Below are 72,089 nucleotides of genomic sequence, written 5' to 3' on the forward strand. Positions count from 1 at the left end.
AGATCTCAACCTCCTGAGTAATTAGGATTACAGGTATGAGCCACTGGTACCTGGCTATCATGCTGTCATTGTTTCTAAGGCTTATAGTATAATTTAAGGAGAGAACCATTTGTACAGCACTGGCTACAGCTTAATCCAAAGCACATAATAGGATTTTATGCAAATGTGGGGTCAAAGAGAATCAACCTTGGAACCAGTGGATTTGTGTACAAATATTAGTTTAGAAATTCACTACCAGAAAACTCATTGGCAATTTAGTTATCTTTAAGCCATAACATTTTAATCTAAAAATGAATGTAATAGGACTGATGTAAGATTGAAACAAATTGTGAGTGGAAACATTATGAATGAACATATAAGACATACAGAAGTCTTTGTTCAAAGCTGAGTACAGTGGCTCACTCCTGTAATCCTAGCTACTGGGAAGGTTGTGATTCAATGATTGTAGTTTGAAACCAAGGGTTCGCAAGACCCTTTCTCAACTAATAGCTGAGCACAATGGCATGCTAGCTGCATGGGAAGCTGCAATTTGGAAGATCACAGTTCTAGATTGTCCTTGGCAGAAAAGTCCACAAGATTGTATTTCTATAGAGAAAAATGCCCATGATGGCCCATACCTCTATCACAGTTATGGCAGGAAGCAAACTATAGGAGAATTACTGTACAGGCTGCAGGCACCTACTGAGCAGGAAGTGAAACCCTCTCTCAAAAGTAAGGAGTATAGATTCCCGTGCTCCCTCTGATAAAGAAGGTGCCAGTGTGCTCCATGAAGTAGTTGGGTGGGACTGGAAGAACTAATGCTCCAGACATTTCAGAGAAGCATCACACAAAGAAGTTCCTGAAACAGAGGTTTCCAGTGATTGGAAACACACTGCAGAGTGAACATTACTTTAAAACCCATTGTTGCAATAAAAGAATGACCTTTAGCTCTGAAATCTCTAGTTAAAGAAATGTATATCTTAAAGAAAGAATACCGTGAATATTTTTCTCGACTTAAAAGGGGCTTCTTTTGTACATTTTCAAAATTTTTTACATATATCAAAATTTTAAATCACTTAAATCACACATGGGTTCTTTTCTTTCTCTTTTCCCTTAAACTTCATAGTCTTTCTTTAACTTCTAAAAGAGGATTCAGTTTGTTTGCTATATTTATCACTTTTTACATTTTTATCTTTTAGAATATTGTGATTAAACAGTAAGTTTAGAGATGGTTAATTTTTTTCCATCACTATTATAGAAGGACATCAAAACATTAAAAAAATACAAAAAAAGCCAAGCATCAGTGGCTTGCACTTGCAATCCTAGCTTCTCAATAGGCTAAGATTTAAGGACCACAGTTCAAAGCCAGCCCACGTAGGAAATTCTGTGAGACTCTTATTTCCAATTAAGCACCAGAAAACTGAAAGTGGAGCCGTGGCTCAAAGTGGTAGAGCACTAGTCTTGAGCGGAAAAAGCTCAGGGACAGAACTCAGGCCCTGAGTTCAAGTCCCATAACCACAAAAAAAAAGTTTTTATAAAAAGACCTTGAGAGGTAGCTCAGTGGTACAACACTTGCTCACTTGTAGAGCATCTGCCTAGTAAGTAGGAGGCCCTGAGTTCAAACCCTAGAACTGGGGAAAAAAGTAATTATTACCTGGTGTGTGTTGTGGCATATGTCTGTAATCCCAGTACTCAGGGGGTAGGAGGGTCATAAGTTTGAGGCTAGCCTGGGCTGCCTATTTCAAAAAATATGAAGTATAATTATTTATGAGAAATGCTTATGGTATGAGAAAGGAAGCAGACTTAGTTTTGATAAAATGTACTATGTATAGTGACTTAAGTGAGCAAAAGGAGCTCAGAGCTTGTCACACAGTGGGCTCTCAGAAGGTATTTGAAGAATGAATTATTTCTGCTATCAAGACAGTTATTCCCAATCTTGTACTTGTACAATTGACATTAAAAATAAAACTAGAATTAAGACTAAACATTTATCTGTTCAAGTGACCTAAACTAGTTTTAGTATGATTTTTATTAGTGTGTACCAGTTGTATAAAATATTTCATTGTGCTATTTCCATACACATACATGATATGATTTAATGAAATTTATACCTTCTATTATACTTTCTTTTCCTCCTTCCCTTTCATCCTTCTTTTTTTTTAAAGTTTTTGATGAGCAATCTATTATACTGATATGTTTGACTTGGTGTTTCTCTCTTGTAGCTTCCATTATTCTTTCTTTGTTTTAAATATTTAATCTTTCAGCTGTATATATCTTTGAGTGGTTCTTTCCTGCTCTTTTCTGTTGGTTGTCCCAAATGTCATCTATCTGCCTGTCATCTTCTCAGGATCTGATTATTTTCCCCTGTTATTTCATTAAGTATGTTTTTTATTCCTTTCACTTGTACCTTCCCCTTCCATTCCCACAATTGCTAGGTTTGGTGCTTTAATAGTGTCCCAGAGGTCTTTTATGTTCCATTTGTAAATGTGTCTTTCTTTTTCTCTTTTTGACTGTTCATATACCTTTGTGTTGGCTTTGAGGCCCGACATTCTGTCTTCCATTTGAGTCCATTTACAGGAGAAGCTGTCAATTAGGTGTTTTATTGGACTTAACTGACCTTTTCATTTTCAGAATTTCAGCTTGATTTTTTTCAGGATTATTTAATATATATAATTATTCCTTTTTCATATACTGCATTCTTTATTATTTCAGTTGTTTATTTATATTCTCTTGGGATTTAGTCAAATGTTTATATATGGTCTCTTTAGTTCAGTGATCATTCTTATAATCATACTTTTGATCTCTCATCTGGCTTTGTTTTTCTTCTCTATCCTTGGTGTCTGTTACTGTAGGGTGTTCATTACTTTGGGGTGTCATATTGGCTTATTTTTCCATATTTCTTGTGTTCTGAGGCTAAGTCATTAGTTGCAAGTTTTAATTACCTGTAGTCTTGTGGTTGAAGCGTTTAAGTGAGACTGTGTAGTAGACTAACGAATATCCCTGGAGCCAGACTTTTGTGTGCATGCTTAAAGCACCAAGCTTATTCCTAGCAGCACCAAGATAGAGGAAAGCTAGATGGGATTGCTTGTACTTTCTTGCATATGGGTTGTTGTTATACATCGATTGAAGGCACTGCTGGGCAAAGGGCAGTTGTTTAGTTCTGTCTTGCTTTTACTTCAGAAGCTTCATTTTGTAGGGCCAGGCAGATTTCCACTTTCTGCAAGCCTCAAGTTGGCATGCCCAAGGGCAGTACATATACAGCCCTAGGGATGTCCCCCAAATATATTGAATACTGTGGGGGAGAAACAAATAGAGTACTGTGTTCTGTACTGGTGAAGGGCGGGATGTAGGTGCTCTGCCTGAAGATTTACTCGTTGAGACCTCACTCTATAGTTTATCACCCTGTGGTAAAAAGGAAGTTGAGGGATAGTGTGTGACCCTCAGATCCTGTGATCTTAGCCCTGCTTGGCACCAAGCACCTGCTGCCATCAGAGCTTCTTGATGCTGAGCACAGCCTGCCATGGGCTCATTGCTATTTTTTCTGTGATTCTCAGACAATTGGACTTTTTTTTCAAATAAGGAGACTGAGGCTACTGATCATTGCACCCTGGCTGCTCAAGCTCCGGCTGATTAAACTTTACGATAGGTCCACATTAGATCCCCTCTCTCTCTACAACTCCCTCTCATAGCTGCCTACAACCCCAACATTGTGGCAGAACATCCTAAATTTCCCAAGTTCTCAGAGCATCTCAGTCTCACAGCCTGCTTGGAAACAAATGCCTGCAGACAACAGGCAACTCTTGGAGCTGTTGTGATCCACCTGACGTGGGCTTAGTGATTTACTTCCATTTTGATCCTGAGGCAAGGAAGCCTGGGAGAGCAGGACCATCAGCCCCTATGTTCTTCACCGCCTCTCAATTGTTTAAACTTCTCTGCAGGTTCCTATGGGAACCTCTCTGTCTTTCCAACCACCTCTCATGGCCATCTCCCTTCCTGTACATTGTATCTAGATGTTCTAAAATTTCCTGAGCTGTGATTGTCCACTGTCCTGACTTTACCAGGCTTACTTATTCCATCCGCTTGCTGGAGGCAAAATATTTCCATCTTGCCCTTAGGTAGTTCTTGCCACAAATACACTAAGCAATGAATCTAGGAATGGATCATATAAAGTCCCACTGGACACTTGGCTGGATCTGCCCAAGCAAAATTTTCTGTTTCTTTTATAGACCTAAAGCTGGATATAAATTTTAAAACACGTTCATAGTCACTGGCTATCTATACCTTTACCAATGGCCTCCCTGGCTTACTAATTTGTTGGCCTTTTTTGGTAGCCATATACCAGAGGTTTTATTTCTGGTTTGTGAAAATGCAGAAATGTGATGGATGTCTGAAATCTGCTATCTTTTCCCAACATAATTGGTTTTAGCCATTATTCCAGGCTTTCAGAATATTTTTAGTTTTATTCTGTCATATATTAGCTACTGTATTCAACTTTGTGTCACCTAAAGGTTCAATGAATCATTCAATTTTTTGACAGATACCTTTACCAAGGTGATGCAAGAGAGAAATTTGTGGCAGCCTGCTAAACACACCCTTCTACGATACTCATTTGTACCTAAGATATCTGAGAATGCAAAAGCCTGTGAATGATGTCAGAAATCCTGTAAGAAACCCCAGACCAAAAAATTATATTAAGTGAAGTAAGCTAGGCACAAAGAAACATAGGTCCCATGGTTTATTTGCAATAACTAGTATATGGATGAGACAAGCTGAAAAGGTCAGATAGGTTTGATGTTAGGCAAAATGAACCCCAAGATAAGGACTCAAGTGGTTTTTATCTCTTGCTATTGTTTCTAACATATATATAAGGTGATTTTTTTTTGTTGCTTTGTATGTCCCTCCCCCACAGTATAACCCCTGTTTTCACTGTATTTGATGTTGGTATAATTTGGGGGAAAACCCAACTTTATAACTTTGGCCAGGGTGGGAGGGGGGAGTATAGTCATGGAGATGGAAAGGCAGGGATGGTAGGGAAAAAACAAAGGAGGAGGCAGCAATGCTTGATAAGAAATGTACTCATTACCTTGCTCATGTAATTGTAACCCCTCTGTACTGTATTTTCACAATAAAAAACACATTAATTAAAAAAAGAAACTCCAGACCAGCTAGGCAGCCATAACTTCTTTCAAGCAGTACAATAATCCAATCAGTATTCCAGTTAAACAATGGGTCAGAAAGATTGCATGTGACTTCAAGATTCATTGCTTCTCTCTCTCTCTCTCTCTCTCTCTCTCTCTCTCTCTCTCTTTCTCTCTCTCTCTCACTCACACACCTCTCTGTCTCTGTCTCTCTTTCTTCAGGTTGGAGTTTTAATTCAGAAGCTATACTTGTAAACAAATGTTTTACCATTTGAGTCATGCCCCCTAGCCCTGTTTTACTTTTGTTATTTTTCAGATATGGTCTTGTATTTGCTTTTTCCCAGGCTTTGGACCTCACTCCTCTTACCAATGCCTCCTAATATCTGGGATTTAAGCATAAACATAGCTAGCTTGTTTGTTGAGATGATGCCTCAATAAATTTTTGCTCAGGCTTATTGCAAGCCCAATGTCTACCTCCGGTGTACTGGGATTATAGGCATGAGTTACCATGCCTGGGCCTGTCTTTGTTTCTGATCTGCTTGTTACACTTCTCCCAACAAAACCCATAATTAAGATGACTATGTGACTCATACCCTTAAATCTCTTTTTTTGCTGGGCTGCCTGAAATATTTACTCCAAGCTCACTAATTTAATAAAAAGGTATTCCATGATTTAACATCTGCATATTTCTCTGCCTCATTGCCTATACTGGAAACTATTACTTCATCATATTTACTCTCATGGACCTCAATATCTAGCTGCCATACTTTTGACCAAATAGTTCCCTCTTCATTGGCTGCTTTCTTCTTCTTCCATGTTTTTAACCTAGTCTTTTCCACTGAATTTTCTAGATCAGCTTCATCTCTTTTGCCCACATCACATCAGATGTTGAGTTCAGTGGCTCTTTGGGCCATTGAACCTGTGCATATTCTTGTACTGATGAAGTAATGTATTGATGCTAGTCATCTGCCTTCTAAACTAAAGGCATCTTAAAGGAAAGACCAAGTTTCAGTGCTCTGAGAATTTCCAGCTACTGTCTTAATACTGGCACATAATAGTTGTATAATGACTGGTTGCTGAAATGTGTTTGAATGTCCACAGAGCATTCATACGAAGTTCTTATGATTTCCTAGAGAGTTAGGATATAGACTATTTGTGAGTGAAAATGGAGGTCTGGAGAGCTTGAGGAACTTGCCCAAGCACTTTCAGTTGGGGCAAGAGTCTAACTTTAACTCATATCCCATTATTTCCACCGTTAGGCAACACTACCTCCCATCAGCTGCTTCTTTAACATCCAGAGCTGAAGATATTTATAGACTGGGCTCTATGCTCAGGCACTATTTTGGAGAAAGGAGGTGAAATACACCAGGCTTCAAATGACAAGTTAGTGAGCCTATGTTCGACAAGGATAATGGAGACTATTTGGCTGCATGTTACCCATTGCAATGCATCTTTTCTAGTACGATATCAAAAATCCTAGCAGCTGGTATAAAGGATACTTCCAAGAAGAGGATGTTTTAATGACTGAAACTTCACAACATAGGCAATTGTCTTCTTTGGCTACCTGGAGGGAAGTCTAACCTAAGAGAAATTCACGATGTTCCGGAGGAACTAGCCACAGGCTATTTTGAGGCAGTGACAGAGTGGGGAATGGCAGGGTAAGTTGAGGCAGGGAGGGGAGAATTCTTCACTATGGCCTTGGAGAGTAGGTCTAAGGTTTATTCATGTCCTAACAGGTTTAGAGAGAAGGAGTTTAGACAAAATCTGACATCACGTTCATCTTAGGTGAATTGCAGGCCTTTTAGAGATTTTGAGCAAACTGCACAGATCGTCGATTCTAGAAGTCTCTCACAGACAGAATATTTACCAGGTGGCCTCTCAGGTCCTCAAGGATGACTTTAAGTTGGGGTTCTTTCCCATAGTAGAGCTTTTTATTACAGCCTGAGACTGTTTCTGGTTTTGTCCTCGGAGCAGTTTTAGTCCTGTTTGCCCATGACTCTGATGTTAACGAGGAACAGCAAACTCCCCTATGACAGTTGTCTATCACCTTCATGTCAGAAGCCAGAGTTCAGAGCTCATAGACCCCAGATGAAGAGTGCTCAAATGCTCATCCTTATTTTTAGGATACCAGGAAGAAAGAAAATTCTAAAGAGAGTAGGAGAAAGCACAGGATAGAGCCAGCATTGGTCATTCAGAACCAAGGGAATTTTATATGGGATACTGGCCATGTATCTGTGGGTTGGCAAAAGCACCTCAGGGACTCTACTCTAAGATGAAGACAGATTGCTTGAGAATTAGATTTCTTTTTTGTCTCCACCCCGCCCCCATGAACCTCAATGATTGCCCAGTTCCCTGATCTCCTGAGAGGTGAGTCACCTTCATGTCATAATTCAAGTGTTAATCTCTACATCATGCATGCTGGATTTCTCCCAGCAGGAGACATTTCTGGTGACTTATAAGTCATGCTGACAGTGCACACAGAGGCAGCTAGAAAGGGTGAGCTCATGAGTGCTCATTCTTCAGTTTGTTCCCCGACCTCTCTGCTGGCTGCCAGAGCCTATATCTTGCCCACGCTTGCTTCCCACCTATTCTAGTAAGACTCTAATCATGGCCTTATTTTTTTCATTCCTGTCTTCACCATTGCCCCTAAAAATCCAGAAATCACTGTGGCTTCATGATCCACACTCTGGAGAGCTCTGAGCCAGCCACTTCTGTGCTGTCATTCCTGCTCCGTGAAGGCTTTTCCCCTAGTCCTTCACTCCCAAATCCTGTCTCAGAAAGTAGTGCAATTTTGCAATTAAGGAAAGAATCTCCCATTTTGTTTGGAGGTTTTTATTTTATTCCCTGTCATCTGTGCTCTTCTCATCTTTGTTCTTTACTGTCTAATCTGCCTCCATTTCTGCAAGTGTGGCGACCAGTCTCCTACAGGCCTTGATTCTTCAGATAGCCAATTGGGTATGAAATGCATTCCTTATTGTTTTAGAAGTGGTGGAAAATGTAAAATGCAGAAGGCATATTAATGACTTGAGGTGAGAATTCTCCCCAGGAGTGGGCAAATGGGTGATGGACCTCATTTTTTTTTTTCAATTCTGGGACTAGGGCTTGGACTCTGTATCTGGGCATTGTCCCTGAGCTCTTTTGCTCATGGCTAACACTCTACTGATTGAACCACAACTCCACTTCTGGCTTATGGTTATGGTTAATTGGATTTTTCCTGCCCAGGCTGGCTTAAAAACATGATCCTCAGATCTCATCCCCCTGAGTAGCTAGAATTACAAATGTAAGTCACTGACATGCAGTGAACCCCAATTTTTTGTCGGTTGTGGGGCCTGAACTCTGCGCCTGAGTGCTGTCCCTCAGCTCTTCAGCTCACGGCTAGCTCTCTATCACTAGAGCCACAGTGCCACTTCTGGCTTTTCCTGTTTATGTGGTGCTGAGGAATCAAACCCAGGGCCTCATGCATGTGAGGCAAGCCCTCTACCATTGAGCCACCTTCCCAATCCCTGGACCTCAATCTTTTAAGAACTCCTCTTGTCTTACCTATGGATAGAAAGATTCACACAATCCAAATGCAAAGGCCATATCTTAAATTGGGAACATATGCATGGAGGTGGATTGCTGGTAAAGAAAAAGAACTATAATTGGGAGTGTGAAGAACTGGTGTTCAGAATCAGAGATGGTCAAGCTGAAAATGTTACAGATTCTACAAGGCTACAGAAGGATAGTAGGTACTGTGGGAAGGGAGTAGTGAAAATACTTAGTGGTCTTTGCCTAGTCCTTATTAACAGAGCATTTTGTGCATGTTCTTCACATGTTGTCTCCCTTCCCCATCACAAGGATGATCTGCAGCAGGAATCATTGCTCCCATTTGGTTAATAACTTAACAGGGACACTGAGAGGTAATGTTAAGATGCATCAGCCTACTAACAATAAGCCCTTCACTTTTGATTCCACTGCACTTTACAAAGCACCTTCATATCTTTTTTCCATATTCATGACAACCCTGTGAAACCTAATATGCAATCCCAGTTTACAGATTAAATTGCATGTTTTTTTATTGTGAAAATACTGTACACAGGGGTTACAATTACATGGGCAAGAGAGTGAGTACATTTCTTATCAAGCATTGTAGCCTGTCGAAAATGAACTTTACAACTTGGGGTGGGGGAGCATTGGGTGGAGGGAGAGGGAGGATGGGAAGGGATGGGAAGGGTAAACAAAGGAGGAGGCATGTTTCTTTTTTTATACGTTTTTTATTGTAAAAATACTGTACAGAGGGGTTACAGTTACATGAGCAAGGTAATGAGTACATTTCCTATTGAGCATTGTTACCTCCTCCTTTGTTTTTCCCCTACCATCCCTTCCCTCCCACCTTCACAACTACACTCCTCCCCAATCTCCCACCCCCTGCCTCCACTGTAAAGTTTGTTCTTCAAAATAGTGTCTTGTGCATCTCATTGTTACAATGGGTCAACCTGTATCCCTATTTAAATATTTTGTTTGTTATCTTCCCCTCACCAAATTAGACCCACATCAAATACAGTGAAAACAGGGATTATACCATGGGGGAGGAACATATAGAGCAACAAAAAAATCACATGGTACATTATAAATATGTTAGAAACAATAGCAAGAAAGAAAAAACCACTTGTGTCCCTATTTTGGGGTTCATTTTACTTATCATCTTATCTAGTCATATGCACATAGCTTTTGGCCTTTTCTGTTTGTCCCAGACACATACTAGTTATTGCAAATAAGGGAAACCATGGGACCTATGTTCCTTTGGACCTGGCTTACTTCACTTCATATAATTTTTCCAAGTCTTTCCATTTCCTAACAAATGGGGCAATGTCATGTTTTCTGATGGAGGCAGAGAATTCCATTGTGTATATATACCACATTTTCTTGATCCATTCATTTACTGAGGGGCATCTGGGTTGGTTCCATATGTTAGCTATGGTAAATAATGCTGCAATAAACATAGTTGTGGTGGTAGCTTTAGTATGGTCTTGTTTGTGATCATTTGGTAAATGCCCAAAAGTGGGATTGCTGGGTCATAAGGGAGCTCTATGTGGAATCTTTTGAGGAAACTCTCTACTGTTTTCCGAAGTGGTTGAACAAGTTTATACTCCCACCAACAATGTAGTAGGGTTCCCTTCTGTTCACATCCCCTCCAGCATCTGTTGTTGTTAGAGTTCTTGATTATAGCTATTCTAACTGGGGTGAGGTAGAATCTCAATGTTGTTTTGATTTGCATTTCTTTTATGGCTAGAGAGGTTGAGCATTTCTTCTTTCTATTGATCTTGCTAGCTATGTCCTTTGCCATGCAGAAGCTCTGCAACTTCATGCAATCCCATTTGTCCAGCCTTTCTTTGATTTGTTGTTTCTGGGTCTCTATTAAGAAAATTTTGGCCTGTGCCAAGGAGACCTAGGGTTTCTCCTTGTAAGGTCCACTCCTGGATATCGAGCAGACCCCACCCAGTACTTACGTTACCTAGGCAACTGGTACACCTGGAAGAGGTCACATCTGCATTCGTTGAGGTTACATCTGGATCTGATGTGGCCACACTTTTCTTCCACCTGGTCCCACCTCCTTTTACCTGGCCCTACCTTTCCCCACTCCTATTCTAGATAAGGCCTAGCCCAGGGCCAGATGACTTCTTTGCCATCCGTGTGGAGTACCAACCTGGCCTGGTGCCAGCTGGTCTACTGAATAAACCTACCCCTTCCCTGAATACCACGTGCATGGTGTGGTTCTTACCTGGCCACCTCCTCTTTAAAAATCTAATACTCCTATTCTTTCCTGTAATGTTTTCAGCATGTCTGCTTTGACTCTGAGGTCTTTGATCCATTTGGAGTTGATTCTGGTGCAGGGTGATATATAAGGATCTAGCTTTAGTTTTACACAAGTAATTAACTAATTTTGCCAGCACCATTTACTGAAGAGGCTGTCTTTCCTCCATTCTATTTTTTTTAGCTCCCTTATCAAAGATTAGGTGGCTATAGGTCTGTGGGTTCATTTCTGGGTTTTCAATTCTATTCTATTGGTCCTCAGGTCTCTTCTTATGCCAGTACTAAGCTGTTTTGATGACTATGGCTTTGTAGTACAGTTTGAAATTTGGTATTGATACTCCTCCAGCGCTATTCTTCTGTTAAGAATCATTTTTTGCTATTCGGGGTCTTTTTTCATTCCATATGAATTTTTGGATTGCCTCTTCTATTTCCTTGAAGAATGAGGTTGGAATATTGATAGGTATCGCATTGAATTTGTAGATAGCCTTGGGAAGTATTGCCATTTTCACAATGTTGATCTTTCTGATCCAGGAGCATGGGAGTTTTTTGCCACTTTCTAAATTTTGCTTTGATTTCTTTTTTTCAGGTTTTTGAAGTTTTCATCATAGAGTTCCTTCACTTCTTTAATTAATTCCTAGGTATTTTATTTTTTTGTGGGACTATTATAAAAGGAGTTGCTTTCCTGATTTCAACCACACTCTTCTCATTGTTGGCATACAGAAAAGCCATTGGTTTTTAGGTTAATTTTATACCCTGCTACTTTGCCAAAGTTTTGAATCAGCTTGAGTAATTTGGGAGCGGAGTCCGTGGGATTCTTTAAATACAAGATCATGCCAACTGCAAAGAGGGAGAGTTTTACTTCAGCTTTCCCTATTGGATCCCCTTTATGTTTGCATCTTGTCTTATTGCTCTACCTAGGCATTCTAATACTAATTTTAAGAGAAGTAGAGAGAGTGGACATCCATGTCTTGTTCCTGAGTTTAGAGGAAATGGCTTTACTTTTTCACCATTAAGTATAATGCTGGCTGTAGGTTTGCCATATACAGACTTTATTGTATTGAGGAATGTTCCATGGATTCCTAGTTTTGCCAGAGCCTTCATCATAAAGGGGTGTTGGATCTTGTCAAATGCTTTTCTTAAAAATCACTATACTGAATAAATAGGAGTATTTTCTCCACCCATGAATCAGTGATTTAGTTGTTCTTTCTCACAAAACAGCACCATTTATTAATATACTATTAAATTATATTTATTAATATAGTAATAAATTTCTAAACATATGAATGAACAAAATTTGAAATTAAATCTTGCTCTAGAAATGCAACTTAAAATTAATTACTATTGATCAAAAGAGAAAAACTATGATTTTTCTTAAGATACTTAGAAATTGAATGAAATTCAAGACCACAAGACTTCCTCCTCCTCCTCCTCCTCCTCCTCCTCTTTCTCCTCCTCCTCCTCCTCCTCCTCCTCCTCTTCCTTCTCCTTCTCCTTCTTCTGCTTGATCTCAAGGCCTGTGCTTGTGCTCTAATATATGATCCATGCCTTCACTTGCTTTGTATTTAGTGTTTTTTGAGATCTATTTGACATTTTTGTCCTGGTTGGCCTTGCACTGAAGGCTTCCTATTATTTCCTCCCTAGTTTCTGGGGTGACAGGCACATAGCACCATTCCCAGTCAAGATCTCTTTTTGGAATGTATCTTTTAAAAATGTCTGATGGAACTATGTAAAAAATGATGCTTCCTGATTAAGAAAGATTTTTGTCTCATACTAATAGCAAACATCATACTTAGCTTCTTAGACATTCATACTTGATTGTAATGTCTGAGACATAGCTCCATTAGTTTCAAGAACAATATAAGTATGCCTGAGGTCATCAGTATTATTTATCACTCCTCTGAAAGTCCCAGCCAAGTAAATGAGGCAAGATATATAAATAATAGTAGAAAGAAACGACTGAAATATTATATTTCAGTGCTTACTATTTTCTACAGTCTATAGTGTCATTATGTCCATTTTACAGATAAGAAAACACATTACCAGATATTGAAATATCTTGTCAGAGGTGGGTAGAAATAGTAAACATTGAAAAGTAAGAACACGCTCACTACATCTGGTAGATGTAATTCTTAGCCTTCCTAGAAGCCCTGAGAATTAGCTAGAAACTGAGTTTTTTGAAAAGTACCACTACGCTGCCCCTCTCAGATGCGAGGATGGCTCTGGGAACCATTAGGCAAGGCAGATGTTTAATTTTGTCCTGGCAAGAGGGTTACATGCCTGTCTTCCCCATTTACTCATTCTAATCCTTAATTGCCACCCGTCTTCCCCAAGCAGTCTGTCTTGTTTATTTTGCTCCTATTTTGCAATCAGGGTTGAGCCCCAAAGACATCTGGAGTCTTAAAACCCAGTAACAATAATCAGAAACAAACACAAAACAACATTAGAAATCCCATTAGAAATCTCTGACCATCAATGATACACATCTGTGTGGTCCTGAAATCTCTAGCCCCCAGGTTAAATAACAGTGAGAGGAAGGCAGGGTTGGCAGAGTCTCATCCTTCTTAAGATCTAGTCTCAGATTTCGACATTGACTGTGGCTGTCAGTCAGCTAGGCCTTCCCCAGGTAGCCTCTGAGTTCTCAAAGCCAGACCTGACGCTCATTGGCCTACCTCACAAGGAGGCCAGCTGGAGCAGTTTAAAGGAGCTCAAAGCAAATTAGGGCATCGTAAGAACCCTGAATAGCTGTTGAAGATTTAACATTGGGTACAAAAAAAGGAGGAATGAAAGATAAGCCTAATAACCAAAGCTGGAAAACATCACTATCCTAAGGACATTCATCTTCATCTACTACATTGTCTCTGATCATTCAGGACACATGTAAAAACCACTGCACCAAGATCCACAAGCCCTCCAGGCCACTAGGAACTATGTGCCACTTGACATATGCCTTTATTTTCCTGAGTGTACAGTTTGGATCCTTTGGAAAGCAGAAAACCAAGAGAGATGACAATAAAAATTGAATGATAGTCATTGGGGATAATATCCAGGAAAACTGAAGACAAGAGGGGGCAGGGGTAGACACACTGTAGACGACAACCCAGTTGCAGATATGTCCCTAGTGGGACACATGGGGAAAAAAGGAAGATTGAATAGGAAGAATCTCAGACAGAGGTTACAGTACAAGATAAGTGTTGACTGTTAACACAAAACAGAGCATAGGGACAGAGATTACCCATAGAAGAATCCTGCATTGTGTAGCACATCTCAAGCCGGTGGGACTGAGAACTGACAGAGGAAAGTGTAGTCCTGGCTTGAATGCTGCTGCTGGAGTCTCCAGCTAATTACACAAGGTAGAAATGTCTCTATTAAAGGAAGACTTGAGCAGCTCATGCCCATAGTAGCCATAGGCCACCTTTAGGCTGATGAGATGTATTTCTTTACACCCATTTAGATCGATCTTCTATGAGCCTCTTTTCCTCAGAAAATCTGAAGACAAAATTATTAGAGCATCCATATTAGAATTGGTGTTAGTCTTCAGTAGAATTTACTAGCTGCCTCTTTGTCATCGATTCAATCACTCTATTGTATGCGTATAGTGGTAGATTTGTAGAAGCCAAATCCTTCTCCTTGGGTGGTTTGAGCCTTTAGGAGTCATGTCCTTGCCATTCTTGCTGTATCTATTCACAGGCATAAAATTAATGCCATGGAATACCTGAGTTTTTTTCCCCCATATTCTCCTATTCTCACTGTGTTCCAGCTACTCTGCAGAGGTCATGTACCCCTAGCAAGGTGGTTATGCATTTGGGCTGCTGGCATCTCTAAAGAACCCAAAGCAATCCATTGGAAGCCATATCTTATAGTTTAATTAGACCTTTGTCACATCCCCTGACAAGAGTGCACTTCCTTTGAAGACTAGGATCTGTAGTCTGCCACAGCCATGAGTTTTAAGGATAGGTTACCTAAAATTTCCCAGAGGACCATGAGAATGAATCTACCCCTGTTTCTATACCTTGGTTCACAGAGTCACAGACTTCTTCCCTGTTGGAGATGTGGCGCCCTACAGAGGTCTCTGATTTGGTGTACACACAGCATCCTGGAGTATGACATCATATCCTTGAGGAATATGGCTTCTAAGCTTCAGCATACTATTATTCCAACATTCCATCAGGTATGAATGGTGTAGAGTGTGACACAACTAGTGACTCCTAGGGTACATTCCACTTCTTCTTCCTTGTGAATGCTTTCTGGTGGACAATTATAGGTGGTACAAAATTCCTCAATGTATGTCCACTTTCTTATGCTTGTTTGTATGCTGCTGGCAAGATATCCTGGTCTTCAGTCTCCTGGTCATTTTCCTTGACTGGTCTGCTTATATGTATTTCACTGGGGGCTGCTTTTCCTGGCTCACAAAGTATAACACTAGATACCCCACTCATGGCTCTACTCACTGAGAAGATTTTTTTTTTTGGTCCGGTCATGGGGCCTGAACTCTGGGCCTGGACGCTGTCCCTCAGCTCTTCAGCTCAAGGCTAGCACTCTATCACTTGAGCCCCAGCACCACTTCCATTTTTTTCTTTTTTGCTTATGTTGTGCTGAGGAATTGAACCCAGGGCCTCATGCATGCAAGGCAAGTGCTCTACCACTGAGCCACCTTCCCAGCCGTCACTGAGAAGATTTTAATTGACCACTTTCAGTGTGGCTATCATGGAGCTACCATACACTTTTTGGAGCCACCATGCCCTTAAAAAAACTTACACTCACATATCTAGTTGATTCATTTAAAAATATTTTAGCTGACTAAATAATCCTACTCACACAAAACAACTAGAGGTGACAACTATGGTGAGTGACCAGGAGATGTAAGCTACTCATTCATTGTTCAGGCTATCTTACTTTATTGGGGAGGTGTAAAATGAAGTACTTCGTTTATCTATGGACAAGCTATCTTAGTACCACCCTGACTACTAATCCACCAAAGCTTTATTTCGGCAGAAGTTTCTGAAGCTTCGTAGACTTTATATGCCATCCTCTAGTGCATGTACTTGTCTCACCAAGGCCTTTATCATCATCTCATCTCCTGAGACATATCCCCGACTCAACAAATCCTTGTCTATCTCCAGTCTTTTGTCCTTTGGAGCAGGAACCTCTTGCTCATCCAATATAATCACTCTGGTATCTCAATTATAATGGACCAATGTGATATTCAGTAGGATAGCCAGGTGCTCCAGAAATGCTTCGACTATATTATGAGAAAAGGCAGGATAATAACATGGTCTAGAGCTAACATTGGATAAGAGTAAGGTCTGTGCTACATGAGAATATTTTGATTAACCAATCTCAGTGTAGCTATAATGCAGCTACCATGCAATTTTTTTTAAACTTACACCCACATATCTAGTTGATTTATTTTTTTAAAAAGTATTTTAGCTGACTAAATAGGTCCTCCTCACGCCAAACAACTAAAGGTGACAACTAGGGTGAGTGACCAGGAGATCTAAGCTACTCATTCTTTTTCTAATTTCTTCCTTAGTTGGTAAATATAAGAATGTATTTGACAAATCAGTGGCACATATTATATGTCTAAGACGTTGTTACTCTGTTCTAGCAAAGATGCTGCCATTGCACTGACATAGCATTTGTTACTGGGGCTACCACTTGATTGAGTCTGTGATAATCTATAGTTTTTCTCCAGGATCTATCTGGTTTGTTATGTCAGGGGAGTTAGAGATTCAAATGAGACCATTACCAGTACATTTTTTAAAATTGTGAAAATACCCTACAGAGGGGTTACAATTACATGGGCAAGGTAATGAGTACATTTCTTATCAAGCATTGTTGCCTCCTCCTTTGTTTCCCCTTCCCATCCCTTCCCATCTCACCCTCCCCTCCCTCCTTCCTTACCTCCCACCCTCCCAACCCCAGCCAAAGCTGTATAGTTCGTTTTTTGACATAACATCTTGTACATATCATTGTTGCAATGGGTCCACCTATATCCCTATTTAAACAATTGGTTTTTTCCCTTCCCCTCCACAAATTATACCAAAATAAAATACAGTGAAAACAGGGGTTATACTGTGGGGGAGGGACATAAAAGCAACAAAGACCATTTGTTAGGAAATGGAAAGACTTGGAAAAAATTATATTAAGTGAAGTAAGCCAGGCCCAAAGAAACATAGGTCCCATGGTTCCCTTATTTGCAATTACTAGTATATGTCTGAGACAAGCAGAAATGGTTAGATAAGTTGATATTAGGTGAAATGAACATCAACATAAGGATTCAAATGTTTTTTCTTTCTTGTGATTGTTTCTACCCATGCATTCTTTAAAGACAGCATGAGTCTTTGCCATCCTTCTAGGAATCTTATCTTTCCTTTATCCTGAGGACATGGCCAGCTCATCAGGTAACTTCCATTTGTGGCTTTGCAACTGACTCCTAACCATCCATTCTTACTTTCTTCTGATTGAATGTTTTAAGCAGAACCCTTGTTGACTGCCTATCTATTTTTCCTCAAGGGAGTTTATGTTCTGTTAACTAGCTCCATAACTGCCTATAGGTCAAGTTTCCTTGGCTGTCTTTTTGACTTTGTTGGTCATTGTAGAAATGGAAACTTTATAGATTAAGGTGGTTAAATGCTGTCATTTGACTTCTATTGCTCACTATAGGGATATTTGGTAGGCCATATTCTCATTGGCAAGTAGTAAAACTTTGATCAGCTGTCCTACAAGCAGTCCTGGGATGCAGATAAGAATTGTGCTGTACTTTACACTAATGCAGGAATCCATCTTACCAGGGTACCCCTGATTCCTGTTCTTTCCTAAGTCACAGAATGTATAATTTCAGGCTCTACTTTCCTGAGCCTTTTTAATCTTTGCCTGCATCTGCTGAAGTAATTTAGGAATTTCAGCTTGTCTCAGAATAGCCCATCATTTACCCAGGCTTTTATAAGCCATTCCAGTAGGTAGTTTGTCCCCTCTGGAGTCCTATCAGGGTGTTAAATATTATCTTCTAAGAGATGGCCCAAAGTCAACAAGCCCTGTCTATCTCCAGTCTTTTGTTCCCTTGAGCAGTGGACAAAACTCAATCCTAAGATTTGTCCTCAGAATTCAATCCTATGGGGAATCATTTCGCTCCTGACTGAAAATGTTAGCTAGTGCTCACAGCTCCCACGGAGTCTCTCCCCCCACCCCTCTTATCAGGCCCATAATTTCCCTAGAGGGTCATGCTAGAATTTGCCACTCGTTTTCAGAATAGCAGACATTAGGAGTTGAAGACAATTTTTGCAGAGAAACTCTTGCCATGATCGAGAGAGGCCTTTGGAGCATTCTTCCTTAAGGGCCTCTAAAGGCCCAAGAGAGTCTGTGGAGACACAGTTCTTTGAGAGACATCTGTATCTACCTAGATGTCCCAAACTGCTTTTCAAGATCCCAAGTTCTCCCTATATGGGCCATGATCTAAATATTTAGCACTATCTTGGCTGAGCCATTAAATCATTTCTGAACTATGATGTCTTTGTGAGATCTTCAGTTGTATCTATCCTAGCAAAGAGGCCCTTGTTCTTAAAATTAGTTTTTAACCATTAGCCATGTTTATTTGCTTAATATGCCTCTGTAGGGCTTCACCAACTTTGTGATAACCAACTGAATACTCTCATTTCCTATGCCTGTCTACCCCACCCCAGAATCTTTCAAAATGTGAGGACATTTTCCAATATTGAGATGAGATGTTTTCTTAAATCACCTGGTGAAAGCTTTAGCAGCTGAAAAAATACTTTATGCCACAAACTCTCCATGGTCCCACATACCACTCAATGAGAGACAAATTAGAAGAAGAACTCATTACTTCCTGGGGCACTGGGGCAGGAATTAAGTAATGTTAGCATTATAAATAATACTAATTAAACATAATTAGCATTATTAATAAGCCTTAATAATGTGCTTTATTAGAAGCAATCCATTTAGTGTTTATTTTCCCTTTAAATAAAGGATTAGAGCTAGGTACCAGTGCCTAATGCCTGTAATCCTAGCTACTCAGGAGGCTGAGATCTGAGGATCATGGTTCAATGCTAGCCTGGAAAGAAAGCCCATCTGACTCTTATCTACAATTAATCACCAAAAAGCCAGAAGTGGAGCTGTGGCTCTAGTAGCAGAGAGCTAGCTTTGAGCAAAGAACTCAGGGACAGTGAGTAGGCCAAATTCAAGCCCCAGGACTGACATAAAAAAATTAAAAAGAATAAATAAAGGATTAGAGTAATGTGACTTCCTAATTGACAGATGTTAGGGGTCTTGTCTGCCTTAAGAAAAGGACTATCAGTTAAGTATCTATATAGATTGTCCTCATAATAGCACTTGGCTACTTTGAACATTCCGTGAACACCTGGAGGAAGCTACATGACAACCATAGCTTCTTAATACCAGAGAGTAACTTGTGCTGCAGAGGGCACTATCCTAGCAATGACTTGTCAAATGATTTGCACCAGACTTTTTGCTATCAACCAAGCCTCAGTGAACTCTCAAGGACCTTGTAGCCATTGTCACCCAGCTCCCAATTCCCTGGTGGTCCAACAGAAGAGCTGTGATTAGTATAAACACAATTTTTATTTTATTTTATTTTAGTGTCAAGGTGATGCACAGGTGGGTTACAGTTACATAAGTAAGGTAGTGATTACACTTCTTGTCTAACTTGTTACCCCTTCCCTCATTTTTCTCCCTCTTTCCCTCCACCCTCCAACCCCTCTCCCCAAGTTGTACAGATCATTTCCAACATATTGTCTTGTGAGTATCACTGTTGCACAGGTTCTCCATTTGTCCTTTGTTTCACCATTATGTAGGGTACTGCCATAACTGGTACAGCATCCCTTGCCATTCTTATTTTCTGGCTGTAAAAGCAGGTTGTTTAGCTTACTTTGTGAGCCAGCCAAAAGGCACTCTCTGAGGTGCTGTGTCCTGGTGTTGAAACTTTAGACCCAATAAAAGATTTCTCTAGGATGATATTTTCCTGCCTCATTTTGATCTTTTTCATTACTAGGGCTGGCCAACATGGTAACATGAAGAGAAGAGGATAGAAAGAGGCAGACCATCAGATGCCACAGAGACAGGAATAGTAGTGATGAGAGATAGCTGAAAAGTTCCAAGAAGTGGCCAGGGCATAAAGTATGGGGAGTATAGGTGGAAGAGATGATGAATGAAGAGCAAGTAGGGAAAAGGTGAAAGAAAAATGAAGAGCTGAGGCTGAAAAGACAGAACGCTTTCAAGTGCCAAGGAAGAGAATTATAGGCTCTGGTGGCTGGAAGAGTTCCAGGGGGCTGCCAAACGAAAAGCCTCAGACACTCAAGCCTAGAGAGAGCTAGTAACACTAGTCCCTGATAATGGGCTGAGGATCCCAAACCATAGGTCTGATGGTTGTAACATTTGTTGCAGTAGGGATGAATGTCCTGGCACTTGAGAGCCATAAGACAGCTGTAACAACCACAAGGTGCTTCTTTCTACTGCCTGTTGCTACCATCCACCACTGCTGGATGCCCAGAATTACAATGGATGACCACTGGTTCCCAGAGCCCAGAACAATAAGCCCTTAAACGGAGTGGCAAGAGCCATAAATCTCTGGCTTATAAAGCCTGGAACCATAGGCTCCTAGGTCTTAAATTTAAAGCTGTATTCCTTTGTGTATGCCAGTCCAACCTTTAGGTATTGAAACTTTAAGAATCCAGGATTGCCAGGTCTAGAGGATTTTCTTCTCACTTACCCATGATCCCAATCCAGATAGAGAAATCTATACCAGCCAGCTGATTAGTAACAAAGCTAAGTAATGCATGATCTAGTTTTAATGCTCCATGAATGACCAAGTCTGGTATCAATACTGTCATTTGGATGCCAAAATGGGAAGTTCAACTGATTAATTGAAAATTCATTCATGAAAAATAAAAGGGAGAGAGATATTAAGTAAGAAAAAGCAATATCAACAACAAAACATGATGTGGGTATGACACTATGAGCCAAGAAGAAGAAAAGAGGAAGACTGGTTAGGAAGAGACTTAAATTACATTGCAGTTCCAAGAAAATATCAGCAGGGTGACAGGGAGATTTGGTGCAAAGATAGCTCATAGAAGAGCTTCCTACTGCTGAGCAGAAATGGCCTTTATGCTCAGTAAATGAATGATTGCTGTCCAGGATCAGCCTGACCTTTGCTCAAATGACAGCTCCTAGAAATGCATCACAGCAGGTATAACTATGATATAATATGTTGTCATACCTAGGACTTAAAAAAATTTAGCGTCACATACTTGTGAGTATACACATGCATAGAGGTCTAGAAATATGGACACCAAATGCTTAACAAATGTTACTTCAGGAATGAAATAGTATCAAAAATGGAAAAAAGCACATTTTATTTTATATATTTCTGTACTGATTTAATTTTATAATTATCTGTTCCTACAATATCAATTTGTGTGATTAAAATTAAGTAAAAGTATACCATTAACCTCTGCATCCTGTTTAAACATTTTTCTCCAATTTTGCTTAAACTTTGTGTTAATATTCCATCTTGCTCTCTTATTTGCATTTTCCTGATGTATATTTACCAACCTTTTTACTTTTAATCTTTCCTAGCTATTTTTAGGTGTCTCTTATAATAACACATTATTAAAAATTTATGACTCAACCTGAGTTGAGTTTTGCCTTTTGAAAGAAATTTTAGTCAATTTACTTGCATTGTTGTAAATGATGTATTTGGGTGCTTGTTTTCACACAACAGAAACATAACCTATCTAATAGAAGCAGGAAGTCTTGGAGGAATATCAGGAAAGAGAAAACTAGGCTCTGAGAATAAGCAGGAACTGTGCGAGGTGAGATAGCATTGCAGCTGGGCCCTTACTACTGTCATCCTTGGCCTCCATTGTTTTGGGGCTACTTTTAATGTACTGCTGGACTCTTGACTTAGCAACAGCCTCTCCCCTCACCCCCAAATAACCTGCATCTCCATTTTGTTTGGGGGGGGTCCAGTCGTGAGGCCTGAACTCTGGGCTTGGGCGCTGTCCCTCAGCTCTTCAGCTCAAGGCTAACGCTCTACCACTTGAGCCACAGCACCACTTCTGGCTTTTTTCTTTTTTTTATGTGGTGCTGAGGAATCGAACCCAGGGCCTCAGGCATGCAAGGCAAGCGCTCTACCACTGAGCCACCTTCCCAGCCCCTGCATCTCCATTTATACTTTCTGCCATTCCTTTAATTTTCTCAGCCCCACATGGAACAACAGACTAGACAAGCCAAGGTAGAATTCTAGGCCTATGTATGAGACAAAATTGTCTCTCTCTGCTTCTAAGAACCTTCCAGCACCCCTGGGATTCAAAACCTCCTATTGTTCTAGCCTGAGAACAGAGATTCCAACATCTTGGTTATAGGTCTCACTACAGAAAATGCTAGGGAACCCTAGAAACCTGGTAAGGGGAATGTAAAGCCACCCCATAGCAGCCTAAATAGAACTGCTGAATAGAACTGGCTAAAGAAATTGGGCCTTGGAAAATCAGAGAACACAAGGGACATTAGTGGACAGAGACTGGTGTTTGGCAGCCTCAAGATTACCATGCAGAGCCAAACAAAAGCTACAGTAAGTAGCAGCCTGAAGCTTTATCTTTAAGTCCCTCTCTTCATTTAAGGGACTTACAGAGTAAAAAACCCAATTTTACTTCATTATTTGCTTACCAGTCTTTGACACAGTATTGCTTCAGTATTGTACTGAATGTTGTACTTTTTAACTCTGTTTTTTTGTCCAATCACAAAAAGGTGATTTATCTTTCAGTCTTACCAGTCAATCCTGTCCATTTGAGTGTCAAATTTCCTACCCCTCCTTTTTTGCCTTTTTTTCCTTTTTTCCTCTTCCTCTCTCTGTTTTTTAAAAACTGAAACCATCTTATCTACATCATTGTTCTTACCACTCAATTTTCTTTCAAATCACATATTTATCATCTCATAGCTGTCCCTTTTCATTTATACCCTCCTCACAATACTAGTAAAATTTCTCTTTTACCCATATATCTCTCACCACTGTTCCCTCACTACCTATCTTCCTCAATACCCAAGTACACTCTAGTAATGACTACTCAAATAATAATAGTTCATTGTTTTGTCCCGATTGCTTTGTTTATCATTTTCTGCTTCCTGCTTAAATCCCCTAATAGTCAGTTTGCATGTTTGTCTTTCTTCTAATTAGCCAATCCTTCTTTTTGTACTTTGCCCTCTCCTCCTTCTAAATCATCAGTGATGCCTGCCCCATTCTCACCAATATGAGCACTTACTCTGTTCTCCCAACTTCATGGTACCCCAGCCTAACATAACTTTAGATATCCTTTCCTCTTCCCTGAACAACTCACTCCAACTTCTCATTAAAATCTCCCATAAAAGCCTGGCGCCGGTGGCTTATGCCTGTAATCCTAGCTACTCAGAAGGCTGAGATCTGAGGATCGTGGTTCAAAGCCAGCCCAGGCAGGGAAGTCTGAGACTCTTATCTCCAATAAACCACCAGAAAACCAGAAGTGGCGCTGTAGCTCAAGTGGTAGAGTGCTCACCTTGAGTTGAAGAGCTGAGGGACAACGCTCAGACCAAGCCCCATGACTGACAAAAACAACAACAACAACAACAAAAAACTCCCATAAAGCCTAAATCTCAGTCTTTCCTTCCCTATATAAAAAAATACCTAAAATTATTCCAACAGGATTGCTCCCCCCTAATTCTGCAAACTACTTCAGCTCTGATAAAGGAAGACCTCCTAGAAAACAAAGACACACTTTGGTCTCTAAATTCAACTAAAAATGGGAACCAGTTACCCCTCATGTTTTGAAAATAAAATAAACATAACATGGTGGCTTAGCATCTACAAAAAGCTTTTTTTGGGGGGTGGGTTCTGGTCGTGGAGCTTGAACTCTGGGCCTGGGCGCTGTCCCTCAGCTCTTCAGCTCAAGGCTAGCGCTCTACCACTTGAGCCAACACCACTTCTGTTTTTTTTTCTTTTTGCTGAGGAAATCGAACCCAGGGCCTCGTGCATGGAAGGCAAGCATTCTACCACTGAGCCACCTTCCCAGACTTACAAAAAGCTTTATATCCAAGCTTTCCTTATCCATAGAAGAAAAAAATCCATCTAGAGTCTATAGCATGGAAACTGCATAGTTTTCAACTGAAATCTACCTTCTCAATATATATAATACCACCTAAACATCATCTCATCTTAATGAAGCTGCAAGATATCACTAACTGAAAATATTCAGGAGACCAAAACCATCACAAATCATGATCCAGATGCATAAATTACAGCAAAATATCCAAACCTCATGAATAAACAAGACGTCATGCTCAAAAATCAACAATGACACAGTGAAGGACTCAAGTGAGAGAAGAAGAAAGAGAGAAGAAAGGCCAAACAATGGGTTTAGTAAAGCAAGGCTGAGAGAAATGGTCAATGAAATAAAAGAGAAAATCTTCAAGAAACTAGCTGAATTCCAAGATAAGTTCAAAAAATAAGAAAACACAGTTTAGTTAACCTAAGAAGGACATTCAGGAGATGAGAGGAAATCAATAAAGAGATGGAAGGCACCAAGAACTCAAAACACAGTTGAAGGCCTAGGTAATACAGAAAAATAGCTGAAAACAAAGTATCAAAGGTTGAAGACAAATCAGAGAAATTAGATAAGTCAAATGTATTGAGAGAACATTCAGAAGATATCAAGGGGCATGCAAGAACTCATGGATTTTGTTAAAATATCACATCTACATATAATGGGAATAGATAAAGGAGAGGAATTGAAAGCTAAAGCCAGTGAGAACTTTTTAAATAAAATAATAGAGGAAAAACTCCCCAACTACAAGAAAGAGAATTTCATCCATCTGACAGAGGTATACAGAATTATAAGACCAAAGAAGAAATACTCCTAGATATATTGTTGTTAAAACATTGGATATACAAAATAAGGATTTAACACTGAAGGTAGCACAAAGAAGGTAAAGCAAAAGTAGTGAGAAAAACATTAGAATAGCTGAAGACTTCTCATGCAAACTCCAAATGCAAGGAGACCTTGGAAAGCTATCATTGAAGCCCTGAAGCACAACAGCTGCTAACACAGACTAGTGTACCCAGTGAAGCTATCATTCATAATTGATGGAAAAATAAAAATGTTCCATAATAAATAAAAACTATTCATGACCACTAAACCAGCACTATGAAAAACACTCAAGGGAATCTTAGCCTCAGAAGAAGGCAGTCAAAATCAATAAAATACAGCAATGAATAAACACTACTAGTGGATTAGATTAGTAAAAGAGGAAGAGGAAAGAGGCAAGCACCACAAAAACAACCAAATGACAAGAACGATGGCACATTTTGTAATACTAATGCTAAATATCAATGGGTTCAACTTTCCAAACAAAAGACAGAGCAGCATCCAGGATCAGAAACCAAGAGCCAATCATTTGTTGTCACCAAGAAACATACTTCATGGTTAAAGAAAAATATAGATTATGAGTAAAAAGAAAAATCCTTTCAAGCAAATGTGTTGTGCAAGAAGGCAGGAGTAGCAATACTGATATTTGATCAAAACAAACTTCAATCAGTAAGAAGAGACATAGAAGGTCACTTCATAAAAATAAGGGAAATGATACATGTACCTAATAATGACACACACACAAATACATTAAACAAATACTCTGAGACCTATGAGAACCAATAGAGTCCAACACAATAATAGTGAGAGACTTTAACACCCCACTCTCACAAAAGATCAGCAAAGAAACTGAATTAAATAACATCATAACCCAAATAGATTTAATAGACATCTACAGAGTTTTTCACCCAGTTTTACAATACACATACTTCTCCGCAGGCGTGGAACCTTTTCCAAAATAGATCATATCCCAGGACATACAAGAAATCTGAGCAAATATTAAAAAAGAAATAATTCCACTTACTCTATTTGACCAGAGTGGAATTAAGCTAGAACCTCACAGCAAAAGATATTACAGAAAATATCCATACAGATGGAGACTGAACAACACACTGTTGAATAACAGCTGAGTCGCTGAAGAAATGAAAGGAGAAGGCTGGGAATGTGGCTTAGTGATACAGGGCTTGCCTCACATGCATGAAGTTCTGGTTTGATTCCTCAGTACCATATAAACAGAAAAAGCCAGAAATGTGCTGGGGCTCAATTGGTAGAGTGCTAGCCTTGAGCAAAAGGCTAGGGACAGTCCCTAGGCCCAGGACTTGCAAAAAATAAATAAATAAAGGGAGAAATAAAAAAGTTCCTGCACACCAAAAATGAAAGGACATTCTACCAGAATGGAGATACAATAAAAGCAATGTTGAAAGGGAAGTTCATAGCTATAAGTGCTACACAAAAAGAACAGAAATCATTCAAGTAAATAAACATGATGCAACTAAAATCTGTAGATAAACAGGAACAAAACAGACCCAACAGTTCTAGGCAGAGAGAGAGACAGACAGACAGACAGACAGAGACAGAGAGACAGACAGACAGACAGACAGAGACAGAGAAAGATAGAGACAGAGAAAGACACAGAGAGAGAGAGTAAAATTCAAGAAAGAAACCAATGAAATACAGACAAAACACTAAAACATAGATAGAATCCATGAAACAAAAAGCTGTTTTTTTGAAATAAATTAATAAAATTGAAAAGGCCCTAGCTATTTTAACAAAAAAGAGGAGATCCAAATCAACAAAATTAGAGGTGAAAAAGGAAGCATCACAACAAATAACGAATAAATTTAAACAATTATGAGGTTTTACTTTAAAAGCCTATAGTCATCAGTTGGAAAATCCTGAAGAAATGGATTGATACATTTCTAGAAACATACTAGCTGCCAAAGTGGAACCAAGAAGATATAAGACACTTAAACAAACTCATAACAAGCAATAAGATCAAAGAAGTAATAGAGTCTTGCAACAAAGAAAAGTCCGATCCTGATAGATTCATAGGTGAATTCTAGAATACCTTTAAAGAAGATCCAATTATCAAAACTCCTCAAACTTTTATATGAACTGGAAAGGGAAGGATTACTACCAAACTCATTCTGTGAGTCCAGCATTACCCTCATTCCAAAGACAGGCAGGTACCCAATGAATAAAGAGATCTATAGACCAGTCTCTGATGATCATAGATGCAGAGATCCTTAGCTAATCAAATTCAAAAACTAATAAAATAATTAATTCACTATGATCATTTGTTTCATCCCAGAGATTCAAGGTTAGTTCAATATGTATAAGTCAATAAGTGTAATACATCACATCCACAAAGTCAAGGACAAGAATCACATGATCATTGCAATAGATGCAGAAAAAGCCTTTGAGAAAGATCCTACGTCTCTTTATGATAAAGTCTCTGGAGACAATTGAAATATAAGGAACATATTTCAACATAATAAAGGCTATGACAAATCTACAGCCAACATCCTAATCATAATTAGGGAAAAACTAAAACCATCTCCTCTAAAAAAAAAGAACAAAACAACTCTCCACTCTTTTGAAATATATTATTGAAATTCATAGCCAAAGCCATAAGGCAAGAGAAAGACATGAAATGATCCAAATAGGGAAAGAAAAAATTAACATACCTCTATCTGCAGAGGTCCAATATCTAAAAGATCCTAAGAATGCCAAAACTCCCAAGCCTCCAAAACTGATCATTAACTTTGGCAAAGTACCAGGATAGAAAATTAAGCCACAAAAATCAGTAGCTTTTCTATATACCAGCAATGAGCAGACAAAGAAAGCAAGAAAACAATTTTATTGACAAAGCCTCAAAAAAAAAAAACCCTAGGAAAGGACACAACAAAGGCCAAAAACCACACCCAAACTGAGAATCCAAGAACCATAGGAAGAACCCAGTTGTCACAGCCCCCAAGAAGGTGGGTAACATGGCAGGAACTACCAAACACCCTCATTCCTAACTCTCAATGGACTTAAGAATCCAATTAAGCAACATAGATTGTCTTGTTGGATTAAAAAGCAAGATCCTTCTATCTTCTGCCTTCAAGAGTCACACATTGCCCATAAAAACAAACATTCTGAAAGTGAAAGGCTGGAATAAAATTTACCAAGCAAACGGCCCCCATAAACAAGCAGGAGTAACAATCCCAATATCAGATAAAATAGATTTCAAATTAAAATTAGTGAGAAGAGATAAAGATGGTCACTACATACTAATTAAGGGATCTCTCCTTCAGGAGGATATTACAATCCTAAATATCTATTCACCAAACAATAGAGCACCCAAATTTATCCAAGAAACACTACTTTCCCTCAGATTTCACATAGATCCAAAGACATTAATTATTGGGGACTTTAACACCCACTAACCCCCTCCCTTGGCAAAAACTCAACTGAGATACTGCAGATCTAAACAACTTCTTAGATCAACTAGAATTATCAGACATCTACCAAATATTTCACCAAGTAGAATCAGAATACACGTTCTTCTCAGCACCACACGGAACATTAGTAACAAAGCAAACATCCAAATTCAGAAACATTGAAGGTATGGCCTGCATTCTCTCAGACCATAAGGGAATAAAACTAGAACTCAGCACCAAAAGCCACCAAAGAAAGCCCTTTAACACATGGAGGCTGAACAACACACTGTTGAATCACCAGTAGGTCATGGAAAAGATTAGAAACGAAATTCAAATGTTCATGATATTCAACCAAGTTGAACACACAAATTACCAGCTCCTCTAGGACACAGCAAAGGCAGTACTCAGAGGCAAGTTTATAGCTCTGAGTTCCTACATCAACAAATTGGAGAGATCTGAGACCAACAATTTAACGAGACACCTGAACCTCCTTGAAAAAGAGCAACAAGTTAAACCCTAACTTCAGTAAATGGAAAGAAAAAAATTAAATCAGGATTAAGTGAATTAGAATCCCTCAAAAAACATAGAAAGAATCAACAAAACGAAGAGTTCGTTCTTTGAAAAAATTAACAAAATTGACAGACCCTAATCAAATCCTATCAGAAAAAGAAAGAACATACCCAAATAATCAAACTCAGAGGATGGAAACATCACCACAGAAACAACCAAGGTTCAGAACATTCTAAGGGAATACTTTTCCAGCCTGTATGCTAATAAGTTTGAGAATCTGGAAGAAATGAATGACTTCCTAGCAAATATCTACATGCCCAAACTAAGCCAAGATGAGTTAAAGCAAATTAACAGACCCATATCAAGTCCAAGACTGGATAGATTTACAGCAGAATTCTACAAGGCCTTCAAAGCAGAATTTGCACCAATACTCCTCCAACTCTTCAATAAAATTGAAAGAAAAAGATTACTACCAAACTCTTTCTATGAAGTCATCGTAACCCTCATCCCAAAACTAGGCAGGGACTCATCAAAGAAAGAAAACTATAGACCCATTCCTTTGATGAACATTGATGCAAAACTTCTCAACAAAATTTTGGCCAATTGAATTTAACAATTCATCCAAAAATCATACACCACAATCAAACAGGATTCATTTTAGGGATGCAAAGTTGGTTCAATATACACAAATCAAGTAATATAATATACCACATCAACAAGAGCAAGGATAAGAACCACATGGATATCTCCATAGATGCAGTAAAAGCATTTGACAAGATCCAACATCCCTTTATGATGAAGGCTCTGGAAAAACTAGGAATCCATGGAAAATTTCTCAATAAAATAAAGGTTGTATATGACAAACCTACAACCAGCATTATATTAATGGTGAAAAACTAAAGCCATTTCCTCTAAACTCAGGAACGAGACATGGATATCCACTCTCTCCACTTCTCTTCAACGTAATATTAGAATGCCTAGGTAGAGCAATAAGACAGGATGCAAATATAAAGGGGATCCAAATAGGGAAAGCTGAAGTAAAACTCTCCCTCTTTGCAGATGATATGATCTTATATTTAAAGAATCCCACGGACTCCACTCCCAAATTACTCAAGCTGATTCAAAACTTTGGCAAAGTAGCAGGATATAAAATTAACCCTCAAAAATCAATGGCTTTTCTGTATGCCAACAATGAGAAAAGCACAGCTGAAATCAGGAAAGCAACTCCTTTTGTAATAGCCCCACAAAATATGAAATACCAAGGAATTAACTAAAGAAGTGAAGGACTTCTATGATAAAAACTTTAAAAACGTGAAAAAGGAAATCAAAGCAGAACTTAGAAAGTGACAAAACCTCCCATGCTCCTGGATCAGAAAGATCAACATAGTGAAAATGGCAATACTTCCCAAGGCTATCTACAAATTCAATGTGATACCTATCAATATTTCAACCTCATTCTTCAAGGAAATAGAAGAGGCAATCCAAAAATTCATATGGAACAATAAAAGACTCAGAATGGCAAAAATGATCCTTAACAGAAAGAATAGTGCTGGAGGAATATCAATACCAAATTTTAAACTCTACTACAAAGGCAAAGTCATCAAATCAGCATAGTACTGGCACAAAAGGAGACCTGAGGACCAATGGAATAGAATTGAAAACCAGAAATGAACCCACAGACCTATAGCCACCTAATCTTCAATAAGGGAGCTAAAAAAATAGAATGGAAGAGAGACAGCCTCTTCAGTAAATGGTGCTGGCAAAATTGGTTAACTACTTGTAGAAAACTAAAGCTAGATCCTTATATATCACCCTGCACCAGAATCAACTCCAAATGGATCAAAGACCTCGGAGTCAAAGCAGACACTCTGAAAACATTACAGGATGGAATAGCAGAAACTGTAGTTCGCCTTGGCACTGACTGAAATTTTCTTTTTTTTGGGGGCTCCAGTCATGGGGCCTGAACTCTGGGCCTGGACGCTGTCCCTCAGCTCTTCAGCTCAAGTCTAGCGCTCTACCACTTGAGCCACAGTGCCACTTCCGGCTTTTTCTTTTTGCTTATGTGGTTCTGAGGAATTGAACCCAGGGCTTTGAACATGCAAGGCAAGCGCTCTACCACTGAGCCACCTTCCCAGCCCCTGAATTTTCTTAATAGAGACCCAGAAACACAACAAATCAAAGAAAGGTTGGACAAATGGGATTGCATGAAATTGCAGAGCTTCTGCATGGCAAAGGATATAGCTAGCAAGATAAATAGAAAGCCCACGGATTGGGAGAAGATCTTCACTAGCCATACAACGGATAAGGGTCTCATATCTAAAATATATCTGGAACTCAAAAAATTAAATCCCCCAACAACAAATCCTCAAAGAAACAACTGCCCAATAAATAACTGGGCTAAAGCCTTACAGAGAAACTTTTCTGAAGAGGAAACACTAATGGCCAATAGACAGATGAAGAAATGCTCAACCTCCCTAGCCATAAAAGAACTGCAAATCAAAATAACATTGAGATACCACCTCACCCCAGTTAGAATGACTATAATCAAAAATTCTGACAACAACAGATGCTGGAGGGGATGTGGCCAGAAGGGAACCATACTGCATTGTTGGTGGGAGTGTAAACTTGTTCAACCACGTTGGAAAGCAGTATGGAGGTTCCTCAAAAGACTCCATGTAGAGCTCTCCTATGACCCAGCAATCCCACTTTTGGGCATTTACCCAAATGATCACAAACAAGACCGTACTAAAGCTACCAGCACAACTATGTTTATTGCAACATTATTTACCATAGCTAAGCTATGGAACCAACTCAGATGGCCCTCAGTAGATGAATGGATCAAGAAAATGTGGTATATATACACAATGGAATTCTATGCCTCCATCAGAAAGAATGACATTGCCCCATATATGTCTGGGACAAGCAGAAAAGGCCAAAAGATATGTACATATGACCAGATAAGATGATGTTAAGAGAAATGAATCCCAAATTAGGGACACAAGTGGTGTTTTTCTTTCTTGTTATTGTTTTTTAACATATTTATAATGTACCATGTGATTTTTTTTGTTTCTTTGTATGTTCCTTCCCCACCATATAACCCCTGTTTTCACTGTATTTGAAGTCGGTGCCCTCCATCTTGTATATACTCTAATTTGTAATCTTGAATATACTCTTGTATATTCTCTAATTTGTGGAGGGGAAGGTAAAAAACAAAATGCTTAAATATGGATACAGATTGACCCATTGTAACAATGAGATACACAAGACAGTATGTTGAAAAAGGAAGTTTATAATTTAGGCGTGGGGTGTGGTGGGGTGGATGTGGGGATTGCAAGGGGGGGGAGTTTAGTTGTGGATGTGGGAGGGAATATGCAGGGAAAAACAAAGGAGGAGGTAACAATGCTCAATAGGAAATGTTCTCGTTACCTTGCTCATGTAACTGTAACCCCTCTGTACAGTATTTTTACAATAAAAACCCTAGGAATAAACCTAACTTAGAAAGTGAAGGACCTCTACAGTGAAAATACATTCTAAAGAAAGAAATTGCATAAGACATCAGGAAGTGGAAAGACCTTTCTGTTCATGTATTAGCAGAATTAATATTGTGAAATATGGGGCCAGGAAGTTGGCTCAGTAGTAGAGCACTTGCCTTGCATGCATGAGGCCCTGGGTTCGATTCCTCAGCAGCACATATGCAGAAAAAAACAGAAGTGCCCCTGTGGCTCAAGTGGTTGTGCTCTAGCCTTGAGCTGGAGAGCTCAGGGACAGCACCCAGGCCTAGAGTTCAGCCCCCATGACCAACAAAAAACGTATTATGAAATATTTTTGGCCATACTGCCAAAGATGATCTATAAATTCAGTGAAACACTCATCAAAATTCCAATGTGAACTGGGCACTGGTGGCTCATGCTTGTAATCCTAGCTACTCAGGAGGCTGAGATCTGAGGATCATGGTTCAAAGATTGCCCAGCAAGGAAAGTCCATGACTCTTATCTCCAATTCAACACCCAAAACAACAACAAACAAACAACAAACAGTTGTGGAGCTGTGACTCAAGTTGTAGGGCATTTGCCTTTAGCAACAAAGCTCAGGGACAGTGCCCAGGCCCTGAGTTCAAGCCCCAGGACTGGCGCACATACACACAAACTATCAATGTGTTGTTCTTTACTGAGAAAGAGAAAACAATCCAAAAAATCATATGGAACCAAAAGAAGCCCCAAATATCCAAAACAAACTTGTACAAAATATGCAATGCTCTAGGTATCATAATTCCCGACCTCAAACTTCATTACAGAGCTCTAATAATGAAAACTATCTTTGTCTTGGCACAAAAACCAACCAATATTTGTATAGCCATTTGATATTTGACAAGGAAGCTAAAAAATATATGTTGGATAAAATACAGCCTCTTCAACAATTGGTGTTGGGAAAACTAGACATCTGTGTGTAGAAGACTGAAATGTGGAACCTTGTATGTCACCTTGCACTAATATCAACTCATCAAAGACTTCAACATAAGGCCTGAAAATGTTGAAACTACTACAGAAAAGAGTAGGAGAGACATTAGAACCTATTGGCACAGGCAGGAACTTCCTGAGTAGAGTTTCCAGGTCTTAGCAACTGACAGAAAGGGATATGTCAAATAAAAATGTTTCTGCACAGCTAAGTTACTAAGCTATTCACATAGCTTAGTGTGCAACCAGCCTACAAAATGGGACAAGATCTGTACCAGCTACACATTTGACAATCCAGAATATACAGGGAGCCCAAGAAACTAAACTGGCCCTGAATCAATAACTCAATAAATGAGCAAAGGAGCAAAATAGAAACTTCTCAGAAAAAGAAGAATTGCCAATAAATGTATGAGGAAATGCTCATGCATAAGGAAATATAAATCAAAACAATATTGAGATTTCATGTCACTTAGTAAGATTGGGCTGTATCAAGAATATGAATAGTAACAAATGCTGGCAGGGAAAAGGAACCCTATTACACTGTTGGTGGGGATGTAAACTAGTGCAAACACTCTGGAAGGTGATTTGAAGATTCCTTAAAAACAAAACTAAACATAGAACCACTACCCTATGATCCAATGATAAACTCTTGGGCATCTATCTAGAATATAACAAATCAGGACATACTAAAGAGATTTGCACATCCATGTTTATTGCTGCATTATTCCTGATAGCCAAGATAAAGAAACAGCCTGGATTCCCTACTACAGATGAGTGGATCAAGAAAATGTGCTGCATGCATAGGATGGAATTCCACTCATCATTTAGAAAGGATAATATTATGTCACTTGCAGAGAAATGAATAGACCTAGAAAAATAGTTAAGTGAAGTAAGTCATGCTCAGAGAGACAAGTTTTCTCTCAGATGTGGGCTTTAGACCTAAATGCCTACATATATGATAACACATACAGGGTTACATGCAATATAAACACAAACAAATCAACTAAAAGATGGTATGCTTAGGGGAGAAGTCCAGCAGTGTAACTCCTTTGAACAGCTAATGAACTGTTTAACAAATTGAATAGCAGGAGGGAGGTGGTGGTGAGAGAGGAGGGATATACTAATGGAGGGAAGAAGGGTGAACAAATGCAGTCATTGATCAAGATGCATTGTACTCATAACCTGACTGGGAATTAAAACCGTTCTGTACAACTTCTTGATAAAAACAAATAAGTAATACACAAACGAAAATTCATGATATACTTTTTAGTTTTAAAAATAGCTAAAATATGAAAGTATTTTGCTGAATAGTGTAAGTCACCAGTAAAACATTATCCCTAGGTATGTTCTATTTAAAGCTTAAATTCTAACAATCTCACGCTTTCCCCTTTCCAGCTCATCATAACATGGTTATGGTCTTCTTTTTGGCTATCCTACTTTCAACTCTTTGTATTTTTCTAAATTCTTTATTTCTCAAATTTGTCCTTCAAATTATGATATTACTTTCCACAGTAGAAGCCTTACTGATTATCACCTCCAAAGTATACTTTAATAGATGGAAAGATAGATACATATATAAAGAGATAGATGTTAGAGTCAGCTATTTTTCTTTAAATTCTTCCACTTATCATCTATCTTTACTTTTTTAATGGCTTTATTTATTTTTATTTTTTATTGTGAAAATACCATACAGAGGGGTTACAATTACATGGGCAAGATAGTGCGTACATTTCATATCAAGCAATGTTGCCTCCTCCTGTGTTGGCCATACCACCCCTTCCCTTCTCCAGCCCCCCAACCCCACACTCCCTACCACCACTACCCCACTCTCCACCCCGCCAAAGTTGTAAAGTGCGTTTTTCGACGTCTTGTACATCTTGTACTTCTTGTACATCTCATTGTTGTAATGGGTCCACCTATAACCCTATTTAAACAGTTCGTTTATTCCCTTCCCCTCCACAAATTATATCAACATCAAACACAGTGAAAGCAAGGCTTATGCCCTAGGGGAGGTACATACAAAGCAACAAAAAAATCATCTTATAAATATGTTGCAAACAATTGCAAGAAAGAAAAAAAATTTGAATCCTTATCTTGGGGTTCTTTTTGCCTAACATCAACTTGTCTGACAGTTTCTGTTTGTCTCAGACATATACTAGTTATTGCAAATAAGGGAAACCATGGGACCTTTATTTCTTTGGGCCTGGCTTACATCACTTAATATAATATTTTCCAAGTCTTTCCATTTCGTAACAAATGGGGCAATGTCATTCTTTCTGATGGAGGCATAGAATTCCATTGTGTATATATACCACATTTTCTTGATCTACTCATCTACTGAGGGGCATCTGGGTTGGTTCCATATCTTAGCTATGGAAAATAATGTTGCAATAAACATAGTTGTGCTGGTAGCTTTAGTACCAGCATTTAGTATCAGGATGTGATCATTTGGGTAAATGCCCAAAAGTGGGATTGCTGGGTCATAGGAGAGCTCTATGTGGAGTCTTTTGAGGAACCTCCATACTACTTTCCAATGTGGTTGAACAAGTTTACACTCTCACCAACAATGCAGTATGGTTCCCTTCTGGTCACATCCCCTCTAGCATCTGTTGTTGTTAGAATTTTTGATTATAGCCATTCTAACTGGGGTGAGGTGGTATCTCAATGTTATTTTGATTTGCTGTTCTTTTATGGCTAGGGAGGTTGAGCATTTCTTCATGTATCTATTGTCCACCTTTCTTTCCTCTTCAGAGAAGTTTCTCTTTAAGTCTTTAGCCCAGTTATTTATTGGGCAGTTGTTTCTTTGAGGATTTGTTGTTGGGGATTTAATATTTTGAATTCCAGATATATTTTAGATATGAGACCCTTGTCCATTGTGTGGCTAGTGAAGATCTTCTCCCAATCCATGGGCTTTCTATTGATCTTGCTAGCTATGTCCTTTGCCATGCAGAAGCTCTGCAATTTCATGCAATCCCATTTGTCCAACCTTTCTTTGATTTGTTGTGTTTCTGGGTCTCTATTAAGAAAATTTCGGCCTATGCCAAGAAGACCTACAGTTTCTGCTATTCCATCCTGTAATGTTTTCAGAGTGTCTGCTTTGACTCCAAGGTCTTTGATCCATTTGGAGTTGATTCTGGTGCAGGGTGGTATGTAAGGCTCTAGCTTTAGGTTTCTACAAGTAGTTAACCAATTTTGCCAGCACCATTTACTGAAGAGGCTGTCTTTCTTCCATTCTATTTTTTTAAGCTCCCTTATCAAAGATTAGATGGCTATAGGTCTGTAGGTTCATTTCTGGTTTTCAATTTTATTCCATTGGTCCTGAGGTCTGTTCTTGTGCCATTACCAAGCTGTTTTGATTACTATGGCTTTGTAGCAGAGTTTGAAATTTGATATTGATATTTCTCCAGCACTATTCTTTCTGTTAAGGATCATTTTTGCTATTTGAGGTCTTTTTATTGGTCCATATGAATTTTTGGATTGCCTCTTCTATTTCCTTGAAAAATGAGGTTGGAATATTGATAGGTATCGCATTGAATTTGTAGATAGCCTTGGGAAGTATTGCCATTTTCACGATGTTAATCCTTCTAATCCAGGAGCATGGGAGGTTTTGCCACTTTCTAAGTTCTGTTTTGATTTCCTTTTTCAGGTTTTTAAAGTTTTCATCATTGAGATCCTTCACTTCTTGGGTTAAGTTAATTCCTAGGTATTTTATTTTTGATGGGGCTATTACAAAAGGAGTTGCTTTCCTGATTTCAGCCATGCTTTTCTCATTGTTGGCATACAGAAAAGCCATTGATTTTTGAGGGTTAATTTTATATCTTGCTACTTTGCCAAAGTTTTGAATCAGCTTGAGTAATTTGGGAGTGGAGTCCATGGGATTTTTAAAATACAAGATCATGTCATCTGCAAAGAGGGAGAATTTTACTTCAGCTTTCCCTATTTGGATCCATTTCATGTTTGCATCTTGTCTTATTGCTGTAGCTAGGCATTCTAATACTAGATTGAAGAGAAACGGAGAGAGTGGATATCCTTGTCTCATTCCTGAGTTAAGAGGAAATGGCTTTAGTTTTTCACCGTTAAGTATAATGCTGGTTGTAGGTTTGTCATATACAGCCTTTATTTTATTGAGGAATGGTCCATGGATTCCTAATTTTTCCAGAACCTTCATCATAAAGGGGTGTTGGATCTTGTTAAGTGCTTTTTCTGCATCTATTGAGATAACCATGTGGTTTTTATCCTTGCTCTTGTTGATGTGATGAATTATATGAATTGATTTGCGTACATTGAACCAGCTTTGCATCCCTGAAATGAATCCTGTTTGATTGTGGTGTATGATTTTTTCGATGAATTGTTGAAGTCAATTGGCCAAAATTTTGTTGAGAAGTTTTACATCAATATTCATCAAAGAAATGGGTCTATAGTTCTCTTTCTTTGATGAGTCCCTGCCTGGTTTTGGAATGAGGATTATGATCGGTTCATAGAATGAGTTCAGTAGTGAATTTTCTCATTCAATTTCATTGAAGAGTTGGAGGAGTATTGGTGTGAATTATGCTTTGAAGGCCTTGTAGAATTCTGCTGTAAATCCTGAGGTTTTCTTAGATGGAAAGTCTCTTACTGCTGCTTTTATTTCAATGCTTGATATAGGCCTATTAAGATGGTTTAACTCATCTTGGTTTAGTTTCAGCATGTCGAGATTTGCTAGGAAAAGATTCATTTCTGCCAAGTTCTCAAACTTATTAGCATAAAAGTTTGAAAAGTATTCCTTTATAATGTTCTGAATCTTGGTTGTTTCTGTGGTGATGTTTCCAATCTCATCTCTGAGTTTATTTATTTGAGTGTGTTCTCTTCTTTTTCTGATAAGATTTGCTAAGGGTCTGTCAATTTTGTTGATTTTTTCAAAGAACCAACTCTTTGTTCTGTTGATTCATTCTATGTTTCTTTTGTTTCTAATTCATTTATTTCTGATTTAATTTTAATTATTTCTTTCTGTCTCCTGGATTGGGGTTTGTCTTGCTGCTCTTTTTCAAGGAGGTTCAGATGTCTCATTAAATTGTTGGTTTTTAGATCTCTCCAATTTGTTGATGTAGGAACTCAGAGCTGTAAACTTGCCTCTGAGTACTGCCTTTGCTGTGTCCCAGAGGAGCTGATAATTTGTGTGTTCATTTTTGTTAAATATCATGAACAGTTGAATTTTGTTTCTAATCTCTTCCATGACCCAATGGTGATTCAACAGTGTGTTGTTCAGCCTCCATGTGTTACAGGACTTTCTTTGGTGTCTTTTGGTATTGAGTTCTAATTTTATTTCCTTGTGGTCTGAGAGAATGCACTATATAATTTCAATGTTTCTGAATTTGGACAAGTTTGATTTGTGACCTAAAATATGGTCTGTTTTGGAAAATGTTCCTTGTGCTACTGAGAAAAGCGTGTATTCTGATGCTGCTGGGTGAAATATTAGGTAGATGTCTGATAAATCTAGTTGATCTATGCAGTTGTTTAGATCTGCATTTTCTCTGTTGAGTTTTTGCCGAGTTGATCTATCTAGTGGGGATAGTTGTGTGTTAAAGTCCCCAATAATTAATGTCTTTGGATCTGTGTGAGATTTGAGGGATAAATTTGGGTGTTCCATTGTTTAGCAAATAGAGATTTAGAATTGTAATATCCTCCTGGAGGAGAGATTCCCCTAATTAGTATGTAGTGACCTTCTTTATCTCTTCTCACTAATTTTAATTTGAAGCCTATTTTATCTGATATTAGAATTGCAATTCCTGCCTGCTTATGGGGGGCATTTGCTTGGTAGATTTTGTTCCAGTCTTTCACTTTCAAAAGTTTTTTGTTTTTATTGGCAAGGTATGATTCCTGAAGGCAACAAATAGAAGCATCTTGCTTTTTAATCCAACTAGATAGTCCATGTCGCTTAATTGGAGAGTTAAGTTCGTTAACGTTGAGAGTTAGGACTCAGAGATATTTGGGAGTTCCTGCCATGTTATCCATCGTGTAGAGAGCTGCGGCAATGGATTCTTCCTATGGTTCTTGGATTATCAGTTTGGGTGCGGTTTCTTGGCTTTTATTGTGGTCTAGTTGGTTTTCTATGTGTAGGACATCTTTAAGTATCTTTTGTAGGGCTGGTTTGGTGGAGATATATTGTTTCAGTTTTTCTTTGCTATGGAAGGTTTTTATTTGACCTTCAGTTATGAAGGAGAGTTTAGCTGGGTACAAGTATTCTTGATTGATAGTTGTTTGTGTTTAGGACTTGGCATACATATTCCAGGCTCTTCTTGCTTTAATTGTCTCTGGTGAGAAATCTGAGGTGATTCTAATTGGTTTCCCTTTATAAGTGATTGATCTTTTCTCCTTGACAGCTTTAAGAATCTTTTCTTTGGTCTGAATTGATCCTGTGCAGATTATAATGTGACGGTGGGATGTCCTGTTCTGGTCTGGTCTATTTGGGGTTCTAAAAGCTTCTTGTATCTGAATAGGACCATCTTTTTACATGTTTGGGAAGTTCTCTGCTAGGATCCTGTTAAACAAATTTCCTAGACCATTAATTTCTGTCTCTAGGTGCTCCTCTACACCATTATCCTCAGATTAGGCCTTCTGATGGTGTCTTCCAAACATTGAATAGATCTGTCATATTTCTTGGATTTGTCTTGGATAGTTGTATGTGCTTTCTCTATAATATCTAGGCTGTCTTCAATCCCTGAGATTCGATCTTCTGCATGGTCTAACCTACTGTCAAGACTTTCTATTTTGTTTTTTATTTCTCTTCCTTCTAATTGGTCAGCTTTCATGGCTTCAAATTCTTTGTTGGAGCATTGTTTTAGATCTTGTATGAACTTCTTTACTTCCTTAATTTGGTGTTCAGTGTTTATTCTCAAATTACTTAGTTGATTGGTTATGGTTTCCTTGGACTCCCATTCCTTCTGTTGGGCTCTATTCAACATTCCCTTTGTGGTCTCCCTGAATTCTTTCAGCTATCTGTTTATGGATTCCATGAATGCCTCTACTGATCTTTGTCTATTCTCATCCTGCTCTCACAATTCCTGTATTACTCTTTGATTAGCTTCCTCACATTCACTCAATTCCTGTAATTCTCTTTGACTGTTCTCAGCCTGCTCATCCAATTCCTGTGTCTCTCTTTGTCTGTCCTCTGCCTGCTCAAGCAATTCCTGTCTGTTTCTTTGACTGTTCTCAGCCTGCTCACGCAATTCCTTTATTTCTCTGACTGTTCTCAACCTGCTCACGTAATTCCGTTATCAATCTTTGAGTAGCTTCCTCACGCTCATGAGCTTCCTGTATTGATCTTTGGTTTGCCTCCTCTCTCTCCCTATCATGCTCACACTGTGTCCTTTGCAGATTTTCAATCTTTTCATTCACCATGTTTACCAGAAGTGTTTGTAGAGTTCTTTGGGAACTCTCCTCTGGATTATTCATTAACTGTTCTGTCACCTGATTATCATGAGTGGGAGTTGACATACCTGGACTTGCCATTTTTCCTGTGTTTTTCTGGCTTGTTCTGCCCATTTGGTATGAAAATAACACCAATTTTGTGCTAGAACACTATTTTAAGGCAAGCATCAACCAAAGTCCTGTAGTTGCACAGTCAAAATTCTGCAGATACAATCTAGTTCAACAGATAAAATCTAGTCAACATCAAACAACTATGGATTAATAGGCTAAGAACAGCAAGGAAGAATATAGCAAACCAGAAATTATTAGGTTTAGGGAGAAATGTGGTGAAAAATAGGATTAGAGGGCTATGGAGAGGTAAAAGGAGTGTGAATTTAACCAGGTCCTAATCTCAGATAGGGAAATGATTTGGACACAATGATAGGAGAGAGATTAAAAAGAGAAGAAAAAAAAAACAAGAAAAAATGGAAAAACAAAAATTCTTTTAAAATTATATAGGTATAAAGAGATAATACTGCTATTAAAGAATTTAAGCCTAAAAGGTTGTGAATTGGGTAATAAATTTTTGGATTAAATGTGTACACAATGGGGGATAAGGTCTAATAATCGATGACGGGCATATATCTGAGTATGAACAGAACAGCAATTAAGTCACGCAAAAAAGAAAGAGAAAAAAATAAAAAGAATGAAGAAGCGGAAAAAAAAGCACCTAAAGGTCAATAGAGATTTTTTAAAAAACACACACACACTTATACACATAAAATAAAAATTATAAGAGGAAAAAAAAGATTAATAGAAAACAATTTTTTAAAAATTAATTTTTAAAAAAAAGGTACAAAAAAGAGTTCTTTTTTTTTTGGGAGGGGGTGGAGAGGATGGGAAGATCCTGTATCTCCCTTGTGTCCATAACCAGTCTCTTGGTGGAGTCTCTGGTTTGCTTGGGGTGTTTGGTTTTCCTGTGGCTTGATTGGTTTCGTAATTCAGTTAGAGCAGGTATAAAAACGCTCTGCTTTACCCATATCCTCCTCCCAGGCTAGTTCAGTGGGAGGGAGATCTGCTTTGAGTATCACAAGAGAGGGAGATGGATGTTTCCTCTAGTTTGGAGATGCTGTGATGAGGCTAAGTTCTGGGTAGGGTTGAGGCCTTTTGCAAACAGTGGCTTTTCCCTGAGGTGTTGGCTTCTGAGACACTCACAGAGCCCAGCCTGGAGCCATTCTCAGAGTTTATGTTTACTGAATTTCAATTGATTGTCTAGGTTGCTGTAGGGAGTGGCAGCCTCTGGCTCTGTTTACCCAGTGTTGAAAGCCCCTCCTCTGGGGGTGGAGCTATCGCTGCCTGGGCTGGGTGATTTTCCCTGTGTGGAGTTGAGCCTGGCAGGTCATGTCAGGTTCCTGTGACCTGCTAAATGACTCTTTTGTTTTCTTCCAGGGCCTGAGTTGGAGCTAGCTGCTCAGCTGGGGCCTTTGTCAGTATCAAAGATGGAGATCTCTGGTGGTGGGGGAGGGGCAGCCTTCCCTCCTCTGCTCCCTGAGAAGGAGTGAGGATGTCAGGGTTCTACTCATACAGGAGTGTAGGTTACTGGGTAGTCTCTGGCTGTGATCTGCAGGATGAAGACATCTGCTCCTTATCCATTCTTGCTGGTGTTGAGTAGAATCTGCTCACCCGCTGTGTCTGCCACCTTTGTCCTGGACTCTCTGTGTTGTAGGTATGGCAGCTATGACCACTGCTGCAGCCACCAGAGCTGCGGCCACCGGCAAGCGCTTAGATCTGTCTCCTTTCCTGGATTTTCCCTCTCTGGCCAAACTCTTTCTACTGTGATGGTACACTTGGTGTGATTCTCTGGCCTAGGACTGTTCACTGGAACACTGAAACTGCTTTCTATGTGAGAGCTTGTTTAGCCTGCAGCTTCTCCTCTGCTATCTTCCCAGAAATCATGAGTACATTTCTTATCAAGCATTGTTGCCTCCTCCTTTGTTTCCCCTTCCCAATCCTTCCGATCCCCACCTCTACCACCCCCCAAAGTTGTAAAGTTCGTTTTTCAACATAACGACTTGTACATCTTGTTGTTGCAATGGGTCTACCTGTATCCCTTTTTAAACGATTTGTTTTTTCCTTTCCCCTCCACAAATTATACCAACATCAAACACAGTGAAAGCAGGGGTTATACCGTGGGACAGGGACATACAAAGCAACAAAGAAATCATCTTATAAATATGTTAGGAAGAATCGTAAGAAAGAAAAAAAAAACATTTGAATACTTATCTTGGGGTTCATTTAGCCTAACATCAACTTAACTGACCTTTTCTGCTTGTCTCAGACATATAATAGTTATTGCAAATAAGGGAAGCCATGGGGCCTATGTTTCTTTGAGCCTGGCTTACTTCACTTAATATAATTTTTTCCAAGTCTTTCCATTTCCTAGCAAATGGGGCAATGTCATTCTTTCTGATGGAGGCATAGAATTCCATTGTGGGAATAAAATTAGTACTCAACACCAAAACCCACCAAAGAATGTCTTGTAACACATGGAGGCTGAACAACACACTGTTGAATCACCAGTGGGTTATGGAAAATATTAGAAATGAAATTCAAATGTTCATGATATTCAACAAAAATGAGCACACAAATTACCAGCTCCTCTGGGACACAGCAAAGGCAGTAGTCAGAGGCAAGTTTATAGCTCTGAGTTCCGATATCAACAAATTGGAGAGATCTAAAGCCAACAATTTAATGAGACATCTGAACCTCCTTGAAAAAGAGTAGCAAGATAAACCCCAATCCCAGTAGATGGAAAGAAATAATTAAAATTAAATCAGAATTAAACAAATTAGAATCCAAAAAAACCATAGAAAGAATCAATAAAACAAAAAGTTGGTTCTTTGAAAAAATTAACAAAATTGCCAGACCCTATCTTTTCTTTTCTTTCTTTTTTTCCTATCTTTTCTTTAGTCATGTTATTTTCATTTTTTCATATCCCGAGTTTTGTTCATAAAGGCATCATACTTTTTCATTCTATTAAAATTTAAGATCATCTGTATGCCAGTGGCTTATGCCTGTAATCCTAGCTACTCATGAGGCTGAGAACTGAGGATCACGGTTCAAAGGCAGCCCAGGCAGGAAAGTCTGTGAGACTCTCATCTCTAATGAACCACCAAAAAGCTTCAAGTAGAGGTGTGGCTCAAGTGATAAAATGCTAACCTTTAGTGAAAAATGATACAGGACATCTCCCAGGCACTGAGTTCAAGCCCCAGTACTAGTACACACACACACACACACACACACACACACACACACACACACACACACACTGCATGGAATTTTTCTTCTGATTTCAGCAGCATATCATTTTTTGAGTTACAGAAGCAATAAGAAATAATGGCCATTGTACATATTATTTAATATGGTAGTAGCAGGATTTAAGTTTCTGTCTTGATGAAACAATTGTAGATTAAATAGAGTCATAAATTATTGGTTTTCCTTAGCAAATAATAGAATATATGTTTAATAGTTTTATTATATTTCAATAGAAGTATTTTCATCTACTTTCCTTTTTGCCATGCCTATCCTCCTGCTTGGGTTTTGTGCCTCTTGCTAAGTCTTCTGAAATTATCATTGTACCTCAGGCTCCTTACTATGTACTCTCTCTTGCTTATCTTGACAAAGTAAGATCTTCCAGACTGGTGTTTTCTCCCAGGCAGAAGGTATGGCTATTTTGGCCTCCTTTTTGTCCACTGGGAAAGCCAGTGGACTGATTGGCTTACATAATTTCCAGTCTAATTCTCAGCAGGACAGGTTCTTCTGTTCCCATTTCCTGATTCTCTGATGTGCTCTATACACATTAGAGTTCACTTGCTTAGCATGTAGGTGAGGCTCTTCTCTACTCCCAGATGGCTTCTAATGTGTCCTTCTATAACACTCATTCAATGCAAATAATTGACTGCCAGTTATATTAGAGTAGGGCCATATTTGTTTTATTTATTGATCTAATTTATTTAGTTACTTAATTTCTTTTAGACATAATTTATTTTCTATATCCTTGATTCTTTTCTTTTTATCTTTAGTTGTACAAAGCATTTAAATTCAGTTATGCCAATTTATGTCAATATGCCGATTTATAAGTACAATGTCAATGTCAATTTATATTTGTATCTTGGTCGCTGTCACACCTCTCTCCCAACCCTACCCATCTTCTCAATTTTTCCAGTTCCATTTTTACATATACATGTTGAATGTTATGACTGTATTCTTCCACCCTGATTCTCTTTGTTTATCAATTCTTACCCTCGACTTAACACCTCAACAACTCAAGTTCTAGATTTCTTGTATTCATTTTGTAAGACTGTTAGTTGTTCAAAGGACTTATATCATTGGAATCCTCCCTTACATAAACCATACTCTAGTTAATATGTTTGTGTACATAAGAACATGACTATATATATATATTTACATATATATTTATTTATATGTTAGATCTTTCACATATGAGAGAAAACATGTCATTTGTTTCTCTGGGCCTGACTTACTTCAATTAACATAATTTTTCCTAGGTCCATCCATTTCTCTGCAAATGATATATCATTCCTCCTAATGGACAAGGAAAATTCCACTATGTATGTATACCACATTTTCTTGATTCATTCATCTTAAAGGATATCTAGGCTATTTCTATAACTCGGCTATGGTGAATATACTTAATTCTTAGCACAGAGCCCAGAATACTATGAGCACAATTGGTTGTATGGATGAATGGACAGTTATGATGAAAAGTTACTGAAGTTTTCCCTTGTTGCTGACTCTACCTGCAGCCATGATGTTAGGATCCAGAGGACGACCAGTGTACCATGTCTTCCCAACATTTTTGTTACCATCTCTGTTTCATGAGTATTATATAGTGAACAGCTCCAAAATCTCAGTGTGGCTAACAAAGTAAAATATCAGTTTTCACAGCATAGCACAAAGGGAACTGGGCTTTGCTTATCTAAGTTTCTACCTTCCTCCATATCTTTGGGGCTGTCTTTCTGGAGTTTGGGGGGTGGGGGGTAGAGATAGACCAAATAGAGGATTATTTGGGGAAGTTTTAATAGACCAGTCCTCGAGATTATCTACATCATAGTGTCCATACTTTATTGACCAGAACTGAGATATATGGCTGTATCCAGTTGTAAAGGAAGCCATAAGATGTAGTTTCTCTGTGGGACCAGGAAGCAGAAGGGAACGCAGATGTTGGTAAGTTCCAGCGGGCTCTACTACAATGAAGCAAAACCTCCAGATGATATAAGGTTTTAACCTCGGAAAGTTTTTGAATCTTCAATTCTGCCTGCCTCTTAGAAAGCAGATTGCCACAGATTCTGTCAGTAAGTTGTCCATCATTCTTAATGTTCAGTGTTGCAGCTTTACATTCTTATCTATATTTCCATGAGTGCGTTAGTAGGAAAGTTGATAAAGACTTCACAGGGGACAGAAAACAAGAGCAATTTTAAACTGGAAAGTTTCTTGAATACCTTCCTTCTAGAAGTTTTGTGTTATATTGTTTCAATCTGAAATGAAGAATCACACATTTATTTCTACTGTTGTTCATTTTCTCCAAGTCAAACCATCACATCAGCCAGTCAAGCTTTTTTTGTACCTGTAAACTATATCCTGATAACTATGCCTGAAGTCCCAACACATATAATGTTACCAAGTTTCCAGGAGAATTCTGTCCAGAGAACCCAGCTTTTGTTTTGTGGGGGCAAGGATGGACACTTTTATGATTTGGTTACTAGTTGTCTAACAGATTTATGGTAACTCTTCTGTTTTTTATAGTTCAGATGCCTGTTAGTGTCTCCTGACTTGATTCTTTGTTTCCTTGGGACCAAAGGGCTGCAGAATAAAAAGGAGATGGGGGGGGGGGGGGCAGAAAAAAAACAAGAAAAACTAGTGGCTATGATTTAAAGGCCAGCCCCTGTGCCTCATTCCTTTTTGCCTCTGGCTGTGCTAAAGTCAGGTGACCGGGATTATTCATCTCTGCTTAGATGCAAAAGAAATGGTCTTTGCCTGCAAGCTCTAGTTGGACAGTGAGCACATGTACATTGAGAAGTCAGTGCTGGGGAGAATGGTTAATTTTTTTTTTAATTTTATTTTATTTTATTTGAGAACATACTGTACAGAGGGGTTACAATTACATGGGCAGGATAATGCATACATTTCTTACCAAGCATTGTAGCCTGAGAATGGTTAATTTTATGTGTCAACTTGGCTAGACCACAGTCCCCAAGATATATAGCCAAACACTAGTCTGGATGTTTCTATGATGGTGTTTTTTTTTGTTTTTTTTTTTTTTTTAATGTGATTAACACTTAAATCACTAGACTTTGAGTAAAGCAGATTACATGGGTAATTTACAATGTGAATGAATCTTGTGAAATTAACTGAAGACCTGAATAGGAAAAACAAAACTAAAAACTAACCTTCCCTAAGAAGAGAGAATTCTACTAGCAGTTCCTTTTGTATCGGAAGGCATGCTATGATGAAATTGATCAGATAGGGGTTTAAGCTTTAGCTCTATTACACTTACAACGTGTATATGCCTAACAAGCTTTTTTAAACACAATTTTATTGTCATTAAGGTGCTATACAGAGGGATTACCATTTCATTAGTCAGGTAATGACTGATGGACAATGTGACCACCTCTTTTTTGGACATGGTCATCCCTTCCTTCACTTTCCCCCAGTTTTCCTCTCCTGTCCGTGCCCACAAGTTACACAGTTCATTTTCCACATAGTATATACTGAAGAGCATGATTGTCTTTGTTCACCCTTCCTTTCTCCCTTTCAGTGCCTTCCCTTTGCCCCCCTAAAAATGCAAAAACAAACACCACCACTCTCACACCCCCTTCTCTCCCCATGGTTCCATTTCCTGGAATTTGTTTTGAAAAATAGTATTAAATGTTCAGAAAAGATATACTTTTTGGTTCCTCCCCTAAGGGTATCCTCCTTTAGTCTGTGTGTGAATGTCAGTTATATATTAGATCTAGCTTACTCATTTTTTTTTTTAAATTTTATTTTATTTTACTTGAGAACATACTGTACAGAGGGGTTACAATTACATGGGCAGGATAATGCATACATTTCTTACCAAGCATTGCAGCCTCCTCCTTTGTTTACCCTTCACCTCCCTTCCCAGCCTCCCCCCTCCCTCCCACCCAATCATACCCCCCCCCACCGACATTGTAAAGCTGGTTTTGACATGACATTTTGTACTTCTCATTGTTGCAACAGGTCCACCTGAATCCTTAAACGACTTGTTTGTCCCCATCTCCTCCACATGTTATACTGACATCAAATATAGTGAAAGCGGGGGTTACACTGTGGGGGAGGGACATACAAAGCAACAAAGAAATAATCTTATAAATGCGTTAGAAACACATGCATGAAAGAAACAAAAACATTAAAATACATATTTGAGGTTTCGTTTTCCTAACATCACATTATCTGACTTTTTCCGCTTGACTCATACCTATACTAGATATTGCAAATAAGGGAAACCATGGGACCTATGTTTCTTTGGGCCTGGCTTACTTCACTTAATATAATTTTTTCCAAGCCTTTCCATTTCCTAACAAATGGGGAAATGTCATTCTTTCTGATGGAGGCATAGAATTCCATTGTGTATATATACCACATCTTCTTGATCCATTCATCTACTGAGGGGCATCTGGGTTGGTTCCATGTCTTTAGCTTACTCATTTGAGATAAAACATGCACCATTTGTCTCTCTGAGCTTAGTTAACCTTACTTCACATGCTTTGTTTTAGGTCCATCTATTTCCCTGCAAATGACATAATTTAATTCTTTCTAATGAATGAGTAAAATTCCATTGTGTATATGTACCACACTTTATTAATCCATTCATCTATTGTTGGGCTGTTTTCATAACTTGGCAATTGTGAATTAGTGCAGCAGTGAACATGGAAGTTCAAGTGTCTTTATTGACTTTTAATGTTCTGGGTAGATACATAAGAGTGGTATGGCTGGGTCATAGGGAACTTCTATGTTTAGTTTTTTGAAAAACCTCCAAACTGCGTTCCAACCTGGCTGTACTAGTTTACATTCCTACCAACAGTGCAGTAGGGTTCCTTTTCCCTATATCCCTGCCAGCATTTGTTGTTGTTTGAATTCTTATTGTTGGCCAAACTAACTAGGCTGAGGCAGAATCTCAAAATTGTTTTGACTTACATTTCCTTTATGGCCAGGGATGTTGAGCATTTCCTCATGGTCTATTTGCCATTCTTTATTTTCTGAGAAGTCTTTCTCTAGCTCCTTTGCCCACTTATTAATTGGTTTATTTGTTTTGGAGGGTGTTCATTTTTTGAGCTACTTGTATATTTTGGATATTAGGCCTTTGTCAGATGTATTTCTGGTTAAGATTCTCTCTTAGTTTGTTGGTTGTTAAACAGTTTTTAAAAATTATTATTAAATTTTTATTATCTTTAAATAGTTCAACATATCAATTTATGAGCACAATGTACTTGATGAGTATCACCCTTTTCCTCATTCTCCTCTATCATCTAACCCAACCCCACCCATCCCCATAAGTTACCGAATTCTGTTTTCACATATATATGTTTAATATAATTCTATTTCCCCATTATCTCTCTCTCTCATGAATAAGTTTCTTAACCTGTCAATTTCTCAATTGCTCCATTAGCAAAAAACCCCCACTACTTAGCATGTAATCAGTTGAGGATTAATTGAGATGCAAAAATACGTGTTTTAGTGATCAGTTAGTAATAGCCTCTCAATAAACAAAATGATCAATCATTTGCTTAAAAAAAGACAACTGCAACATGGAAAACAGATACCAGAGAGGGACAAAACTCAACAGCCAGTTGCATGATGTCCATGAAAGCCCTGCCCATTGCTTTGGAAGTTCAGTGTAAGTGACTCAGTCAGTGACTTGCTGCCAGGGCACTGTCAGCAATGCCTAGGTGAGCATGAAGGCAAGAGAGAGGTGACAGCAGTCAGGTGAGCCCTTTGAAGTGACAGGGTTCTCAATTCTATATTGATTGCCACTTTGTCCTGAACTTCCAAGTCACATGCAAGACAGCCTTCTCCTGCCTCACATTTTATAGGCTTAATTCTTCATAGGAAGAGAGGAGGAAAACAGTCATAACAATCCAGCATTCCCTCTGTTCCTGCTAATCTTCTAGATGATCTTTAAGAAAGATAGCTAGGGCCATGAATCGGTGACCCCTGAGGACCTGATTGCCCTTCTTTTGGTCTGATGAAGAGAGATAATGTTTATTGGCCCTACTGAAGGATTTTTAGCACTTAACTTCATTAAAATCTTACCAATTTTATTCCATCCTGGGGCTGCTAATGAAGAGGAAGAGCCATTTGCAAATCTGAGCCAATGTGAACTATTCTGGTTCCCATCGGAGAAGATTCAAGTGGGTTGTGTCAGCTGAGTGGCCTCACAGAAAATCCAATCTCATAATCAACATTTCTGTAATTCAGTCTCTATTACTCCATGGTGCTCCACCACAGCGCCCAGATGCAGAAATTGCCCTGCATTTGGTAAATTACTCACCTCCCTCCAAAGAACAGCACTAAAGGAAGTTCACTCCATTTTCCATATGCTACTTCTTATTTTCTTTTTCTGAGAGATGATTTCTGAATTGAAGCACTCTTTTCTTCTACAAACTTAAGGAGCCATTCAGCGCCCAAGGAGAATGTGCTGATGGAAAGTTTGGGGGGAAAATCTTGGTGACTTGGATGGAATGAAGTGGGTATATTCACCTTAATCCTGCACCTAGGAGTGTTGGGAGACAGAATTTTGGTTGGTCCCTTTAAATTTGTGTCTTTCCTTCCTTCCTTTCTTCACTCCTTCCCTTCCTTCCTTCCTTCCTCCCTCCTTCTCTTCCTTCCCTCCTTCCCTTCCTTCCTTGCTTCCTTCCTTCCTTCCTCCCTCCCTCCTTCTCTTCCTTCCGTCCTTCCCTTCCTTCCTTCCTTCTTTCCTTCTTTCCTTCCTTCCTTCCTCCCTCCCTCCACCTCCCTCCCTCCCTCCCTTTCTTCCTTCCTTCTTTCCTTCCTCCCTCCCTCCCTCCCTCCCTTCCTTCCTTTTTTTAAAAGAAGGATTTGATTTTTTATTGTCAAGGTTATTTACAGAAGGGTTTCAGTTATATATGTAAGGTAATGAGTACATTTCTTGTCAACCTTGTTACCTCTTCCCTCAGTTTTCTCCTACTTTCCTTCCCCCACCTCCTCCATTTCCCACATATTGTCTTGTGTATATCACTGTTGCATTGGTTCCCCCTTGTCCTTTGTCTCACGATTCTGTTGTTTCCCTTCCCTTCCCTAGTTCAGACAAATGTATATGCAATACTAGGGTACGAAAGTCAAATACAGTAACAACAGATGATATACCATAGGAGAAGAACATTCAAAAGAAACAAAAAATAACATAACACATTAAAAACAACAACAACAAAGAAAAACGTCTTGTGCCCATGTCTTGGAGTTAATTTCCCTTAGCATTATCTTATATGGTCTTATGTATGTAGGTATTGAGCTGTTCTGCTCATCTTCCTTCCTTCTTCCTTCCTTCCTTCCTTCCTTCCTTCCTTCCTTCCTTCCTTCCTTCTTTCCTTTCCTTTCCTTCCTCTTTCTTTCTTTCTCTCTCTCTCCTCTCCCTCTCCTTCCCTCTCCCTCCCTCCTTCTTTCCCTCTCTTCCTTCCTTTCTTCCTTCCTTTCTTCCTTCCTTCCTTCCTTCCTTCCTTCCTTCCTTCCTTCCTTCCTTCCTTCCTTCCTTCCTTCCTTCCTTCCTTCCTTCCTTCCTTCCTTCCTTCCTTCCTTTCTTTCTTCCTTTCTTTTGGTGGTACAGAGGTTTTGAACTCTGGGCCTTGAACTTGCTCAACAGGAACTCTTAACATTGAACTAGGCCTTCATCCAAACTTCTTGCCTGTTATTTTTGACACAGGCTTTCTCTTCCTATCCAGGAATGCCCCTAGGTGAGGTCCATCTCTCCTAGGCTTCCCAGTAGCTAGAATAACAAGTACTGAAGCCAGCTCTTCATTGAGAAGAGGTCTCCTGGACTTTCTTTTCTGCCTGGACTGGACTTGAACTACCTGGACTTAAACAATTCCAATAATCTCAGCACTGCCCCCACCACAAGTAGCTAGGGTTATAGGCATGTGTCACCAGCATCCAACCGATATTCTTTCTGAAAGGACAGGAACATAATTTTAGTCTCAATAGGCAGTAAGACAAATCAAATGTGTTACTTACTGTTTTCTCCAAGACAGCATTCAAGCTGTGTTCTAGGACTTCGAAAAAAAACTTGAAAAAAAAATCTTTTCCTTCTCAATGTGAGAAGAAACCCTTTGTTTCTCCACAGGGTTTGGAATATGTGAGATATATGGTCAAATTCAGGATTTTTAAAAGGAAGACACAGTATGGATTAGGCCAGTTTGCTTAGCAAATCTTAACGAGAAAAGCACAGGATCAGAACTAGAGGCACTGGGTCAGTTCCTGACCCTTATTTATTTGGCTTCAGACCAGATCTTCAATCCTTTATACTCAGTTTCTTTGCCTGCAAAATGGGAGAAAGTACACTTGCCTCACAAAGTTGTGAAAATAAAATGAGAAGCACTTTATAAGATATACTTTGTAAATGCTAACATGCTTTACAAATACAAGTTATTCTGGGTTAAAATGAAATATTAGACCAAATCTTTGTTTGCTACATTCTTTTCACTTCTCCTGATCTCAGCTGCTTAGGCTAAATCTCTTGGCCCTAAAACCAAATGTCAGAAAAGGTTCTCACTGTGCTTTACGTATTGCAAAACAAATTCTTCCTTAAGTGAAAAAGGCACATCCTTTATTTTCTCTCTCTGCTTAGAGAGAGTGGTAACTCTAATGGCCAGTTGGACAAATCTGTTCATATGACTGTGATGATGGTTACACAGTTCTACGAAACTACTGTATTGTGCTCTTTAAACAAGTACAATGTAGGATGTGCAAATCATATCTAAATAAAGCCACTTTAAAATTAGTCAACAAATAAGTTTTAAATCTTCTTTCACCATGCCTCATAATGATTCTTGAGGACTAGCTGCTTCATTGTAAACACAACCCACTCTCTAGGGAAATAGAACCAATCAAAGATATATAATATATATGTGCATCATAAAATATATTTTGTTACATACTACAAATGTTGCTTATAGTATTGCATAGTGTATACTATGTATATTAGATATACACATTATATTATTGTAAGATGTGTAAATATCACAAGTATAATATGCTATACTATAATATAGTATTGTATACTATACATCATGTATATACAATGTATTATATGATTATATTCTATACATATATCTTCAATAAGATATAATATATAATATTATAATTATGACATATGTTGTAAAGACTATATTATTAGTAATTATATGTTATCTAATATGTGCTATTACATAACATACATGGTAACTACTAAGTTATATGTTATATTTGTATGGATAAAAGTTATACCTATATCAAAACTTATAGTTATATAGGATATATGATTTCTACATATTATATATGTCTATATAATATATATTTCTCTGTATAATACATATTTTTGATGATTAATGTTGGTTGTCTACTAGATTGGGTTGAGAGACACTTTGGAGATTAGTAAAGCATATTTCTGAAAATGTCTGTGGGTGTTCCCAGAAATGATTGGCACTTGGGACAGCAACTAAGAGAGAAAACTTGTCTTCAATGTGGGTGGCACTGTCTAGTACATTGGGGGCTGGATAAGACAGAAATGGGTGAAGGAGGAAGCCACCCAGTTCATGAGCTCAATTCTTTCGGACTGAATGTGTCTACCATTCTCATCAGCCATAGACATCAGACTCTAAATTCTTCAGCTTTCCAATGTGGATTCACACCAGTCACTTACTTCCCTGGGAGCTGCTAGGCCTTTAGCATCTTACTGGGGTTACACCATTGTTCCTTTTCTTTTTCTGAGGCTTCTAGGCTCTTGGACTGAGAAGTTACTTGAGTTCTCTGTTCCCTAGGGTATAGACAGCCATATTGGTCTATACAGTGTCTGATTGTGTGAGTCAATCTAATAAATCCATGTATGTGGATTTCTAATCTTGATGCATATATTTATTGTATATACATATATATGTATATATGTATACATTTATATGTATACATAAGATTTTAACTATGTATAGGATTATGTATATGTACACACCATATACATGATTTTAGTAATAATCATCTAGAAACACCTCCAGACTAATGTTTAACTAAGTATCTGGTCACCTTATGGTCATCTAGCTGACACATAAAAGTGAGTATCACAGACATTGGCTAGAGCATTTAGATGCTAGATCTAGGATCTAAATGCAGTTTATCTGAGTAAAGGTTCTAGTTTTCTATTATTGTTGTGCACACTGAATTCATTGGTCATAATGGAACTCAGGTGACAGTTTGGAGCAGTTCACACAAATCAGTCACACTGTGTTAGGAAAACTTGTCATGCTGAAGAGGAATCTCCTGCCCAGGAGAGACATATGAAACGGTGAACACAGATTGCTGTCAGTAAATTCATCTACACTATATAAGATCAAGTTCTAGTGACCCAGGATCTCTATAACATTTTGGGCTAGGATTTTTTTGTGGTTTTATAAGGAGTTGGGTCAATCCAGAAACCTTCCTGGAGGTGGCAGGCATTGATTTTTAAGAGAGAAAGAAGGTGAACTGACAAGGACTTTAAATTCAAAAGACTAAGATTCACAGAAAAGGACTGGATGTAGAGGCAAGAGAGTATACATTCAGCTAGTCAAGTGCCTATAGGTTTTTATTATATTATACATGAAACATAAACTTAAAATAGATTTAATAACTATAAGCTGATATGTAAGCCATGTGCTATTGAAAAATATTCTTTCAAAGTATTTTGGTTTCTGTCTTTTGTTTTTTTTTTTTAAATAAAATCCAATACTCACAATATTTGATTCAAGTAGTGTCTTCATCAGGATTTTTTAGAAAACAGAATCTAAGGTAATGTTTTATGCAATATTAATTTATTACAGTGTGCAAGTCCAAGAACCAGGAATGAAGGAATATGAGGGCTAAGCAGGGAAAGAAAGCCCCAATATATGGATGCATTATTGAGCAGGCTGCTGTATCATATAACTGGTTGCTTGATTTCAGAGTGTTGCTCTCCAAGAAGCTCTATAAATTAAATCTCCTATCAGTGTATCTGAAAGAAAACAGGGAAATAATTTATCCACTAACTCCCTTCTCAGGCACTAGTCAAAACTTGTCCCCTTAGGGTGTTAATATCTTTGCACTTCTGGGTTTCAAATGTGTAAGTACCAAGTAGGACTCTCCAGCTTGCTGACTTAAGCAACAAGAAAATCCTGGGTAAGAGGCAAAGAGATCTAGGTGCAGATATAAGATGGGTCCTATCTACTTGATACAGTCAAAGTCAGCCAATGCTCAAATAGAGCTCGTTCCTGCACTTAAAACTGAAACTAGAATCAGAAGACAAGATCACATTGGTAGAGCACTAAATGTGAGCAAGCAAGCTGAGCAAGTCAAATGCAAGGCCCTGAGTTCAAGCCTGAGATTTAAAAAAATTCCAAGAGATTCTGTAGTGTAAAATAGAAGTTGTCTGGTTAAGTCCTGCCCTTGAACCACCCAGAACTTCTCATTCTCTTGATTATAGCTAGCTCATTTTCCTTTTGACCCTTTGTTTTTGTGAGAACATGACCTGTTTTCTCCCAAGGACTAAGGTACATGTTCAATCAATCAGAGATGATGGTTCTAAAGAGTAGAAGTATGACTATTGGTGAAATAAACTATAATAACTACTATTAGTTACAGCCCCAAACTCTTATTGAGCCCTATAATATCAATCCTCCATTACTTATGCTAAATTTGGCCAACTTTTCAGCCTGAGTGGACCAGTTGGGGATGACCCATATTTTCATTTTTTTTATTTTTATTTTTTATTATTGTGAAAATACTGTACAGAGAGGTTACAATTACATGGGCAAGATAATGAGTACATTTCTTATCAAGCCTCCTCCTTTGTTTGCCCTTCTCATCCCTTCCCATCTTCCCCTACCCACCCACCTAATCCTCCCTGCCCCCCCACCAAAGTTGTAAAGTTTTTTTCAGCATAACGACTTGTACATCTCATTGTTGCAATGGGCCCACCTGTATCCCTATTTAAACGATTTGTTTTTCCCCTTCCCCTCCACAAATTATACTGACATCAAATACAGTGAAAGCAGGGGTTATACTGTGGGGGAGGGACATACAAAGCAACAAAGAAATAATCTTATAAGTGTGTTAGAAACAATCGCATGAAAGAAAAAACATTTAACTACATATCTTAAGGTTCATTTCCCTAACATCAACTTATCTGACCTTTTCTGCTCCATATTTTCATTTCTAAGAAGTCTGAGCTATCAATGCTACACCTTCACAGTTACCATTATTACCACCACTGAAGCACCAGAAATATTTAAATAAAATCTCTCAGGTTTTCAACATATTGCCTGTCACTGTTGCCCAACTCTATTCTGCAAAAGCAACTTGATTTCCTCCCCATGGTAAGCAGGTCTGATCACCATCTGAAGAAATTTTTATTCTTTATTTGTTGGTCCGTAGACATGTGAAATGCAAAGTGGGTATGTGGGAGTCATGGTTTCAAATTCCACACAAGTTTTATTGATACTGTGTTTCCAAAAAGAAACATACAATATTCTTACTTGATATCAAAATTTTAAGCATGGAATAGCCTAAATGTACAACATAGATCACTCAATAGTAAAGATGAGGGAGTCTAATCTTGCTTCCACTTTTTTCCTCTAGATACAAGTAGACCAGCTATTATGTCTCAGCACTATATAGTGGCTTTTGGTTCATTACAAACATCACCTGCTAGTGGAGAGTGCTCTGAAGTGATAAGTACCATCCCTAGGCTAGAATCTTAGATGAAATTTTAACCAGTTATTCCTCAATTTACTAGGTCAGCCACTAGGCAATGCCGATGCTTGGGTACATAGTTAAGAACAATGAATTCTCCCCTATGACCCAGCAATCCCACTTTTGGGCATTTACCCAAATGATCACAAACAAGACTATACTAAAGCTACCAGCACAACCATGTTTATTGCAGCATTATTTACCATAGCTAAGACATAGAAACAACCCAGATGCCCTTCAATAGATGAATGAAGCAAGAAAATGTGATATATATATATATTGCCTCCATCAGAAAGAATGGCATCACCCCATTTGTTAGGAAATGGAAAGACTTGGAAAAAAATTATATTAAGGTCCAAAGAAACATAGGCCCCATGGTTTCCCTTATTTGCAATAACTAGTATATGTCTGGGACAAGTAGAAAAGGTCAAAAGCTATATACATATGACCAGATAAGATGAAGTTAAGTGAAATGAACCTCAAGATAGGGACACAGTGGTTTTTTTCTTTCTTGCTATTGTTTCTAAGTATTTATAAGGTACCATATGATTTTTTTGTTTCTTTGTATGTCCCTCCACCCACGGTATAACCCATTTTCACTGTATTTAATGTTGGTATAATTTGGGGAGGGGAAGGAAAAAAAACAAAATGTTTAAATAAGGATACAGGTTGACCCATTCCAACAATGAGATGTAGAAGACACTATGTTGAAAAATGAACTTTACAATTTAGGCAGAGGGTTGGGGGGAGTGTAGTTGTGGAGGTGGGAGGGAAGGGATGGTAGGGGGAAAACAAAGGAGGAGGCAACAATGTTGGATAAGAAATGTACTCATTACCTTGCTCATGTAACTATAATTCATCTGTACAGTATTTTCACAATAAAAAACTTATTTTAAAAAAAGAACAATGAATCCCTGATCATAAGCCCACTGTTCAATCTCCTTTGTTGTAAAATAAGTACTTTAGTCTAATGTGATATTACATGAGTCTGTGATGCTAAATTAGGCATTTAAAAATGCTCAGTTCTGGTACTCAGAATGAGTTGACCAAGAATAAAGAATTCTCACTCTCTCCCATATGGAAAGAGTCCAATGTAATTGTCCTACAACCAAGTTCTTAACTGGTCTCTTTGATATATAATACCCCATCAAAGGATCAGCACAGGGGCAGTTTGCAGTTCAGCTTTGTGTTCACTTTGTTATGGTCTCATTGTGCCAGGTCTGGATAGCCTAAAGAGAGGATTAGAGTCAACCACAAAATGAGGCACTCAATTATTTTGTGATTATTAAAAACATCTGCGGTAAATGTTTCCTGGATGTTATGTATGTTAACTGGAGTACAGAGATCTACAGGATTTGTTCACATTCCTTAGGATTTGGGCCCCTATTTCCCCAATCACTCTATTTCAACCCTAAATTATCTAAGCTACTCAGCAATGCCAAGGGATCATTGTATATATTCTTTTTTTCAGCCAGGTGTCTCTCCATTCAAATGAGTGCGCAAGCATATCACTCTTAGGCCATCCTGGGGTAGATTTTCCTTTTGTATCACATATGTAGGATCATGTTTAAATAGGAGTAACATAGCAGAATCTCCTATTCAGTTTGTCTCAATGTGCTGTTTTGGGTCATCTGTAAATCTGGCATGAATTTGTTTGCTCTTCCATTAGTTGGCCATCAGGAAACCCCCCTGGGGCTCTGTTTGAATTTTTGAAGAAGAATCAGTGCAGCATAGACAGATGATATGGGACATGTTCATAAATTTATTGATGTATTTTGAGCCTGTTTGGGACTGATTCCAAAAATATAATTTCTATTATGTAGGTGATTGTTTCTGTACTCACCAACCTTATGACTTGGTGGTTCTGGTAGTATTCAGCTCATGATGAGTAGCTCAGGTCACATAATAACTTGAAAGCCTTGACCAGCCATCTAATTAACTTCTGCTAGGGAGCTGCTTTTCAAATGGAAATAAATTCTCTGTTATAAGAGTTATAGGCCTTTTCTAGAACCTCAGAGTTTGCACTTTAACTCTATAGGAGCAACCTTACCTACCATGGATATCTCAACTGCTACCATGCACATAGGGTCATATGTTCCCAGCTGCAGATAGCTTACCATGCCACTGGAGCTACTGCAGATCTCTCTGTTTGTCTCTTGTGGCCTTATTTGAAACTGTCAGCCTTCTGAGTCATTCATATTTTGGGTTAGAATAGTATTCCATAGAGAAGTGTGTTCTACCCTGAAGTCCAAAGCCCATTCACACTATGACATTTTCTTAATAGTAGGAGGTACAAAGTCCAACAACTTGCCTTTCACATTAGAGGTAATATCTTTTTTTTTTTTAATTCTATCTTTAATTTTATTTTATTTGTGAACATACTGTACAGAGGGGTTACAATTACATGGGCAGGATAATGCGTACATTTCTTACCAAGCATTGCAGCCTCCTCCTTTGGTTTACCCTTCACATCCCTTCCCAGCCTCCCCCCTCCCCCCCAATCCCAATCCTTCTCCTTCCCCCTTTTCCCCCCCCCTCCACCGACGTTGTAAAGCTCGTTTTGGACATGTCAACTTGTACTTCTCATTGTTGCAACAGGTCCACCTGTATCCTTAAACAACTGGTTTTTCCCCATCTCCTCCACAAGTTATACTGACATCAAATATAGTGAAAGCAGGGGTTATACTGTGGGGGAGGGACATACAAAGCAACAAAGAGATAATCTTATAAATGCGTTAGAAACACATGCATGAAAGAAAAAAACATTAAAATACATATCTAAGGGTTCATTTTCCTGACATCACATTATCTGACCTTTTCCGCTTGACTCATACATATACTAGATATTGCAAATAAGGGAAACCATGGGACCTATGTTTCTTTGGGCCTGGCTTACTTCACTTAATATAATTTTTTCCAAGTTTTTCCATTTCCTAACAAATGGGGCAATGTCATTCTTTCTGATGGAGGCATAGAATTCCATTGTGTATATATACCACATTTTCTTGATCCATTCATCTACCTAAGGGCATCTGGGTTGGTTCCATATCTTAGCTATGGTAAATAATGCTGCAATAAACATTGTTGTGCTGGTAGCTTTAGTGTGGTCTTGTTTGTAAACATTTGGGTAAATGCCCAAAAGTGGGATTGCTGGGTCATAGGGGAGTTCTATGTGAAGTCTTTTGAGGAACCTCCATACTGCTTTCCAAAGTGGTTGAACAAGTTTACATTCCCACCAACAATGAAGTAAGGTTCCTTTCTGTCCACATCCCCTCCAGCATCTGTTGTTGTTAGAGTTCTTGATTTTTGCTGTTCTAACTGGGGTGAGGTGATATCTCAATATTGTTTTGATTTGCATTTCTTTTATGGCTAGGGACGTTGAACATTTCTTCATGTGTCTATTGGCCATCCTTCTTTCTTCTTCAGAGAAGTTTCTCTTTAAGTCTTTCGCCCACTTATTTATTGGGCAGTTGTTTCTTTGAGGATTTGTTGTTGGGGGGTTTAATTTTTTGAGTTCCAAGTATATTTTAGATATGAGACCCTTGTCCGTTGTATGGCTAGTAAAGATCTTCTCCCAATCTGTGGGCTTTCTATTGATCTTGCTAGCTATGTCATTTGCCCTGCAGAAGCTCTGCAACTTTATGCAATCCCATTTGTCCAACCTTTCTTTGATTTGTTGTGTTTCCGGATCTCTATTCAAAAAATTTCGGCCTGAGCCAAGGAGACCTAGGGTTTCTCCTATTCCATCCTGTAATGTTTTCAGAGTGTCTGCTTTGAGTTCATGGTCTTTGATCCATTTGGAGTTGATTCTGGTGCAGGGTGATATATAAGGATCTAGCTTTAGTTTTCTACATGTAGTTAACCAATTTTGCCAGCACCATTTACTGAAGAGGCTGTCTTTCTTCCATTCTATTGTTTTAGCTCCCTTATCGAAGATTAGATGGCTATAGGTCTGTAGGTTCATTTCTGGGTTTTCAATTCTACTCCATTGGTCCTGAGGTCTGTTCTTATGCCAATACCAAGCTGTTTTGCTTACTATGGCTTTATAGTAGAGTTTGAAATTTGGTATTGATATTCCTCCAGCAGTGTTCTTTCTGTTGAGGAGCGTTTTTGCTATTCGGGGTCTTTTTAGAGGTAATATCTTGATATGCCTCAAACCAATGGGCCTCTAAAACTTCACCAATACATCAGACTCTTAAATCTTACCTTAGTTTTTTTCCTAGGGCATCTACAGTATTTTCACTTCCAACTCATTAGATGAAGGTAGCAAGGTGCTATTAATAGTGGACTAAAATGATATTCTGCAAAATTATAAGATGATGAAGAGCCATGTGGGCTATATTGTAATCAACAGAAAGAAAGTTAACATAGCCCTGAAGGAATGCAGTATATGCCTACTGCATTCATCTCTGCCATGTGCAAGAAATTGTATTTTATCTTCTTATTGACAAGGATTGACCACTATGCATTTGCCAGTCTAATAGCTGCATATCAAGTACTATTACTTGGTTCCAATAAAGATGCTCCCATCACACAAAACAGTATGACTGAGACGATATATGTCCTTAAAGTATGTCCTTAAAGTATATCGTAGTCCAGCATAAAACTTTCCTATTTCATTTAAATTAAATGAAGATATGATGAAACCATCATACTTATCACATTTTATGATACCTTTGATGTGCACTACTTTTTGGATCAGTGCAGAAGGGAGAAGCTGGTCCATTTCAGAAGCTTCTGCTTGGCCATGACTAACTTTTGTGATCTTTATTTCACAGGTCAGAGAACCAATGTGAGGACTTTGCCAGCTACATCTGTCCCACTTATGATCTTGGGACCAGGGATATAACCATAGAATGTGTCTTCAGTTCCACAGGACTCATAATGAGTTACTAAGGCCAGTATTCTATTTATCACCAAAAACTCCTTGAACATTGAGCTTATGATGGCATTTCAGGTCTATTGGTCAGAAATCATATCAAATAGTGTTAGAATGCACTTCTTGAAAAGTCAGAATATTCTACTGACTGAACTTGCAAATGGCCACCTGTTCCTATTGGGAGTGATCAGAGGAATATTTGGTGAGTATACTTTCAGTGACATTGCAGGTTCTCTCCTAGAAGAAACCTACTCTTTTCTATGTACTATCTTAGATTAAGAAAGTTGGATGTAAGGGTGATCTGGCTGAGACATCTGTCACCCCATTGATCGCCAGGGTTGATTCGGCTGATCTGGCTGGCTAGGCAGGTGTCCCTTTCCTCCCTCACCGCTCCATGTGCGTCCCTCCTGAAGCTGCGTGCTCTGTCGAAGAGGAAGACCATCCCCGATAGAGGAGGACCGGTCTTCCATCAAGGATATACGAGTAGCTGCGCTCCCCTGCTAGAACCTCCAAACAAGCTCTCAAGAAAGTAAATGAGTGACCATGAGATTTTGGTAGCTTTTAAAAACCATATGAAAGTTGAAAAACTTCACATGACTCCAGGAACACCGTGATCTATCAATCATTGCCAGTGATGTGCTAGAGTCAGTTCATATCAGTTTTTGCATATCTCCTCCCAGCTCAATATTCAATGCAGATTAGTAGTTTAAAAATGGTCATGATAGGAATATTTATATTATGGAAATAGGAAAGTGCTACAAATAAGCATTAATACGACAGATCCTTCATATTCAAGGTACATTGATTTCTACTCTGACCTTGCTTACAGAAATTACATCTACCATGCCTCTGAGAGATAAGTACAATCTCAAATCTTTACCATTCCTCAACTGTGTAAAAACTATTCATGCTAGGAATCCCACTTCCATGGTGGTAACTTCCCTAGTAATTTCAGCTTACAGAGGCAAGCCTTTACCAAGCTTCTCAAAGATACTAGTACCTCCCTCATTTAATGATTCCTTAATGCTCTAGTGAAGAGGCTATACTCTGAAAAATCTAGTTAGGTCAGAGACTCTCAAGACCCATGTAGTAATCCATTCAAGCATTCCTGCTTTCTTGTACCTTGTGATTTGTTCTTTGATACCACAAAAGAAATCTCAAAATCTCTACCGGGTTTACATGATCATGTTCAAGTTTCAAAGAATCATCCCATCAAACATGATAAACTACATGTGTGCTTGCCAGAATATTAATGAGAATCCCCTATGTTGAAAAATATTTCATATCTAGCTTTCTGTTTAACTCTTATTCCTACAAAGACTTATTCTGCACATTTCTCCTGTTTCCTGTTAGTACATATTAGCAAGGTTCTACAATTCCTTTAGTATGGAGCTTGGTTCCCAGACCAAGAACCATAATTCTATGTTTGAACTTACTGAGAACTTACCTTTTTTATTTTTATTTTTTTTCTGGAGGCACTGAAGAATAGCAGAACCTTTTGAAGAGAAGGGTCATTATTTTGTAAGACATCTGCTTTCAGGGGAAGGAGTGCTTTTCCTTTCTAGGATGATGTTTTTCCTTAGTAGGGGAAAGGAATTAATTTTTCCAACTTGCACAGTTCAGGGAAATCTAAGGGCTCAAAATTCTTGGTCTTGACTACACAAATACCTGCATTCTACATTTCCCAATCCCTTTCTTTTCCTATCTAAGCTTTCTAAGAGCTGCAGTGTACATACACTCTTTGGGGGCAGATATAACACTCTTACAATGAGATCCCGGGTTTACTTTTCATTACTATGTCCTGCAGCTTCAGGTAACAAAGATCTTCTTGAAGCTTCTATAGAATGCTTTGGAATTTCTTATAATGCCTTGCTTTGGCAGTGAGCATTCCTTACCTTATCCTTATCATTATCCAAGACTTCTAATGTAATTAATAAAACCAAAATCTCTTCAAATAATTATCTATGCTCTCAGTGTGCATTGTAGGGCTTAAACTTAGGGCCTGGACAGTGTCCCTGGGCTTCTTTTGTTCAAAGCTAGCTCTCTACACTTGAACTACAACTCTACTTCCACTTTTTTGGTAGGTTTTATTGGAAATTAAAGTACTATGAATTTTTCTGACCAGGCCGGTTGAAAACTGCAATCCTTAAATTCAGTCCACTGAGTAACTAGGATTACAAGTGTGTACCACTGGTGCCCAGAACCACCATGTTTATTTTATTTATTTATTTATTGCCAGTCCTGGGGCTTGAACTCAGAGCCTGAGGTCAGTTCCTGAGCTTCTTTTGTTCAAGGCTAGCACTCTTACCACTTGAGCCTCAGCACCAATTCTGGCCTATTTTGAGTACTTTATTGGAAATAAGAGTCTCACAGAATTCCTTGCCAAGGCTAGCTTAGGACCATGATCCAAAGATCTCAGCCTCCTGAATAGTTTAGGATTAGAGGCATGAACCACTGGGGCCTGGCTCCAGCTATACTTTTAAAGTATCATTTTTTTATGTGGAGTTGATATACAGAGGGGTTATAGTTACATGAATCAGATAATGAACACAATTCTTGTTGACCTATATCTCCCCTTCTCTCGGTTTCTCCCAGATTTTCTCTCCTGTCCTTACCCATGAGATGTATAGTTCATTTTCCATATAGTGTCTTGTGAGTATCACTGTTGTATTTAGCCATCACATTTTTAATACTTCATCTTACACTCAATACCAAGTTAGCAAATAGTAAAAGTTCAGTATTTCTGTGTCACTATATGCTATAAATTACCACTGCCTTCCTCACCAGTATCAATAGGTCCTTATTGCCATCAGATTTCTGGTTATCCATTTCCCAAATTCCATTAAATCCCCTACATTTCTGGTTTGTGTATGTGCAAACACCAAGCAGAAACTAAAGATGTTCTCTACTCAAGGTCAACAGGGAACCTCTGAGGTAGGAGACAAGAGTTGTACAGCCAGGGTATAAGCAAAGGCCATCAAGTTGTAAATGTATTGAGTTTGTTGGAGACTACACAAAGCTGGAAGCTTTCATGGCAGATGGGATAAGGAACTGTTGAAGTCTAGAGGACCTAAAGTGATATTTAAGTATGTTTGATGAAAGTAAGTAAACTAGATTATGAAATCCTCAAGGGCTGAAACCATATCTTATCCTAAAAATACTAACAGGAGCCAGATGCTGGTAGTTCATGCCAATAATCCTAGTTACTCAGGCTGCTGAGATCTGCAGTTCAAAGCCAGCCTGCAAAGAACAGCCTGTGAGACTCTAATCTCCAATTAATCACAAAAAGCTGAAAGTGGAGCTGTGACTCAAGTGGTTGAGTTCTAGCCTTCAGTAAAAATGCTCAGGGATAGTGTCCAGGCTCTAAGTTAAAGCACCAGGTCTGGCACACCAAAAAATCCTAACATGATTCTTGCCAAATAGTTGTACTAATCAATACATCTGTGAATATTAGTACAATGAGTGGCACTGTTTTTTTTTCCATTTTACAGATGCAGAAAATGAAGCACAGATGGGCCCACTGATTTATCCAGATTTAATGCACTCAAAAAGCAGATGAGTAGAAGCATAAACTCAGACTCTTCTTGGCCATGCTGAAGACAATCAGCCTCAACTAGCTTACTGGTAGATAGCCCCTGGGAAAGTTAAACTTCCATTCAACATTTTCCAAGTTAGTATTCCTTCAAGACAAAAAATAGTAATGGAAGGTAAATTGATAACATACATACATATACATATACACAATATCTGTTTATAATATATGTATATATATATATATAGGTGTCAGTCCTGGGGCTTGAATATATATATATATATATGAATATATATATATATAGGAATATATATACATAGGAATATATATACATGGGAATATATATATATATATACAGGTGCCAGTCCTGGGGCTTGAACTCAGGGCCTGGATCCTGTCCCTGAGCTTTTTTTTTCCTCAAAGCTAACACTTTCCCACTTGAGTTACATCTTTACTTCTGGCTTTCTATTGGAGATAAGAGTCTCACAGACTTTTCTTTCTAGGCTGGTTTTGGACCATGATGTTCAGATCTCAGACGTTGAATAGCTAGGATTACAGGCATGAGCCCCCAGGACCTGACATGTTTCACATATTGTTGAAAAGCCTGTCCCAGAGACTGCAAAAACATAATGAATTCACCCGAGTTCCTGCAAATTCACAATGTCCTAGGCCAGTTGTGCTGTGTGACCTTCAAACTCAGTAGTGTACTGGGGTTTATTCCTGCAGGGATGACTTTGCACCTCTTGCTACCCTTCAAAGAGTATTTGACCTCATTTTCATCTCCATGTGGTGTGAAGACCAAAATGCAGGCCTCTCCCACTCTTTTCTTCTTGGCTCCAGGAGCATTAATCAACTTCAACCTTTCCTAAGACCTGGCAAGAGAGAAGCAGCACCTACTTCTTAATAAACTCAAACTGTCATCGAAGATGAAAGATGAGTTTGCAAAAGCTGGGAGCATCCCAACTTTCCAGCTTGCCAAGTGTAAGGAAAGAAACAGGACAAGGAAGGAAACAGGATGAGGTCTGAGGAGGGGATTACCTTCTGAGACACATCCGGACGGATGGAGTAGGAAAGTCAGCTGTCTTGTCTTCCCATTCTCTTCTTCCTTCCCCTAACTGCTTCTTCTGGGACATCACCAAGTCTTTAACAGTGGGCTTTCAGCATTTTTTTTTTCCAGAAAGAGTTTGGTATGTGGACTGTGCTGCTGACACATTCTTTGTTGCCCTGAGTAGTGAGTGGCAGTGGTTTCCAAGTCAGATGTGATTGGACCAGAAGTAGAAACCTAACTCCCAATGCTTCAAGCATTTTTGCCTCCTGAGCTGGAGGTCCAGCCAGCCCCTGTACAGGCACTCAGCTGACTTGGAAACGCTTTGTTGGATGTTGCTTATTCACTGGATCTCCCTTCTCAAAACCAAAGCTCCATTAGATGATGGGCTTCCATTATTTCTAACTTTCAAGGTAGTTACATACAGCATTGGACTCTCAAGCAAGAATCGTGTTGAGAACATTTGGAATCTGTTTACACCCCTAGAATGTGCACCTGCCCATTCCCAAACCCCAAAGCCCTCCCACCAAGTGCCTGGTATAATAGCTACTGTTCACAGAGAACTTTCAAAGGGCAGGACATTGTGTTAAGCATTTTAAAGATATTTCAACTTTCATAACAATCCTTTCTAATAGATGTTTTTATCAGTCACAGACAGAGAAATGTGAAGCCCAGAGAAGCTGAATGCTTTGGTTAAAGTCATGAAGTTTATTAGTGCAAGTAGCAAAGTCAAATTTGAGTTCAGGTCTGCAGATTCTAAATCCTATTCTTTTCTCATGACTGCAACCTGACATTTTTTGGAAAATTAATGAGTGGGCGGGAAGTGCTCACAGATGTTGAGTACCTACTATGTAGCAGGCTCTGTGCTTGGAACTTTCCTATTTTCCAAACAACAATCTTGTCTTAGAAGGAAATTAAAGACCTGGTTTATTACTAATAAACATATCTGGGATTTGAAACATGTTTAAAGAAACTCCCTTCCTTCTTTTCTTCCTTCTTCCCTCCTCTCCTTCCTTCCCATCCTCCCTCCCTCCATTCCTTCCTTTTTTCCTCTCTTCCTCCTTCACTTCTCTCCTCTCCATCTCATTGTGTTTCCCATCTCTGTTTCTCTCTGTGTTTATTTCTTTGTTTCTTTCCCAATTAATCGTGCATTGGTTTAACCTGAGTTAGAATCTTAGCACTCCTAATAATTAATGATTGTGCCTACCTCCATATTTGGCACATGGGATACACCCCACCCCACTTCACCACCTAGAGACATTTTGTTGTTCTTTTTGTTTTTAAATAGCTACTTCCCTCAATTCCCTGGTACCTAGCAAAGAGACAGCTGTTTTCCAGCTGTTTCCAGGAGTGCTGTCTTGAACTTAGCCCTGTTTCCCTTGCTTGGGGTGCTATGTTCTTGGATGGTCTGGTTCAACCCTTTCAGGGATACATAGAACCGCCTGTCTGTACTGAGGTTTCTTTCTGGAACAATTAAGGAAAGAAAGGGAAAACTTGGTAAAACCTTCACATACCAGCAAGTTTTGTTTTTCCCTTCCTTCTTGTTTTGCACAGAAAAGCCCCTGCTGGCCTTTTAAGCCCTAGGAAAACTTAACAAACATTTGCTGCAAACCACCTTGGTTTTTACCCCGCATCAAATAACCTCCCCCACTCTGGAGATTTGTGTTCCAATCCCTGCAAAGGAGCAGCTAGAGGAAGCAGGATATTGAGTCTCATTAAGTTTCTTTGCTGTGTCAGTCGTCTTTCCCAGAGGGGGATGTAATACTCTCTTCATAATACTCAGTCCCTCTTACAAGTTGGCAGCTTCTTTCTCTCAACTTATATTCTTGGCTAAGAATGTGTTCACAGGGATTTTAAAAAAGCCTCCCCAAATACCTGTTTACTGACTTTCTTGGAGCTTAGCTGAGATGGCTTGAGGTTGTGGCTGCTCTAAAGTCAGCTTCCTGTTGCTAATGAGGCCGGCTCAATGCCTTCCTTCCTCAGTACGCATTTCAGCACCCTGCAGCAGGGGTTGAGGAGACCCCATCTCTACCCATAAGTCCCTTCTCCTAGACTGACCCTGATTCTAAGCCATAATCCTGCCTCCCACAACAACTGCTGATACTATCATGGTCTTTGCTTTGGCCTTGGCCTGGAAGCCTCCCTGGGTCTTCTGTCCAGACTCTGCTTCATTCTGTATCTTCACATTTGGCTTTGGAATCTCTGAAGCTCTTTGAACGATCCTACCAGCAGCTCTGGCTTTGTTGACCACCCTCTGGGTCTATGGCCTATGGCTGTATAACTTCCTTAAGAATGTAAAGTGGTCTTTTCTGGTGTGGATCTTCTGAAATTGATCTGTTTTAATGAATTTCATTATGCAAAGTATTGGACCTTGGTCTTGGAGAATCTCTTGTGGAATAACACAATAATTAATTTGTGTAACTCAAAGCCCTCTAAGGGTTGCTTTGTTTATTTATTCTATAATAACCCTCTAGAGTAGATACCAGTATAGGCCCTATTTTAAAGGTGAGGAAAAAGAGACATGGAAAAGTTAAGCTACTTTCTCCAAACCAGGAAGTGGTTGAACTAGGATCAAAATCTAGTTATTCCTGCATCTTGACATTCAACTTCTCCAGGATTAAGGTGGGTGATAAACCCGGAGGAAGGAAACCTCTGCTTTGTTTTACCTGGTCTCTAGAGCTTCTCCATGAAGCCTTGTCCATTGCCATCTTAGTATCTCAGTGCCCCTCACCTCTTACTTCCAAATTACACTACTCCTACAGCCCTTTTGGAGATCCCTGCTCATGAAGGGGTACTCTAGACAATTTAGGATTGGGGCTTTACCTTCTACCCAAGCCAAAGATAGATTTGTTCAAGGACAGGCATTTCTAGATCTGCTTCTTATCCAGACAAAAGTCAACTTGTTCACATGCTCCACTAGTCTTGAGTCTTAGTCTCAGCTTTAAATTTTCTCCTTTATTTCTATGGTCATCATGCCCTAAACTACTTGGGAAAAAAGCCCTGGTTTAAAGTACTGACATTTGGTCTTTTCTCCAGCTCCCAATCATTCTGCTTTTCTTTTTCCTATTCTTGTTTTGGGTTTTTTATTTTCATTTTTTGAGGGGCTGGGGATTGGAGCACAGGGCGTTGCAATGCTGGGCAAGTGCTCTACAACCGAGTTCCATCCAAAGCCCATGCCACTTTTCATGTTACTCACAGAGTAAGTTCTATACAGTAACTTCTTCTAAGCTTCTCACTATTGCTTTATTAAATGAAAAACGTTCGCTCTTTTACAAGGAGTGTTCAGAACTGGGAACATCTCTTTGCCTCTCTATTGACATTGATGACTTTGATACTAATTGGAATAAGAAAAAAAAAAACCTTGGCCTCATAATAAAGAAAATATAGTGTTGGCTTTCCAAGCATCCTCAGTTGAGAGGAAATAAAGTCCTTCCATGTTGGTGACACTTTGAGGTGTGATGTTGTTGACATTTTGCAGTATGTCAACAATCTGTCCATAAGTTGAAGAAAACAAAAATAGGGAGAGGGGAAGAAAGGGGAACTATTAGGTAGATAAGGATAAGAAGTGGCAGACATAACATGTGACAGACTTAATATATGGCAGATAACATGTGACCCATTACAGTGCTTCTTGTTCCCATAATGCCTCAGAATGCTGATCAAATGCATCTTCTTCCCATAGTGCCTTAAGTTTCCAGTGAAAAGAGCCAGTGGGTACACAAGCCAAGAAACAATCAGCATAAGGCCCAGAGAAGGAGTCATGGAAGAAACTGCCCTCAGAGAGGACTCCATTGGATTCAACTTTGCTCCTTCCCCTCATTGGTAGGATGGAGAAACTCACTATTTTCCTTTCATAATTTTCAAGTAAACTTACTCTATTTACCTTTAACACTTACCTGCCATTTATTTCTTAAATGAGCAGAGAAAATGATTCCATTCTTTGAGGCATCAGATGGTAGACAGGAAAGCTCCAGTGATTTTCCATTTCAACAGCAATTGCAAATATTTTAGTGATATTTATCATTCATAAAGAATACTCATAAATAGTAGTCCCTTTGATCCTCAGTTCATGAGGGAAAAATAAGTTTAGTCCAGAAGCATTTGCTGAGTATCATCTAGAAACCAGACAAAGGCTCAAGAGATATGAAGATTAAGAAGACCAGGCTTAGCCCATAAAGAGCTCAAAGATGAATATTTATTAGAACCCCAGAAGATACCTAAAATAGGCTAAATGTGTATGGAGTTAGGACCTAAGCAAAAAATCATATGTCTGATATTAGAGAGACCTCAGAGGGTGTGTTGCTCCTTACTAGGATTTTGAGAACCACAAAGAGAAATGAAACGGAGGACAGTCCAAGCAGAGGATACACAGGTGCAAAGCAGGTAAAAGTAAGGTACATGTTTCTGTGTTGAGAAAGTGTTGAGAGCTGATGCTTCAACATAGGTCAAGTCATCCAAAGATCTATGCAGGAACTAATCATGATTCCATAGAGTACCCTGTGGGCCACACTGATACACTTACTCTTTTTTTTAAAAAAAAAAACTATTTTTATTTTTTTAAATAGTTGTACAAAAGAGTTGCCATTCAGCAGAGCAGTTTATGAACACAGTGCCTCTTGATCGATGTCACCCCTTTTAACATTCTCACCCACTCTTCTCACCCCACCCTTTCCCTAACTTTTCTTAATGTTTAGGTTATAGATTGAATTTCTGCCATTTAACAATGCTAGTAAGTCATATGAGGACAACTGGAAAATCTGAGCAAAAAGAACCTGGCTTTACATTTTTAGGTTTGAAGAGAGACATGGGTTCTGTTTGGGATATGTTAAAATCGCAATTTGCATCTAAACAAATTAAATGTGGACATAGCTCCATTAAACTATTCAGTGAGGGGATAAGATTGGAACTCTGGAGAAAGTGTGAAAAAAAGATAAGTAGATGAGAATTATCACATGAGTTCAATGAACTCACAAGGACCATTGAACTAACACAAAGGACCAAGCTTGCAAGGAAAATGTTCTTAGTCAAAGCAGACCACTGACAGAACCCTAGGGGCTATCAGCATTGAAAAGGAGAGCAGAGAAAGAGGAACTCACAAGAGAGATCAAGAAGGAATATTTAAGCCAGGCATCTGTAGTTCTAAACCTATCACTAGGCTGACATCTGAGGATTGTGGTTCAAAAACAGCCAGGCAAGGAAAGTTTGTGAGACTCTGATCTCCAATTAACCACCAAAAAAAGCCAGAGGTGGAGCTGTGGCTCAAATGGTAGAGCACTAGCCTACCATTTGATGGGAATAGTCCCCGTGGAAGACCAGTAGATGAAAAACAGATTGAGGTAGGCTGAGAAATAAGAAAATGAAGGTAACAACTGATCTCTTCTTCAAAAAAGAAAGAAAGAAAGGAAGGAAGGAAGAAAGAAAGAAAGAATGGAAGGAAGGAAGAAAGAAAGAAAGGTCTAAAGTATAAAGAGAAGTGAGGAACAGTGAATCAAAGGAGTTTATTTTCAGGTGATAGAGACTTGAGCAAGTTTATATGACTTCATGAAGGAGCCAGACTTAAAGGAGGAGAAATGGTGATAGACACAGGTAGCTCATACTAGCAATCTGCACTACTCAGGAGGCTGAGATCTGAGGATCAGTATCCAAAGCTACCCTGAGCAGACAAGTTCATAAGACTCCTATCTCCAATTAACCACTAAAAAGCTGGAAGCAGAGCTGTGTCTCAAGTGGTAGAGCACTAGCCTTGAGTGAAATAATAAAGGAGAGCACAAAACCTGAGTTCATGACCAAGTATCAACACACACACACACACACACACACACACAAATAAAAAAAAGAAAAGAAAAGAAGAGGAGAAATTGAAAGTAAAATGTTTCCAGTCCCTTAGGAGGCTTGGGAGTGTTGGTTGGGTGTGACTCAGGGCGTAGAAGGAAGCATGAATGGTCTTGGGCAGGAAGAAAGGTAGCTTTTTCTCCAAGGGAGATGAGAAAGGGCAAGACCATTGACAAAATAATA

Source organism: Dipodomys spectabilis, unplaced genomic scaffold, assembly GCF_019054845.1.
Source record: "Dipodomys spectabilis isolate Male_0828 unplaced genomic scaffold, ASM1905484v1 ptg000002l, whole genome shotgun sequence".
In the NCBI taxonomy this organism is placed as follows: domain Eukaryota; kingdom Metazoa; phylum Chordata; class Mammalia; order Rodentia; family Heteromyidae; genus Dipodomys; species Dipodomys spectabilis.